The 72,089-nt window shown below is 43.2% G+C and overlaps 2 protein-coding genes and 1 long non-coding RNA gene across 3 annotated transcripts; 2 read left to right on the forward strand and 1 right to left on the reverse strand.

Moving 5' to 3' along the window:
- The first annotated feature begins 2,044 nt into the window (after positions 1-2,044).
- On the forward strand, positions 2,045-13,598 carry LOC146179463 (uncharacterized). Its single transcript, XM_084580202.1, has 4 exons — positions 2,045-2,084; positions 6,524-6,705; positions 9,803-10,037; positions 13,099-13,598. The coding sequence occupies exons 1-4, from the start codon at positions 2,045-2,047 to the stop codon at positions 13,392-13,394; spliced, it is 753 nt and encodes a 250-aa protein (XP_084436328.1). The 3' UTR covers positions 13,395-13,598.
- Positions 13,599-26,963: 13,365 nt separating this feature from the next.
- On the forward strand, positions 26,964-33,052 carry LOC146179464 (uncharacterized). The gene is made up of 3 exons (XM_084580203.1): positions 26,964-27,003; positions 30,685-30,866; positions 32,810-33,052. Exons 1-3 carry the CDS (start codon positions 26,964-26,966, stop codon positions 33,050-33,052), a joined length of 465 nt encoding a protein of 154 aa, XP_084436329.1.
- A 22,882-nt stretch (positions 33,053-55,934) lies between these two features.
- On the reverse strand, positions 55,935-59,832 carry LOC146179465 (uncharacterized). Its single transcript, XR_014700929.1, has 2 exons — positions 59,713-59,832; positions 55,935-56,227 (listed from the first exon to the last, which is right to left on the reverse strand). It is a non-coding gene; the product is annotated as an uncharacterized LOC146179465 (long non-coding RNA).
- Between the last annotated feature and the right edge of the window lie 12,257 nt (positions 59,833-72,089).

Consider the following 72,089-nt stretch of genomic DNA (forward strand, 5'->3'; position numbering starts at 1 on the left):
CACCTGGTAGTATCCCTTGGTCATGGTAGATCTGCCGGCACGCTTGAAACGTACCGACAGCCGAAAGGTCGGCCTTAACAGTATGTCGTGGACGGCAAAATACGAATTTGATAAAAGAAGCGCGCCATTGAGACTCTGTCTTGTGTCGCAGCTCATTGCTGCCGGGAATTTAGGACTGCTTTCGTAATTCAAAATAGACAAAAAAATGCGGTACCGGACGAGAATTTTGAAGCAAAACAGTGAAAACGTAATAGCTTACATTTTTCAGATCTTTTGTAAAATAGTGTATAAGCAAAAATAAACAAAATATGAGACCTGCCTTTGTAGGACTGTTCTTTCTTAAACAATACTTCGATTTCAACCGCCTGCCCTGCCCCATTGGCTCTGCATGTGGTTAGGGCGCTCTATTGTAGAACCTAAAGCGGGTTCAATCCCGGCCGCAGCGGCCTCTTTTATATGCACAGGGAAAGCAAGGCGCCCATGTACTGTGCGATGACAATTTAAAGAATAGTTATACGCCGTCGCTTGTAGCCTGAGCTCCTTTTGGACGTTAAAGTTTAATAAACAAACCAAACCAAACCAATCTTCCAGCTGTCAGGTTCGCAGCAGTATAGCTAAATCTAAATTTAGTTACTTATACTACTGAAGTCATCGTTAACAAAAGTCATGATGCGAGAGTGTGACGCTCAAACAGCTGTCGCTGTCGAATATTTAACACCCCCACAGAGGCCAGATATATAGCAAACCTTATACTGAAGGTGTTATAGAGGGGACTCATCCCTTGACAGCCAGTTCCGGGTTCTAACGCAGAAGCGCAGTAAGATAACACCACACGTTTCTGGTGAGAACAACAAGTACTGCACGTGACAGTATTGTTCTGCGACATAATCAAGGAGGAAGTTCCACATATAATGTTCCTATCGTATAGCACAATTGAGATCCACAGGATTCGAGCTTAGACAAAGCTCTCCCATGAACTCTTGTTTATCAGGTGTGTCCCTGTACGGTTAAAATAAATGTACGCCCCCGACCTCTGGTCAAGTTTCATGATGTTTCGTAACAGAACGAAAGCCTCTCTTTACGAATTTCTGCGTCCAAAATGATATAAAAGGCTTTTTCCGCATACGCATAACGGGCAGAGCATTACTTCTCATCTCACCCTCAAGACGAGGTAAGATGTCAAAGCGTGCCCTATGGCCACTTTTTCATGTTTTAAGCTGCAGAAGTTGTGGCCGAAACTGTTATACAGTTTTGGTCGCACCTTAACCCATACATGATCTGCTTTCTCTCGGTCAGTTTCACTTTGTTTTTGTTTTTTCGAAAGCGTGAATTTCGTCCTCAAATATGATGAGAAATATTTCCTGTCCTACGCACGTGCGCCAAATATTGAATATTTTGAGATATTCGCAGGCGTCACTTGATGCAGCGAGTTAATCATTTAGCAATATTTCATTCCTAGAATCTTTATTATTATCGGTGTGTACTGAGGTTAGGTACGACCTCCTCTTTTTGTACTTCGGATCTGTAGGTCAACTTCTGTTTATCGCCCCAAAAGACAGAAGACACTAAACGTCAGATGTGTACATTAGGAAACAAGTCGCCAAGGCAACCTCATTTTTCTTATATTCAGGAGGTGGCCCCTTACCGGACACCAAAAGTATAGCGCCCGTGACAGTTGGTGTCACACTGGAACGGTAAATACCTTGTCAACTATGTTGCAATGGAACGTTAAACGCTGTAAACTAAAGTAAACTCAGGTTTCGGTGCGATTATTAAAGCAGCGCTACAAGGTCCCACGATGTAAATCATAAAATCGAAGCTGTTGCTGAATGTAACCCCGTTTTGACGCTATGAATTACAGATTTCACATTGTGAGTATTGTATGCAAATTTAAATACTGAGTCATACAGAAACATCTCCTCTGCAGTCAATGTTTCTGCTAGATCATGGAAGAAATAAAACACCCGGCAAGAGTGCAACACGTATGGTGCCGCGAGTGATAACATTAATTACCTCTACTGTATTTCACTCATTGCAGACGACTATGATGCACGTGTGGGCTGCGGCTTTGCTTTTGCTTGCAGGTAAGCTCCCGCTTGCTATGAATGTAGCTCTCAGATCAGCAAAAGCACACATGACTGATTGATGGGCCCATAAACATTGAACTCCGCTAAGTCAAGCCAATGAACACAATTGGTGTTCGGTTCATGGTTGCCTTTAGGTAGTGTGGAGATTAATTTACAGAGGTGGTTCAACCTCAGCCTGGCGCGTTCATGGGAACATGACTAGGTTCATTTGTTTTTGTCGTTGTTGTTGGTGGTGGTTCTTTTCCGTCAGCCACATCGTGATACTACGCATAGGCGGAGTTCAAAAATATTTGCCTTAATTCTCAGACTTGAAAACTGCATGCCAAGTTCCTATTTCTTGGGTGTGAGTGTATAATATGTATGCCGAATATGTCAAGATAGGAAGTTTGGTTTTCTTACAACTTTAGGTTTTTGGCTCAACAAAGTGCACAGACGTTTCGTACATAGATTTAGTAATATCCACTTGGCTCGGACTATCTTTATGTATTCGTTTCTTGCTCCGATTTCTCTCAGCGTTTTAAGGCGAAGGCATTACATCACTCACGGGGAAAGTCTCGGGTTGGCAATATCTGTTCGCGAGATTCCAAGGAATGTCTGCGGGGTTCTGTCTAACCTTGTAAGAAAGAAGGGGAAAAAAAGCATACTCCACCGGGATTCTAACTCCTACCCCTCCGATCACCAGCCGAGCGAGTTAACCGACTACGCCACGCCGGACTTTTTTTTTTTTTTCTGTCATGGTATTTATTATACAGAAAGGGTTATGTACGCAGACTATTTACAATTCCCTCAGCCATTGCTGAGATGCACAACAGAAGATAAAACTTTTTAAAAGGCGGGTAAAAATAAGCACCGTGTCACCAGCGGAAACCAATCAGGTTGAAAGTCATTTTCATCATTAATGTCATTCAGTTGCAGCATCATTCTGCTAAAATGGAGTCTAGGTGAAACAACAGGTTCAGCGTTGCGGTCCAACATGCGTTTCTTCCACAAGCTATGAAGTCCAATAAGGAAAAAACATGTCATATGGTTCGTAATCAGATTGTGTAACAGCAAGATACCGCACACTGTACGAATTTAGAACAAAGTCTTTCTTTAGAGTTCTTTGCAGCACGTCCCAAAAGAGAATTGCGTCTTTGCAATTAATGAAACAGTGCTCAATTGTTTCAGGCACATCACACAGACGGCAGTTTACAGAAGATACAAAAATATTTTTACTATGGAGCCATGTGTTAACAGGTAGAGCTTCAGTGTGTAATTTAAAGAAAAATGTTTTCATGCAAGGAGAAATCTGCATTTTGCGAACCCTTTTTAACGCATCATGACCCTTAAAACCAAAGTATAAAGAACGATACAGTGGTGGCGGAAAAAGCATTGCTACCAAATCCTTGTATAGTATCTTGCGCGAAACGGAATATAAGTACTCATTCGAGAATCGTACTGTAAAAAACCTCACCGAAGCATAAACTTCTTGCATAAATCCTAGTAACTCCGGGCGGTCAGTAAAATCTGAAGAAGCCACTAAGTCGGGAAGCAGATTCATGAAATTAACTTGTAGGAATGCTCCTTTACTAAGTCGGGAAGCAGATTCATGAAATTAACTTGTAGGAATGCTCTAATAATCGGATGTGAACAATCACGAAAAAAAGAAGAAACGGGCAACTAACTGCCTTACATACAGAAGACGCTGTCCTGCACTGTGTGATCGGTGGTTCTGTTAAATAAACACTGCAGTAGAACCAGCCTCAAAGAGATCCGCCTTATCGCTCTTAAGGGGTCTTAAGTGCCTCAATAATTTTTGTCCTCTAAAGGTGGTGAGCTTATCAACAGGTTGGCAATCAAACAGAAATCTGGGCATTATACATCATGCCAGTTTCCCAAACGAATAACTAAACTGCCTTCCTCTTTACGCAAATTTCCCTCTACCTTTTGGGAACGGTATTGGTTGGACGACCATAATTCCGATATTGTGTTTTTTTATCCATTCGCTCTCGCCTTACTATATAATCTGCTGGCTATTCCAGTTTTTTCAGTCAGTATACTGACTGCCCCGGTGAACCTGAGTTCCATCCCTCGAAAAGGAAGAATTGTTTTGTAACTACGAAGGTTCTAAGAAAGATACTTGCTTTAATCTGTAGCCGCATCACTCCGCTTGAGAGGAATACTGATCAGTAAGCATTCGCTTATCAAGAGACAATGTTATATCGCCAAATATAAAGCACGGAAGATGAAAAGTGAGCCTAATACTAAGATTTTCGCTTTTCGCAGCGTGGTGCGAAAAATTGAGAAATGGTTTAGGGTGCCTTATTTATGAGCTGGCGTTGCTGTGCGTAGTACTATTCACAAAAACATGTTGAATTCAGCACTACTAAAAACACAACGTCTCAATCTCATGCAAACGAAATGCGACCTTATTTGGAAATACACATGCTTGAACTCCAACTCACTTACTTTTAAAATGTCTATTTGTAGCATACATTTCTTCGACGGACTATTACTGAGCAAGAAAATTCAAAAACTGGCATCACCTTTGAGACTGGCGTGACACAATCATGTAATGCAATTTTTCACTTAATATTTCGAAATAAAAAGTTGATTAGTTATTTACAGGCAAACGATCGTATAACCGTTAAGTTCTACCACGTACAACGCCTGTGCCTTCTTGTACAACGTGCCTATACAAGCGACACATACATATCACTTACGATTTTAAAATGTGAACACCTAAACGTTAATAAAACAGTGCGTATAACAGCATTCACTACCCCGCATAAGTTTTAACCGCACAACATTTACAAAACTAGCATGAACCATATGAGGGGCTACAATACTCAGGCTAAATGAATATAAATTGTCACTTCATTGTCGCTTAAATAGATGCTAGCAAAGAAATCTAGCAAGCCCATTTGACATAAAGAAATGGTAAGGCAGGTAAATTGCAAAAGGGGGAGTTGTGTCAGCGAGGTGGTTTTACTTTGCTAATTAAGGTGTCAAGAGTGTGACATAAGCTCAACCTCCCCTGAATGTTAGGAGCCTGTCCGGAGCGACGTTTTGTGCAGGGATACAAAAAAAAAGGAGGAGGAGGAGGAGGAGGAGGAGGAGGAGGAGGAGGAGGAGGAGGAGGAGGAGGAGGAGGAGGAGGAGGAGGAGGAGGAGGAGGAGGAGGAGGAGGAGGAGGAGGAGGAGGAGGAGGAGGAGGAAAGGCAGGAAGGTTAACCGGTAAAAAAAGCAGGTAGCAAACCGACATACAAGAGCTCCTAGAATAGACATTTCTCTGTCTCATCGGAAAGGAATCGCAAACAGACTAATTTACAGTAGCATAAGATCATCTAGGCAATCATTGAAACCTTCGCAAATATATTTCCTGCACATGAGCAATATTGAAGACCCCGATGGAGAAGAATAGTTAAAAGCTATTCTTAATAATAATCAATAAAGCAAGCCGTCGGGTTTAGTTACTAAGCAAAAAAAAAAAAAAGGGGGGGGGGGTAGCCTTAATATAAAAAACCCGTACATTTTATTGTCCTTTTCAAGCCGTCTTTCGCTAGTTTCTTTTGTGGAAGCCTCTGAGGGGTTTCCAGCCTCTTTCTCTGTCTTTTTGTTTTAGCATATTGTTTCCAACGCCCCCTTTTTCTCGCGTTTTGTCCACAGCATTGCTTTGTGTGCGCATGACTGAACAAAGATGTGCACCAGTACCGCGTTTTCTAAAGTAATACTAGAGCTTATGTGTAGCGTAAGTTCCGCCGATGTGTTACTTTTTCCACTGTCCTCTGTAAGCATTCCGAAAAATTCCTTTTAAAAGCTGTCACCCAAATTATCCCAGACGAGGAGTGGAAGTGAAATCGTGCTTGAACATTTGGTATTCATGAAAAACACGCAGCAGTGAACGGAGTCAATCTGTGTGCACCAGAACAGACATTTGGGCGACCGGATGTACTTCTTTTTTCATAGGTCTTTATAGTTCGGTGCTTGTAGCTCGATATATATAGTTCATAACTTTGGACGAAAGCAACTTAATTACATAAGGCTAGGGACAGGTGCAGCCCTGGGAGGATATTAGGTGTAGCCATAACAGTGCTTGTTCCTTTCCCACAACTTCTATATTGTTGCCTTTCAATGTTATCTTTCGAAACTAAACAGCGTGGCTTATTTTAAGTACGAAAGTTTGCATGTGCTTATTCTCTCTAAGAGCTTTATTAGTAGGCTCTAACAAGTGTGAAATATTTCAGCGCGCGATAGTTCAGGTTTTTAAGCGAGTCAAAGTACAAAAGGCCTTCAAATCTCTCGGCGTACAAAAGTCAAGGCAACAGAAGCGATGTTTGCTTAAATAAGCAATTAAGTTTGCTTCACTGCAAAGAAAACCCTCCATTCATTGTTAACTATGAATAAAAATCAAACTGCGCCGACATTTTCTGTCCTATTACACCCCCTTGCCACAGTTTCCACTTCTGCCAGCGTCACACGTACCAACTACCTAGTAGACAAGGTACTGAATGGCGCCGGCGTGGACATGATCCCACTGCGAGACATCTCGTTCGACGTGGATAACCAAGCCTGGACTTTCTCGGGATACGTCGAATTTCACATGGAGGACGGCACCTTGGGAAATACTCGTCGCAGGGTGAGTATCCACGTGGCAGTTACAGTGCTTTCAAAATGCCTGATACATTCCGATAGATTGCAGTGCCTTGAAAATAGCAGCAAGGCTGATCGCAGGTCGATTTCGTGTCGCTGACATTTGCGCCTCATGAACGCCTACGCTCCTATCAAGGTGTTGATGAAGAATCAACATTTATTGGACCCGAAATAAATCGATAATGCACGCAGGCACCAGAAGGGGTGGTTCCCTAGTTGCGGGACCCATATGTTCCCAGCAGCTCCTGGCGCCTGTCTGTCAGTGTGAGCTGAATCGATAGGGCGGGGCTGGATAACAAGGTCTCCCATGGCTCAAGGGGCTGGGAACTGGGGTATTGGCGGGAAGGGGAGGAAGGGGGTCTTGAGCTTTGTGCATTCTGCCAAAATGTCAAGCAAAGAGCAATATTGTATCGAGATAGGGGACCGCAAAACTAGACCTCATTAGCAGATTTCGTTTTATGTGAAAAGTAAATATTCGTGGACAGAGAAGTCTTCTCCAGTTTACGTTTTTCTGTAGTTATTATTAAAACTTATGTGAGTAAGAAAAACTTGAGGAACTATCTTTTTATATATGAAACGATGTTTTTTAAGGGCTTATATCCAGGGCAGTTCCACCTATTGTGCATTCGGGAACATGACAGTGAAATATGCTCTCAGCAATCTTGCATCTTCTTTTACAGTAAGGAACGAAAATCATCTTTAAGGCTGGAAATGCTTTCGGGGAGGCGAAGAGCTCTCACAGATGCCAATAAACATGGGGGAGGAGGAGGGGGGGGGTACACATTAAAGCACCGCTGTACGGGTATGGCGTGCCAGAGTTAATAGTTAAACGCCTGCGGTTCCCTTTGCTCACTCTCTTACACATAATAGCGTTTTTATTCGATTAAACCCTAATCGCTTAAAATGTTTCACTATTGCCTCATACATCTTCCTTACCATAGACTCGTGAGCTACAATGTGAAGCCCCGCTTAACCAATTCACCATTTCGTACGCACCTGTCTGCGTGGCCTAGATAAAGCGTTGAACACTTGATTGTCATACATACATACATACATACATACATACATACATACATACATACATACATACATACATACATACATACATACATACATACATACATACATACATACATACATACATACATACATACATACATACATACATACATACATACATACATACATACATACATACATACATACATACATACATACATACATACATACATACATACATACATACATACATACATACATACATACATACATACATACATACATACATACATACATACATACATACATACATACATACATACATACATACATACATACATACATACATACATACATACATACATACATACATACATACATACATACTATCGCGCTCAATATGATTTGCAACGCTCACAGGTTGGAAGTCATATTGAGCGCGACTGTACGTACGTATGTACTAAAGTGTATTCCATCTTGTACTTGCACTGGACCCTGGCCAATCCCCTACTGTGGGTATGTGCCTTATTTAGAGGCGAGAAAAATATGGAAGACAAGGCAATGAAAGGAGAACAAAGTTAGTCGTTCGAACGAGCTATCGCGTTTACGCATTACTCCTTTACAATATATACTATACAATGCATGTAAATTTGTAAACTATGAACCGAATTGCACTCTCAAAACAGCGAGTTACTTATCTCTGCAATCTGTGTAGGTGGAGTTTATTGCAAAGCGGACATCATGTACTAAAGAGTTTGATGACTAGACGAAGAATCTAACTAATCATGTATTTTTATTTTATAGTATTTTGAAATAAATCCATAAAAGGAAAAAATGCCGAAGCCATTTTTATTCTTAGTCATCAGTGGGGTCAAAATTATTCTGCGTCAAAATTACGAATATTAAAGCACATTACGATTTTTTCTTTTCGGGGGCATTTTAGGTTCAAAATGTACTATATCTACCGGAATTCTTACACAATAAATACAGGCGCCAATCGCGTATTGGATAATTTTGAAGAAGTTGGCACGGTCTGGAGATATAACTTTCCGTTACGAGGTCATTGTATATTGGGGCAATGTGGGAAATTCAGCTGATCGATCTCCGAAACAGGCATATTTGATATTGAATGTCTCGAACCGTATGAAAAGTATGAGCTTTCATAAACAAGACTTCGCTTTCATGTTGACGGCCTTCATTTCTGCAATATCATGTCCCTAATACCAAGAAAGAAGAGGTTCATTAGTAATCTTAATTAATCATTCATGTAGGATCAAGTTCTATCGCTTATATCTGCAAGCATTGCTGTAAAACCCAACTTCACAGGCCACACAAACGTAGAGCTCGTAGTGTTTAATATGCAAGTTTTCAAACCTTTAAGGTCGCATGCTATACCTTTATATATTTTTATTTTTAACCTGCCTGGTCCTTTCTCCCTGCCGCTCACCATAGTAATTTCATCCCCCTGTCGATTGCCTATCCCTTTCTTTCTGCCGCCTCCGTTCAGTTGCTTCAGTTTTCTCGATGGCAGATACCGAGCTGGCAAGAACATTTTTACTTCCGTTTCTGTTTTATTTAACAATATTAGAACCACATACTACTGGTATTACCACTACTCCTAGCATATATTACCATAATACGAAAGTGCCTAAGCGTTCTCCCAAGCTAAATTCCAGTGAATCTTTTTTATAAGGATTTATGTAAAGTATAGGATACTAAGGTTTTAATTCTACCCATTTGAATATTTGGGGTACATCAGATTTGGTTTATGGATTCAACGTGATTTAACGTCCCAAAGCGACTCAGGCTATGAGAGACGCCGTAGTGGAGGGCACCGGAAATTTCGGTCACCCGGGGTTCTTTAACGTGCACTGACATTGCGCAGTACACGGGCGCCTTGCTTTTCGTCTCCATTAAAAAGCGGTCATGCGGCCGGGATCCGATCCCGCATCAGTTGGTAGACATTAACCGCTTGTCTTTGAGAGCATTGCTTTAAACGCTTAAACATTTGCAGAAAACTTTCCGAACGCTATGCATCACCCATATGCACTTCGGTATACGCAAAATACGTCCCAATTACGCAGGTACGACGCCAAGGAGACTGCTTCTTTTCTGACCGCCGGAGCTGGGTAGCGTACAAGACCACTCCCCACTTCACACTGTCATGTCGCCTTTTGCTTCGTGGCTTGATTGCCAAGTACAATGTGGACGTGATCGCCGACGACCGATCAATGAAGATGGTGATCGAAGTGCTCCTCGACACCGGCTACATCGACATGACCTTCGAGACACGCTTCAAGAACTGCAGCAACATCACCTGTACGTAAAAGCTGGGCTCTATGAGCTTAGATGTTATCGCTAAATTAACAAAATTCCTATGCAAATTAATCCTCCCGCAGAAACGTTTCATACTTAACCATAACTTTTAGCGCTGTCTCAGTATACATGGAATCCAGAGAAGTGGAGCTTTCCTCGACAGGAGGCATTCCCTCCACCACGGCACCTACCTTTATCTCTTCCTTCACGGCACGGTTCAGGCGTCAACGGAGAAGCGTGACAGATACTGCGGCTTTCTTTTCATATGAGACAACCTAAAATTTAACTTCTTATAAACAATTCACAATTTATAGTCAGAAAATGAAAGGCACAGTATCTTTCACACTTCCCGATGGACACCACAGCTGCGCCGTATGGAAAAGGGAAGAATGTGGGAGTGGAAGAGAGAAAGAGGTACCGCAGTGGAGGATTTCTGTATCATCTCCACCGCCTAGGAACTCGTATGTGTTCTGACATCGCTGTTCCAGTTTCTTGATGCTAAAAAGCCAAGCAACACAATGCCAGACAGTAGGGATGCGGGAATAGTACCGTTTTCATGCCGAATCGAATACCTATAGCTTTGCTGTCGAATCAAATAGTGAAAGCAGCGAATTGAATACGAATTGAATACGAATCGAATACTCTGCTAATTATGTTCAAATCATTTGTAAGCTGATCATGAAACACAAAAAGTGGTGAAATTAAATTTCATTCAAAATGCTGTTTCATATATAGTTCACAACAATGCACACATGCGTCAACCTTGACTGTAGTCTGCAGGTAAGACTAAGGCTAAATCTTAAACAAAAGATTTCGATGTGTCATATTCGGTAAAAAGAACAAAATAGCGCTCAGTAAAGCCAAATAGAGTTAGCACGTGTTAACAAAGTTACTAGATGCGGCTTGGCTAGATGTACAGCCCATATGCGCCTCCCCTTCCCCAAAACCTAACTTCAAAGTGAAAATAAAAACTGCGGGTTCGAAAGGCGGTGTTACAAGGGCTATCTCAGCCACTCTCTATGCAAAGCTTAGACGCCTCCTAATTAAAACAGGCAAACTATGCATAGCCATGCTTAACACAGCTTTCGCTAGTATCACTAGGTTCAAGGAATGCTTAAACACCAGTTTTTAAATTAGTTTACTTTCACGTCGTTCACAGCTGAGCCACCGCGGAGGGGCATTTTAGTTCACTCACTTTTCAGTAGTGTCCCTTGTTGCAAGTGAGGTCGGTGGCGGATGCAGGAAGCATATGACAGTATTGTTGGCGCTAACAAATTTAATAATGTGACAGTATATAGGTCGTCGTCGGACAATATATATCCGGCTACCCCGTAACAGCATTCTATGATTAGTCAATGAAGAGATAACGTGACTAACGTCAAATGATGGCACCCCAAAATAGAAGATTGCCAAGGACTTCCAAAAACTTGGCAGCTGACCAGTTCCTAAAATTTCGAAGCTGAGCCCCCCCGAACAGTTTTCTTTCGGCCCCCAAAAATGATTGAAGTTGGAATGGTAAATGGGTTGGATTTCATTGGTAGAAAATGATTTCGCATTCGATTTACTAACGAAGCAGTAAATAAGGCTTCAAGATTGTTTGTTTTTATGCACCCTATGAGCCAGACACACACAGAAATGAAAATAATTACAAGGGTGCACTTAAGTCGGCTTACGTGCAAAAATGCAAAAACATTTCGAATGCCGTTCTTAGTTCCAATTAGTTCAGCATTTCGTCGCTTAGAATCGCTCTTAGTTCGATTTCCCATTGCTCAAATTCGAACGAAACTAAATTGTGTAGGTCAAGGAATTCAATTCTTGGTGTGGTCAACCCGAATTTGGAGGTAACCATTGGGTAGACCATAATCAAATTAGATTAGACGCCAATTTGGTCAAATTCGGAGGAAGTAAAAGTTTTGGTGCCCAGGGACGCTACATTTCGGGGTATCCCAGATAACTTTAAAGGTGCATAATCAATTATAATACTCGAGTCAGGTTAGATATCGACCTTGGTCAAATTTTTACGAGGTCAAACTTTGGGAATCCAGGAGCCAAATTTCGTGGGTGGCAGATTCCAATTTCGAGGTCACCCCTGAATTGGCCCTACTCGACATAAGTTAGACGTCAATTTTACTCCAATTCCAAAGAGGTCAAATTTTAGGCGCGATCCGCCCAAATTAACTTGGTTGTTACCACCGGTTTGGGCAAATTCGAATTAGATTGATTACCAAATTTGGTCACATTACCTGGTAATTTTTGTCGACACGCTCTGCTCACAGCTCCTGTCCACATCTTAATTCATTGATTAATTTTTAGTCATTCGTGCAAACGTTTCACTTATCTCATTTATTTTTTCTACTATTTACATATCTATACTTAATTGACTGTTATATTAATTACGCATGGGATTGATGACTGACAGTTCGTGCAGACACATTTGATGGCCTGCGTTATGTTCTCTTTCATAATGTTCAGACATTTTGTTCCTCTCTTTCTACCCAAATTGCAAGCTGAGCATTACATAAACAAGCGCCGTTATACATGCTGGTACGACTCGCATGACAGGAGAAAATCGGGAACGAGCGAATGGGCGGAGAAGCAGCGAGGGGCTGTTGCTGAAGAAGCTGGCATCACTTTAGTAACGGTGCTTGCTTCGACGAGTGTCGTCTTATTTAATATGTTTTTTCGCGCCTATGCCAATTCAGTCTGCACGCGGCTGTAATTAAGGCCCAGTTTTATCCAAGCCAGAAGCCGGTATTCTTGCCCCCGACTCGCGTCAGTGCTAAACAACTTCAGTGTTGTTCAGCTGGGGCAGATTTCGTTATTCTTGCAAGACAACCAGACACATAAAAACGGGGCGATTCCAAGAGAAGTAGTCGTTGTTAACATAAATGCTTGATGCATGAGTTCCTACCAGAAACGAGTGTGTCTACCATCACCTGTGAGCCTTAATAAAAATCCTTTTGACTTCTATGCATTGTATTTTCTATGTTAATGCACTCTTGTCGAATAGATGAGCTTCAAATTCTTTCATCTGATCAGTGTACCAACTTATATACCTGCGCAGGTACCCACATCTACCGTTGGGATATAAAGGACATATCTGCCAAGTTCAAGCCCATAAAAACGCCCATGGAACCCTGGATGAACAACAACGGCTTGATTGGCAAATTTGAAAACATAGCGCTACCCAGAGTGAAGACAGAACTCATCCATGAACTGAACACAACTTACTTGCGAGCAGTAAGCGATAAGATGATCCCACTAAAAGCGTACATGTTCTCAGATGCAGATACAGAGCATTCGCGCCGGCGCCGAGAAGTTTTTATAACGAATACCACTCAAGAAGGAATTCGGGAATAAATGAAGTGAAAACCATTTAATTCTTTTCTTTCACCTAGAAGAACGTGAAAACACATCTGGGGTTAAGCATGAAACTAAGTATGTGACATAAGCTGAAGGTGTATTTTATAAACTCCCAATGTCGTGTGGGCAAGTGTACATCGGGCAGATAGGGCGGTGCATTAATACACGTTTGAAAGAGCATGCGAATACCTTGGACGCTGACAAATCTACTAATCTCTTTGATCACGTCCGTGACTGCGAATATTGTTATCCTTCATTGCACTGTTGCAATATCCCGTAAAAGCACCCGGGCCGCTTAACACGTGAGATAATGGAGGCCTACCACACGAAGAAAAAACAACAAAGTTGTCCGTTAGTACACTATCCATCTTTCTACACGAAAGTGAGATTGCATGCCTTCATTCTACGTAGCAACACGTGTATTTGGCTTGTTTACTTGTTGAGAGGGTGGTCAATTTTTTGCCATATAATAAGTTCCTTCTTTGAATAAACTTTCTATTGAGTCAGCGCTCGTTCTCTGGTTCTCCGCTTCGGTGTTTGCCTGTTCCTCTGTTTTTAATTCAGTATGTTTTCTTTAGTTTTTATAGTTTCTAAATCAGTCCGCTCTGGCTCGTGCCAGTCAAACCGTGTTTTGGCGTATTTTATATGTTCAATCTCATTATTATAACAAGAGGGTGAGTTGCAAATCCCTCCCTGACATAACACAACATGTTTAGGGTTGTCGTATAATACAATGTGCTTCTCAGTCCTACTGTCGGCATCTCATCATGAGATTCCTGGTGTGTTCCGTACGTTTCATTTAGCCGCCAATCTGGGGCTCTGTCGCGGCTCACTGCATAGAGTGCCCATATTTGGGCCTTCGTCTCATGCTTTACTCTACGTGAAGGCTCGCTTGAATTCAAAGCAAAAACACATAATTGATTAAAATATTAGCACTATAATAGTTAACCTTTAGCGTATTCGATAGTGTGAAGACTGTTGGCAAGAGAATGCACCCCATGCGTTCTGTTCCCCTTCGAGTGTGGCTGGACAGATAATGACCGAAAGCGATGAAACGCTCTCGACCGTAACTATCTAGACAAGCTCCCGATATAGGCATGACAAGCGGGTTGCAGGGAGTGTGTAGTCATTACTTGATGATTCTTAATTTTGTGTCGATAACCTTCATCAGCGCGGATCATTGCACTGCTCAGACTCCCATGTCTGAAACGAGGAAGCAGTATGCACATTAGCCGCTCGTGAGGCTTTATCTTCGGATTTTATTATCTGCTGCTTGCTATCTGCGCTCATTGACTGCCGTGACGCAAGCTCGGATAAAGTTTGAGCGAGCAGAGAAATCGAGGAATCCTGCACAGCGTCTCAGTTGCGTGTTCTGGACCAGGATCGGCGTATGATAACACCAATTGTTTCTGTCGAGAACGAAAAGAACTGCACGCGACAATTATTTCTCTCAACATAAAGAGGAAGTCCCACATGCGAGTCTCCTCTTGTGAAGCCCAGTAGCAGCCCATTGAGACGGAACAGAAAGTTGTCATTCATTCTGGGAACTCTTTTTTCTCAATTGTACCCAAGACTAGCAAAGATAAACTAAAAAAGATAAAAAGATAACTCGTGTTAAGTTCCGTAATCTCTGCACTACACACAGATGTTTTTGTTTACGAACTCTGCCTTCAGAACGCTATAAAAGGCTCCTTCGGTATAAGTTCGGCCAGTTTATTGCTGCTCCCCCGAACTTCAGCGCAAGTTAAGACGTCGCAATTAGCTCCACCTCAAGAAGGACTTTTTGTTGGGCTAGTTGGTGCAGCATTTTTTAACAAAAGGACAAAGCGCTAACGACACATTCACAAGAAAGAAGACACGGACAAGCGCTTATCCGTGTCTTCTTTCTTGTGAATGTGTCGTTAGCGCTTTGTCCTTTTGTTAAAAAAAAGCTCCATCTCCACTTATGTGTGTTTAAATCTTCAGAAATTGCTGCCGAATTTATTAGGCATTTTGTTCTCACTTCCTAGCACATACATCCTCTGTTTTCTTGTGGTTAGTTTTTGCCTGTTTCTTTCGAAACCATAAATTCCTTCCTGAAATATGATGTTACCTTATGGGGCTTAATGTCCAAAAGAGACTCAAGCATGAGAGACGCGGTAGTGGGGGCTCCGGAAATTTCGGCCATCTGGGGTTCTTTAACGTGCGCTGACATCAGAAAGGACGCGGGCGCCCTACCTGTTCGCCTTCATAAAAAAAGCGGCCGCCGCAGCCAAGATCCGATCCCGCGCTCTTGGAATCAGCAGTTCAGCGTCCTAATTACTGGTCCACCACGGCGGGGCTCATACATGATGATTTAAACGTTCATGTCGCACATACGCACAACAAATATTGAAGAATTTCGAGAATCTTCGCCGGAGTCACGTATTGCGACGGGGCTAAACTTTTAGCAATATATTTCATTTCCAGGATCCATGCTACCAGTTATATACCGTGTAGCGAGATGAGGTACGACATTTAGTGACATGCTTCGGGTATTTAAAACCACTTATGTTTTTTTCAAACACCAAGAAAGATGGCAAAATATAGAGGATTACACAACAAACCAAGCCGTCAAGGCTGCATCCCAATTCTTCTTATACAAAGCTTCCAGCAGCTATTTTGTCATCGTGGCTGATATCGAGAATGCTGGTTTAATCCCGGCCACAGACCCCGTTTCAAAGGAGGCCAAAGGTGAGACGCCTTTGTACTGCGCAGTATCAGGGCCCGTCAAAATACTCCGGGAAGTCGAACATGTTGAAAACCTAAATACAGTGTCCCTCATAACTCATTACAGTTTGTGGCGTTAAACTCAGTAAATTAAACCTAGCTTCTGGTACTACTATTAAAGTAGCGCTGGATATTTACCCCTCAAGCAAATCAAAGTTCGCCCTGCTACGCCGTGTAGCCACGCACCTACGCTATGAATTGCGGATTGCAATCAATATATCCCACATTGAAACTAAATGCATACGTAAGTTTGCTGTGCAGTGAACGTATCTGCTCTCAGAAAAGTTAAACACCCTGCAAGAGTTAGCCACGTGTGATGCCGTGAATGCTGCCGACTTTCAATGCCTGTACTTCGATGAACATTTCGTGCATTGATTTCAGAAAGCGATGCTGAACGTAGGGGCTACGGGCCGTGTTTTTTCTTGCGAGTAATCTCCGACTCGTGATCACTGCCGCAATCAGATCTGCAAATCACACTTGAGAGATTCAGGTCGCCCTGTTTAGGGCGACCTGCACTCAGTAGAGTCAACCCCATGAGAAGAATTGTTTGCTCTATGGTGATCTGTTAAGCTGGATTATTGAATTGTCAGAGTTGATACCAGTACAACGTATTGCTAGGTTATATACTATCAGCATTGTTCCGTATACTGGGGTTTGCACGACCTTTTTGTGGTGTACGTCTGATCTATAAGCCTGCTTCTGTTTTTCGCAAAAACCAAAAAGATATCGAACCTGAGACGTATAATTAGGAACTAGGTCATCATATAGAGTCAACAGCGTATTGGTCGAAGTGTGTAATGTGTATGTTAAATGAGTAAAACTTGTCGGGCTAGTTGGTTCATAGTCCAATGCAATAAAAAGCTGCGCTAATAAGACACGGACGAAGGAAATGCAGGACGCACACAAACACAGACTGACAACTTTATTTCGCGAAGAAAACCAAGGCATATATACGCGATCTCCGCTACTATCTAACCACAAAAAAAGAAAGGAAACCAGCACGCGAAGTGGCGTACACTAAATCAACACGAAATAGCAAATTCTGCTGCAAAGACGATAAACTTAACTAGGGCCGGCCCACTAAGTAAATCAAAACAGTCTAACGGATGATCAGAGACAACCAACAAATCAGGTTAATTGGAGAAATATGGGAGGGGCCTTCGCCCTGCAGTGGGTATAGTCAGGCTGATGATGATTATGATGATGATGATGATTCTGATTATGTTGTTGTTTTGTTGTTGATGTTGATGTTGTTGTTTTGTTGTTGATGTTGATGCTGTTGTTGTTGATGTTGTTGATGTTGTTGATGTTGATGTTGATGTTGTTGTTGAGTTGATGTTGATGATGATGATGATGATGATGATGATGATGATGATGATGTTGTTGTTGTTGTTGTTGTTGTTGTTGTTGTTGTTGTTGTTGTTGTTGTTGTTGTTGTTGTTGTTGTTGTTGTTGTTGTTGTTGTTGTTGTTGTTGTTGTTGTTGTTGTTGTTGTTGTTGTTGTTGTTGTTGTTGTTGTTGTTGTTGGTCGCAAGATCTTACTAGCGCTTTAGCTCAAATAGTTCTATCTGTTGAAAATAAATTCAAAATAAAGCATCATTCTAAAAGGAAATCAAGCTTGAGAGAAGCGATGCCAGGTTGTCAGTGTCACACTCAGACGGCGCCTGTTTCTTCTCGTCACTAGGTAGTGATAATCGTAGAGCTCAGGAGTGGTCTACACAGTGGTTGCAAAAAAAAAATGATTTGTCTCAAAGGAGGTTCGAGCGAAGTGGACACTTCTAGTAACAACGTCCTTAAGCCCAAGTGGGCATGCGGTCCCCTTCTGCCTCCCGCCACTACAAGCCCCTGCCGACCAAGCATAGCTCTCCAACCGCTGTTAGGGGATCACTGCGTGAACGCAGGCTATGCCGAGCGAAATATACAACCTTAGTTGTTACACACCGGGAAGAGTGACCTCAAAGAAGGAACTCTTTCTCCTACTGCCTTTGGGACACTTTGTGCTCTTCCCTGTAAGGAGGATGAGTTGTACGCACGAAATAAGTCACAACGGGCAGATTCTGATAATTACTCTCCAGGAAATATTTACTGAAAGAGTTAAAGAACTAGGGGTGCTTACTATAAGGCAACGTTAACGTTTGCTGCCGTTTAGTTTCGCGCTTATGCTGCCTAGCGTAAGCACAGCCATTAACTTAGTTTGGTTTGGTTTTGGTCATACGGTTTTGTTTGCGTCACAAAGCGACTCAAGCTATGAGGGACGTCGTAGCGAAAGTTTAGACCACATGCGGTTAGGAAACGTGTTCAGCCAAAGCTATGGTAGTAGGTCTGCTTATTTTTGTTATACTCCGTTTGTGTGAAATCAAGAAATATAGAGAGTAAGAAGGCATGGCGGTCTAAAGAATTGCCCAGCGCAGATAGCATATTTCTCTCAGCCGCGAAGTTTTTTTATTATTATTATTATTATTATTAGACCGTGACATGCAATCTCGTGATGCCACTCTAACCGCTAACACAGCCAGCACGAGCGTTGCAACTGCACGAACCTGGAAACGTTAGACATTACACAAATGATAAATGGCGAAGTGAACAATTTAGTGCTAAGGCGCTAAAATATAGACCACCTTGAACTATGATATTCGTCGGAGGAAAGCCAATAGAGGTCTTCCTGTTGTCATAGCAACGGCCTCTTGTGTGATGGCATTACGCTCTCGTTGACATGTGGTGACGTGGTGGAAGAGAGCGCCTTGCGGTCGTTGTGTTCAGGTGATTCACTGAAGTTAAGGTTCGCCAGTTTAACTATTTTCTTCCGTTAAATGAAGCGGGTTATCACGTTCGTATTCACGAAATTCGTCAAAAGCTCTTGGGTCAATGCGCCTACTTTCACACTAGACGTGCGGGGGCAATATAATGGCCCACAAACGTTCATATTTTTTCAAAGAGTACACAACCAAAAATACTAGAGCACTCTCTGTGGCTTCACCTAATTTACAGTTGGTATACAGTGATGCAAGACAATGTTCATTGTGCGCAGTGATATTGCCTTACGGGTTGTTAATGCAAAGGCAATGCAGCCTAACTGTATTTCAAAGGAGGTTTATCTTAAATGTCCTTCACCACTAGCAGCCTCTATTTCAAAGGCACTTAATCTCAAAGACTACAGATAAGGGGCATTTTCGTCGCGCCCAATTTCCCCCTGCACGCCACAATGTCAGATGGTACACAGTAACTGGATTGCGTTTTAGTAAATTTCACTTCACTTCAATTCCATAATTCAATTTATTGTGACAGGCGTCAGCAGATGGTTTTACGATGCCACGTTCCTAAATGACGCCGGCTTTCCCTCTGACGTGACTTCTAATGTTTTCGCATTGATAAATTGTAATAAGGGAACGGAAAACGCTTTTAGATGTTTTTATTTTCATGACTAAAAGCCCACGCCTATCACACCTTCACTCCGGCAGATCCACAAGGGAAGATTTATAAATTTTAAACTTTATCATGGGCATGTGCATGATAAGTACAGCTAATTACAGCTTCTTTCTAGTATTAGGACATCGATGTTCTATTATGGTACACAAATATCTTAAAAGGACAATCGAATAGAAACTCGATAAACGAGCGGCCTACATAACTGAAAAAGCGTGCGTCGAAACGAAATCAAAAATGAAATGTAATAAGGTAAATTAGCAGGAACGATCTGAAATAAACATGTAGAAAAAAAATACACATAAAGGAATTTGCGTTGAAGCATCGAGTTTGATCACTACATATCTGCGTTATTATACGAGTTTTCAAAAGATAAATGTATATTGATAATATAAGCACAATATATATACGCCCCCGAATTCATTCGCGAGGCACGGAGCACTGCAGAGCACCTTCATTTTATCCACATGCTGGTGGCTTGCTCTTGATCGGATCCGTGCAATCAGCGTCCTCAAAATGTTCGGAGCAACAGTGATAAGAGTTGCCCAAATGTCACATCTTATCCCCGCCGAGCCTCTCCGAGCATCTTTGAGCCACTAATCACACCTGCGACAATTCAACAGTTAGTATAAAGGTTAATTTGGCACATTTGTTTTGATATTTGCAACTGATGGCAAAGAGAATTGAGGGCGTGTTGGAAAGTAATCCGAGACATAATTCCTGGAAGCGCGGAACAGTTTCAAATCCCATTGTTCATAATCTATACTACCAGCCGCTTATACGCCATATCTTTCTGCTCCACGCTAGAGACGACCTCATATCTTTTTAGTTTTTTTCCCCCGTTTTTCTGCAGACAAGTTTTGTCTACGATCAGCAGTTCTGGTGCACTGCCAACTCTTCAGTGTTGGCCTACAACCACTTGCAGTGATTAAGTCACGTGTCTTAGTCACGAAAGAAAAACCTGGCTCACAGCCGCAGGTATTTTCGCGTCAAACATGAACATCGCTGTTCCCGGCGCCAACCACCGAGCCGACGGCAAAGAGGTGCGGCTCGTAGCGGAGAGCGCGGAGCGTGCCAAATCTTACAGCGAAATTCTAAAACACTGTCGACTAAGTAGGGAGATGGCCGCTGCGCCAGCCCTTGCACTAAAGTTGCAGGCAGGCCGTCGCCTGGCGTCGCCTTTAGACTGGGACATTCCCACACCCGCTCCTGGTGAGCCATATGCTCCCGGGAGAAAAATCAGAATTATGCATAAACTGCGACAAGAGAGGGACCTTCGAGCATATCATCTGGTACTGCCAATTTTCTCCCAGGAGGGGTCTAAATCTGAAATTGGAACTGTGGGAGACCGTGCTGCGCTGTGGGAGACCGTGCTGTGGGGACCGTGCGGTCCGAACCCTGGACTTCAGCTAGCCGCAGTACATCTGGACTGGGACGCCGCCGGCCAGCCGGGGATTTAAACTTGCCTGGTATAAACTGGAACGCTTTTAAAATAACATAATCGCATGGTGCCGAGAATGCATGTCTGCTCTTTGATGCAGTTTTTTTCTCATGACTTAACACAACTGGTTACCTGCTCCTATACGTGTGAAGGAAACAACTGCAATGTCCCTTGATCTCATATTTCTTAATTTTTTTTTGTTCTGTATATTGTAATATGTCCATCCCTAAAGGCATCGCTGATTATAAGTCAGTCCATGTAACTTTAAACGCACATGGCAGCAAATTAATGTCATCTCTTAAAACGTTTCGTGATTTTTTGGCTGCAGATGACGATACCTTGTACTTTAATATTCCAGAGTTCGAACACGTAAGAGACGTCTCGCTCCTTTGGAACAGATTCAAGGTAATGGTCATGGAATGCGTGAACAGATTTATTTCTGCCCGGAGTAAGGAAACGAGGTATCAGAACCCTTGTATCAACCATGATATACACCTAAACGCGCTTAGCACGGAAGCGGAAATTAAAGGGTTGCGATGCTGACCTGAGTGCTCTCAAAGAAAATTTGGTTTTAAATCTGCGAAACATGCGCAAAAACGCCTATGCAAGTACCCTTGCTTCTTTCATGAAAGATTCCATTGGCACGTTTTGGCACTTTCTGTCCGGTACTAAGCAGACTGTCGATCAGCTACGCATTAATAGTAATGTTAATTCAGATTTTGAAGACATTGCTAATTAATTCAATAATACGTCTCAAAGAGCATTCACAAAGATTTCTACCTCGCCGTATCGCCCCAGTGTTAATACATTCCCTTCCTGTTTTAACATGCCGGATTTAGTTTTAAGCCGCGAGGGCCTACATGCACTTTTACTAAATTTAAAAACAAAAAGTCAAATGGTGCTGATGGCATTCCTAAAGCTTTTCTCCATCGGTACTCTGAGATTATTGCCTACTACCTTTACGCGATTTTTAACCTCTCACTTGACCAATTTTTCCTGTCTAGTGATTAGTTAGTTGCCAGAATAGTGCCACTCTTTACGTCCGGTGAAAACTTAAATGCCGGAAACAAGCGGCCTATTTCACTTATATGCAAGTTTTGCAAATTGCTCGAGCACATAATAGCTCATCATATATCGAACTAACTTGAATCGGTCTTCTTTGTCGAATTCTTGCATGGTTTCCCTGCAAGCGTGTCCACTGCAACGCAGCTATTATCCTTAATTCAGGACTCTTCTCTGGCCATTTATAGTCGTGAATAAATAGATGCCATTTTCCTGGATTTGTCTAAGGCCTATGATTGTGTACCGCACAACGTGTTTATTGACAGGCTAAGAGAAATCGTGATGCCGGACAATCTTATTAGAGTGTTTAAACTGTACCTACAGAATTGCAGACAATTTGTAGATGGTGGTGGAAATGGGGTCGAGTGTTTGCAGGCTCTGTCTGGCGTACCACAGGACTCAATGCATGAACCGCTTTTGTTTCTCATTTATATCAATGATATTGCTGAAAATTTTGATGAAGGTCTCAATTATAAATGTTTTTGCCGATGAGTGTGTCATTTACTCCGTCATCAAGAATTCTTCCTGTCAGCAACTACTGAATACCAATTTATGTAATGTTGCGGACTGGTGTGAAAAAAGGGCAATGAAAATTAATTTTTCTATAATCGCTTCAATGATAATTACATCTAGGTACAACCGTTACAATATTGTTACGTGGCCCGAGCCGATGAACACAGGAGAACAGAGGACAGAGAGAAGATGTTCGATGACAGTGAGATGATGTTTAATGAATTGTTGGCGTCCTTCCTCGTCCGCATCAATATCTTTACAAAATTGGAGATCAGTACATAAATACAGTCACATCCATTACATTCCTGTGCCTGACAATTACTACCAACCTTAAATAGGATATGCATCTTAATGATACATGCTCGAAATCATTCAGGAAATTATGCTACCTACGCAAGGAAATAAAAGGCTTCCCTTCCAGCGTAAAACTTGTAGCGTAGCATATCGCACTATGATTCGGCTAGTCCTAGAGTACGCCTCTGTTGTGTGGGATCCATACCACGTGAAAAACATCGAGTAGGTGGACCGCATCCAACGGCATGCAGCCATCTTATCCGATTACCGGAAACGCTCATCTGTTACTAATAGGCTGAGGCAGCCGAAGTTGGAGCCGCTGCAATTGCTCATACAGACTGCCAGGTTAAATTTTTTGTACTTACTTTATCATAACAAAACGGGATTGCTACGTGAATCGTATCTACTTTCTGCGCCGCAAAGATTATCAAAGCTGAAACACAAAAGTGATATGGCCGTACAATGCAGGACTAAGCGGTTCCAAAAATATATTTCTATTTTTCAGGCACAATCGAACAATAGAATCGCCCGCCTGCTTAGGTTGTTGGATTTGGTAATGTTGATGATTTAGAGCTTACTTTGTAAACTTATCTTTCGTAACCCTCTCCTGTGTGGGCAGCACTCCTGCTTGCAGTATTTGCAGATAAATAACGTCTGCCGGCCTTCTTCGAAGGCGAGGCCCCCATCACCCGTCCCAAATGAGGGAGGGCGGGAGCGCCTTCATCACCTGGTTTAAATAAGGTCTACTCTCTCTATCTCCCGCCGCCAAGTATATTTTCAGATATTTTTAGCGAAATGCCCACTTAGCAGGGAGCTTTAAGTTTCACACTGATTGCAATCTACCTTCCAGTCATCACTACCATCCTATAACGCGGAGCAACTGTGAAAGCAAGATCGCAGCATCTGTCGGCTTGTTGACGTGAGACGGGTATGCTTACGACACGTCGAAAGCAATTATTTTCTAGGTAACAACTTCATCAATCATCATTAAACTATCAAAATTACTCGGAATCAGCGTCTGGTAAGAAAGTCTAAGAAACAATGTTATATTAAGTCGTCTTCTGTTGCAAGGACTAGGCATAAGTACGCATGCATATTAGTCGCACAGAAACCATTAACAGGATATATAAAAGCATTAAGGCGGGAAAAATCGAAATCTTCGCCGAGGTTGCCGATTTCTTGCTGTATACAGCAGGACTTGAGTACTCCGCGATCAATCGAATTAATTTGAGAATATAACTTGTTGTAAATGCGGAGGTGGGCTTACAGGCATCTTTTCTTTCTCCCAAAGTTTGGGGGACACAAGCGGGCTGAAACCCTTTGCGCTGTCGTAAAGCTGTCTGGTCAAGCAACGAGATAGTCAAAGCTAGCTTGTGTTTTGTGAAGTTGAGACGGAAAGAACTTCACTCAGCCAATGACACCCGTGTATTACCACCCCACTTGCAATAAATACACTTGGTAGTGTTCCTTGGTCATGGTAGATCTGCAGGCGCGCTTGAAACGTACTGACATTCGAAAATTCGGCCTTAACATTATATTCCTAACATTATGTCTTGCACAGCGAAACAAGAATATGATAAAAGAAACCCGCCATTTAGGCTCTGACTTGTGTCGCAGTTCACTGCTGCCGGGAATGTAGGACAGTTTTCGCAATTCAAAATCGAAAAAACAATCCGGTACCGGACGATGATTTTGAAGCAAAAGAGTGAAAATGCAAAAGCTTACAGCCTTCAGTTCTTTTGTAAAATAGTACATACGCAAAAATAAATAAAACATGAGCCCTGCCTTTGTCGGACCTGCTCTTTCATAAACAAGACTCCGATTCCAGCCGCCTGCCCTACCCCAGTAACTCTGTGGTTTGGGCGCTCTATTGTAGAACCTAAGGAAGCGGGTTCAATCCCGGCCGCAGCGGCCACTTTTATATGCACGTGGAAAGTAAAGCGCCCATGTACTGTGTGATGGCAATGCATTTAAAGAACAGTTATACGGCGTCGCTCGTAGCCTGAGCCCCTTTTCGACGTTAAAGTTTAATAAACAAACCAAGCCAAACCAATCTTCCAGCTGTCAGGTTCTCAGCAGTATCATGATCATCATCATCAGCCTGACTATACCCACTGCAGGGCGAAGGCCTCTCCCATATTTCTCCACTTAACCCGGTTCTGTGCTAGATGTATCCACTTGACCCCTGCGAACGTCTTAACCTCATCCGCCCACCTAATTTTCTGCCGCCCCTTGCTACGCTTTTCCTCCCATTGGAATCCAGTTTGTTACCCTAAGCGACCATCGGTTATCCTCTCTTCGCCCTACATGTCCTGCCCATGCCCATTTCTTCTTGATTTCCACTAGAATGTCAGTAACTTGAGTTATTTCTCTAGCCCACTCTGCACGCTTCCTATCACTTAATGTTACCCCTACCATGTTTCGTTCTATAAGATTGGGATGGAGCGTGTTTGGTAAGCACTCGCATATTATGACTAGCAGCTTACCGGCATCGCTCAAGAGGAAAGTATACAACAGTTGCATCTCACCTGTACTCACCTATGGCGCTGAAACGTGGAGGCTAACCAAGAGGGTTCTACTTAAGTTGAGGACAACCCAGAGGGCTATGGAACGAAAAATGGTACGGGTAACATTAAAAGATAGGAAGCGCAGCAGTATCGCTAAATCTAAATTTAGTTACCTATACTATTGAAGCCATCGTTAACAAAAGTCATGATGCGAGAGTGTGACGATCATACAGCGGCCGCTGTACAATATTTAACACCCCCACCAAGGCCAGATATATAGCAAACCTTATATTGATGATGTTATAGAGGGGACTAATCACTTCTCGGACAGTTTTGGGTTCTAACGCAGAAGCGCAGTAAGATAACACCACATGTTTCTGGTGGGAACAAAAGGCACTGCAGGTTACAGTATTGTTCTTCGAAATAATCAAAAACGAAGTTCCACATTTCAAGTTCTTATCGTATACAGCACAATATATATCCACAGGGTTTGAGCTTAGACAAAGCTCTCCTGTGACCTCTTGTTTATCAGGTGGTTAAGATAATTGTACGTCCCCGAACTCTGGCCAAGTTTCATGATGTTTCGTAACGCAACGAGAGCCAACGAGAGCCTTTCTTGACGAATTCCTGCGTTCAGAATGATATAAAGAGCTTTCTCAGCATACGCATAACGGGCAGAGTATTACTTCTCATCGCACCCTCTGGACGAGGTAAGCCCGCCCTATGGCCCCTTTTTCATGTTTTAAGCTACAGAAGTTGCGGCCGAAATTATTATACAGTTTTTGTGGCACCTCTTAACCCATACATGATCTGCTTTCTCTTGGTCAGTTACACTTTTTTTTTTCGAAAGCGTGAATTTCGTCCTCAATTATGATGAACTAAATGTTTCATGTACTACGTATACAAGCAAAATATTGAAAATTTCGTGATCTTCACAGGAGTCACTTGATGGGGCGAGTTAATCATTCAGCAATATGTTTCATTGCTAGGCTCTCTATTATCATCGGCGAATACTGAGTTTAGGTATGATCTCCTTTTTTTTGTACTCCGGATCTGTAAGCCAACTTCTGTTTATCCCCCTAAAAGACAGCAGACACTAAACGTCAGAGTATACATTAGGCAACAAGCCGCCAAGCCGACATCCCATTTATCTTATCATCAGGAGGTGGCCCCTTATCGGATACCAAACGTATAGCGCCCCTTACAGTTGATGTAACATTAGAACGGTAAATACCTTGTCAAGTATGTCGCAATGGGACATGAAAGCCTGTAACTAAAGTAAATTCAGGTTTCAGTACAAATACTGAAGCAGCGCTACACATTAGGTTCCACAGTGCAAACCATAAAATTTAAGCTGGTGCAGCAAGTAACCCCCTCTCGACGCTATGAATTTCTGATTCCGAATTGTGAGTACTGTATGCAAATTTAAAGCCTGATGCATACATAAAGCTCTCATCGCAGTGGACGCCTCTGCTCGCTCATAGAAGAAATACAACACCCGAAAAGAGTGCGGCCCGTATGCTGCCGCGAGTGTTAACATTAATTACCTCTACTGTATTTCACTCATTGCAGGCAACGATGATGCACGTGTGGGCTGCGGCTGTGCTTTTGCTGGCAGGTAAGCTCCCGCTTGCTATGAATGTAGCTCTCAGATAAGCAAAGCACACATGTCTGATCAATGGCCCCTTAAACATTGAACTCAGCTAAGTCAAGCCCATGAACACAATCGATCCATGGTTGCCTTTTAGGTGCTGTCGAGAGTTATTTACACAGGTGGGTCAACCTCAGCCTGGTGCGTTCATGAGAAGATGGCTAGTTTCTTTTGTTGTTGTTGCCGTTGTTGGTGGTAGTGGTTCTTTTCATTCGGCCAAACCTTTTTCTTCCCTTCAACGTTGCATGATACTATACTTAGGCTGGGTTCAAAAATATTGACCTTAATTCTCAGACTTGAAAACTGCATGCCAAGTTCTCATTTCTTGAGCGTGAGTGTATTATATGGCGAATGTGCCACGACAGGATGTTTGGTTTTCTTACGACTTAAGATTTCGGCTCAATAATCTGCACAGAGGTTTATTTCTGAAGACCTACTTGTTCGGACTATCTTGAAGTAATCGTTTCTTGCTCCGATTTCTCTCAGCGTTTTAAGGCGAAAGCATTACTTCGCTCATTGAGAAAATCTCGAGTTGACAATATTTGTTCGCGAGATTCCAAGGAATGTCTACGGGGTTCTGTCTAACTTTGTAAGAAAGAAGGAAAAAAAAAAAAAGCATACCCCTCCGATCACCAGCCGAGTGGGTTAACCGACTACGCCACGCCGGGCACGTGAGAATCATATCTCAGTTCTCCTTGTCCGAGTGGAGCTACTTAGAAGAAGACGCTGTCCTGCACTGTTTGATCGGTGGTTCTGTTAAATAAACACTACAGTAGAACTAGCCTCAAATAGATCCGCCTTATCGCCCTTAAGGGGTCTTGAGTGCCTCAATAATGTTTGTCCTGTAACGGTGGTGCGCTTATCAACAAGTTGGCAATCAAACAGAAATCTGGGCAATATACATCATGCCATTTTCACAAACGAATAACTAAACTGCCATCCTGTTTACGCAAATTTCCCTCTACTTTTTGGGAACGGTATTGGTTGGACGACCATCATTCCCATATTGTGTTTTTTTTTATCCATTCGCTCTCGCCTTACTATATAATCTGCTGACTATTCCAGTTTTTTCAGTCAGTATACTGACTGCCCCGGTGAACCTGAGTTCCATCCCTTGAAAAGGAAGAATTGTTTTGTAACTACGAAGGTTGTAAGAAAGATACTTGCTTTAATCTGTAGCCGCATCGCTCCGCTTGAGAGGAATACTGAACAGTAATCATTCGCTTATCAAAGGACAATGTTATATCGCCAAATATAAAGCACGGAAGATGAAAAGTGAACCTAATACAAAGATTTTCGTTTTTCGCAGCATAGTGCGAAAAACTGAGAAATGGTTTAGGCTGCCTTATTTATGAGCTGGCGTTGCTGTGCGTAGTATTATTCACAAAATCATGTTGAATTCAGCACTACTAAAAACACAACGTCTCCATCTCGTGCAAACGAAATGCGACCTTATTTGGAAATACACATGCTTGAAATCCAACTCACCTAGATTTAAAATGTCTATTTGTAACCTACAAATTTTCGACGGACATTACTGAGCAAGAAAATTCAAAAACTGGGATCACCTTTGAGACTGGCGTGACACAATCATGTAATGCAATTTTTCACTTAATATTTCGAAATAAAAAGTTGACCAATTATTTACAGGCAAATTATCGTATAACCATTAAGTCCTACCACGTACAACGCCTGTGTTTTCTTGTACAACGTACCTATACAAGCGACACACACATATCGCTTACGGTTTTAAAATGTGAACACCTAAACGTTAATAAAACAGTGTGTATAACCGCATTCATTACCCCTCACAAGTTATGCCGCACAACATTTAAAAAACTTGCAGGAACCAATACTCAGGCTAAATAGATATTAATTGCCGCTTCACTGTCGCCTATATGGAGGCTGAAAAAAAAGTCAAGTAAGCCCATTTGACGTGAAGAGATGATAGGGTAGGTCAATTGCAGAAGGGGGCGTTGTGCCAGCGTTGCTGTTTTACTCTGCCAATTAAGGTGTCAAGAGTGTGACATAAGCTCAACACCCCCAGAATGCTAGGAGCCTGTTCGGAGCTACGTCTGCCGGTATACACAAGAGCTCCTAGAATAGACACTTCGGCCAGACATTTCTCTGTCTCAACGACAAGTGATCACAAACTAATTTACAGTAGCACCAGACCATCTAATAAATCATTGCAAATTGCAAATTAGCAAGATTGAAGACACCGACGGAGAAAAAATAGTTGGAAGCTTTTCTTACGAAGAATAAATAAAGCAAACCGTCGGGTGTAGTTACTAAGAAAGAAAAGTGTCGAGCTGTAGGAGTTTGGACAATGGCGGAGGAAAGCGGCAGCCTTTATAGAAAAACAAATAGTTGGGGTTTAACTCTGGTTAACCCTAGTTGAATTGTGATAGCAACGGCGGAAGCTTCTTTTGCCTACTGTATTCCCTTATCACGCCCTATCAGTGTAAGGTGCAACATTGTTAGACACACTTAAGCTCATCCTTTAAGAGTACGACGCGAGAGCGTAAGTTACCAGTCTTCTTCTTCTTGTCGTCCTCCTCCTTCTCCTTCTTTTCCTCCTCCTCCTCCCCTTCTTCTTATTTTGCTCCTCCTCCTACTCGGCTGTTGAAGGTCAAGCGTGGCGTCCGTCGGGATGGCGCAGTATTGCTATCGCAATAAAACTCGTATACTTTAATGTCCTTTTCAAGCCCTTTTTCGCTAGTTCCCTTCGTTGAAGCCCCTGAAGGGCTTTCCAGCCTTCTTCTCTGTCCTTTCTTTTTAGCATATTGTTTCCAACGCCCCCTTTATCTCGCGTTTTTGTTCACAGCATTGCTCTGTGTGCGCATGAATGAACAAAGCTGTGCACCAGTACCGTGTTTTCTAAAGTAATACTGCAGCCGACGTATTACTTTGTCCGCTGTCCTTTTTAAGCATTCCAAAAAAAAATTATTTCAAAAGCGGTCACTCAAATTGTTACAGACGAGGAGTGGAAATGGAATCGTGTTTTAACCTTTGGTATCCATGAAAAACACGCAGCAGTGAACGGAATCAATCTGTGTATAGCCGAACAGACATACGGGCGACTGGATATACTTCCTTTTTCATGGATATTTACAGTTCGGTGCTTGTAGCTCAATATGGTTCATAAATTTGAACGAAAGCAGCTCAGTAAGATAGGGCAAGGGACAGGTGCAGCCCTAGGATATTAGGTGTAGCCATAACGAGTGCTTATTCCTTTCCCATAACTTTATGTCGTTGCCTTTTCACTGTTATTCTTCGAAACTAAACAGAGTGGCTTATTTTAATTACGAAAGTTTGCACGTGCTTATTCTCAATATAAACTTAATTTGTAGGCTCTAAAAAGTGTGGAACATTTCAGCGCGTGGTAGTTGAGGTTTTTAAGCGCGTCAAAGTACAGAAGGCCTTCAAATCACTCGGCGTGTATGAAGTCAAGGCAACAGAAGCGATTTTTGGTTAGATACGCAGCTCAGTTTGCTTCACTACAAAAAAAACCACCTGTCCACCGAGTAGCGCTGGTGGTTGAGCAGCAGTTGCATCCTATGTTTTTATACAAACTTGTTTTATTAACTATTATTAAAAATTGATCTGCGTCGATATTTTCTGTCCTATCACGCCCCCTTGCCACAGTTTCCACTTCTGCCAGCGTCACACGTACCAACTTCATAGTAGACAAGGTACTGAATGGCGCCGGCGTGGACATGATCCCTCTGCGAGACATCTCGTTCGACGTGGACAACCAAACCTGGACTTTCTCGGGATACGTCGAGTTTCACATGGAGGACGGCACCCTGGGAAATATGCGTCGCAGGGTGCGTATTCACGGGACAATTACAGGGGTTTCAAACGTTTGATACATTCCTGCACATTACAGCGTTTTGAGTGGTGACAAGGCAGATCGTACGCCACTCAGAAGGCTAGTGCTCCCGTCAAGGCAAGGAGGAATATTTTATCGAGATCGGGACATCAAATTTAGACCTAATGAGCAGTATTTGTTTTATGATAAAAGTAAATATCCGTTGACAGAGAAATGAGCCTTTTTTGCTGAATGTATGTAGAGCTTAAAAAATAGTAAGCAAGTGCGAAAAATGTTGCATACATACATACATACATACATACATACATACATACATACATACATACATACATACATACATACATACATACATACATACATACATACATACATACATACATACATACATACATACATGCATGCATACATGCATGCACACATACATACACACATACATACACACATACATACATACATACATACATACATACATACATACATACATACATACATACATACATACATACATACATACATACATACATACATACATACATACATACATACATACATACATACATACATACATACATACATACATACATACATACATACATACATACATACATACATACATGCATACATACATACATACGTACGTACGTACGTACGTACGTACGTACATACGTACGTACATACATACGTACGTACATACATACATACATACATACATACATACATACATACATACATACATACATACATACATACATACATACATACATACATACATACATACATACATACATACATACATACATACATACATACATACATACATACATACATACATACATACATACATACATACATACATACATACATACATACATACATACATACATACATACATACATACATACATACTAGAGTGTATTCGATCTCGTACTTGCTCTGAACCCTGGTCAATCCCCTACTGTGGATATGTGCCATATGTAGAGGCGAGAAAAGGGACGGAAGACAAGCGAACGAAAGGAGAGCAAAGTTAGGCGTTCGAACGAGCAACCGCGTTTATGCATTACTCCTTTAAAATATATACTATACAGTGCGTGTAAATTTGTGAACTATATTCACCAAATTCTATTCTCTAAACAGTGAGTGACATATCTCTGCAATCTGTGTAGGTGGGGTTTATTGCAAAGCGGGCATCATGTACTGAAAGAAGTTGATGACTAGATGATGAATTAAAGAACTTAACTAATTATGTATTTTTATTTTATTGTATTGTGAAATAAGTCCATAAAAGGAAAAAAGGGCGAGGCACATACTTATTCTTAGTCATCAGTGGGGTCACAATTATCGTGCTCACCTTTGTAATTTATCGCCTTGTCCATCGCTATCCCTTTCTTTCTGCCGCCCCAGTTCAGCTGCTTCAGTTTTCTCGATGGCAGATACGCTGGCAAGAACATATTTACTTCCGTTTCTGTTTTATTTAACACTATAAGAACCACATACTACTAGTATTAGCACTACTCCTACCATATATTACCAAAACGTACCTAAGCGTTCTCCCAAGATAAATTCCAGCGAATCTTTAAGGATTTATGTAAAGTATAGGCTACTAAGGTTTTCATTCTACCCACTTGAATATTTGGAGGACATTAGGTTTGGCTTATGAGGCTTAACGTTCCAAAGCGACTCAGACTGAGAGAGACGCCGTATAGTGGAGGGCTGCGGAAATATCGACCACCTGGAGTTTTTTAACGTGCACTGACATCGCAGAGCGCACGGACATATTGCTTTTCGCCTCCATTAAAAAGCGGTCGTACGGCAGGGATTCGATCCCGCATCAGTTGGTGGGCATCAACTGCTATAGCTTTTAAAGCATAGCTTTAAACGCTTAAGCTAGCATCACCAATATGCCCTTCGGTATACGCAAAATGCGTCCCAATTACGCAGGTACGACGCCAAGGAGACTGCTTCTTTTCTGACCGCCGGAGCTGGGTAGCGTACAAGACCACTCCCCACTTGACACTGTCATGTCGCCTTTTGCTTCGTGGCTTGATTGCCAAGTACAATGTGGACGTGATCGCCGACGACCGATCAATGAAGATGGTGATCGAAGTGCTCCTCGACACCGGCTACATCGACATGACCTTCGAGACGCGCTTCAAGAACTGTGGCAACATCACCTGTACGTAAAAGCTGGGCTCTATGAGCTTAGATTTTATCGCTAAATTAATCTAATTTCCATGAAAATTAATCATCGCGCAGAAACGTTTCATATTTAAGCATAACTTTTAGCGCTGCCTCAGTATACATGAAATTCAGAGAAGTGGAGCCTTCCTCGACAGGAGGTGGTCCCTCCACTACAGCACCCACTTCTCTCTTTCCATTGTCCTCTCTTCTCTCACGGCACGGTTCAGGCGTCAACGGAGAAGCGTGACAGATACTGCGGCATTCTTTTCATATGAACCAACCTAAAAATTCACTTCCTATAAGCAATTTACAAATTCAAATTCAAATTGTATTCTGCAAACAAAAGTTTACATGAAGGACATGAAAAAAGCTGTCAGAACAGCTTGAAGAGTCCTGACCCCCAACCACACGGGAAGCCGAGGAGCGTGCGGCTAAGGGAAAACAGTATAATAACGAAAGCCTACAGGATTCATGGAACATCGTTTAAAAAAGGAACATTATAAAAAAAGAAAGTGAAGTCGCTATGTTACATCATTGTACAAATATTGAGCGCAGTTCACTTGGCGGTGTACGATAGATGTCAGTGTCAGTGTCTTGAATTATTCGATTTAGAAATGTGGGTAATTGGAATTTCAACATCTGATGCCCATAATTTGTTCTACATCTGGCTACACGCCACCTTTCAGGATAGCGTACAATATAAACACGGAAGTTTTCTGTTAGCCGTGCGAGGCATGTTATGACATCATTATTTTTTAATACACCAAATTTATACATGCGGCATAGCTTGTAATCATACATTGATGAAACAGGAATTATATGGTGGTTCTTAAATAAACCTGCAGTGTGAAAACGATGTGGAACTTTACACGCTAGGCGTAAAGCTCTTTTCTGTAAGACAGCTAGTTTGCCAATGTTTCCCGGTGTTGTTGTTGACCAAACCAGAAACTCGTGACTTAATAAAGAAGAGAATAAAGAATTGTATATGAGAACGTTAACAGAGGTAGGGAGGAAGTAGCAGTGGCGGCACATAATGCCGACCGTCCTTGACAGTTTGTTAGTTCACGTGATCATCCCATGTCATGTTTTGTGAAAAGTACACTCCGAGTGATTTAAAGTTTTCAGTCACTTCGATTTCACTGTTAGTTAACAAACTATGGGGCAATTGTACATGTGTGTGGCGAGGGTGAAATAAAACAGCTTTCGTTTTATTATTGTTTAGGTTTAGGCAGTTCATTTGAGCCCATGCATTAATTTTGGAAAGCGCCCTATTGGCTTGACTACCCAAATCGGCACGTGATCTATCTAAAAAAACTAGCGTCAGCAGCATAAATTATATAATGTGTGGCTTCATCAATGCGGACTATCTCATTTATGTAGAGGATGAATAAAAACGGTCCCAAAATGCTTCCCTGAGGGACGCCTGTTTTAATGTATTTTATCGAGGAATGTTCTCCTCCCATGGTGACAAATTGAGAGCGATATTGCAAGTAGGATTCAATTAAGTTGTGTGCGATACCTCTTACGCCATATTGATCAAATTTTTTAAGCAGAATTTTATGATTAATTAAGTCAAAGGCTTTTGAAAAATCCAGAAAAAGCCCAAGTACCATATTTCTGCATTAAAAGTTTTCTAAAACGTATGGTCAACTAATGCGAGTTCTGTAGATTTGTTTTTGCAGAAACTATACTGTGAAGAATTAATCAAGTTGAAGCGGTCAGTGAAAAAGTCAGGCGTTTCAAAATTATTTTCTCCAAGCCTTTGGAAAACACGGGTAAAATCGATATAGGTCGGTAGTTGGGCATCTCATTTTTATCACCCTTTTTAAATACAACAGTTACCTTTGCCATTTGCATATTGCGGGGAAAATATTCGACAAGCAAATATTAAAAATATGGGTAAGACAAGGTGCCAGCAGATCGTTTGCATGCTTTACAGGCTACATTTGAATATTGCAGGCATCTACGGCTTTACTATTGTTCTGGGCTACAAATGCCACTACAACCTCACTATTTGAAACTGGTTCTAAAAATATGGTTGAGTTACTTACGTCATTCATATAATTTAGGTCAGAGCTGTAGGTGGTAGTGTCACCGACTGAAAGAAAGAAGTCATTGAATGCGTTGGCTAACTCAGGGCCTTGAATGTCTACACTATCTTTAACAACTTTAATTACAGATTCAGATGTACTATTAAATACACTGTTAAGTGCCTTCCAAACATTGTCAGTGCGTCCCTCAGTAGAGTTAAACAGGTTAGAATAATATTGCTTTTTTGTATTACGAAGGTGTTTGGTTACAAAATGTCTGTGTTTTTTTTACTCTTTTAACGCTTCGGGGGATTTGCTGACTATAAATGCTTTGAACAGCTGATCCCTCGTTTTTATAAGTTTGAGGCTTTTTTTATTTATCCATGGTTTCAGACTTTTTTTGGGTCTTCAACGGAAAACAAGCAACGTATACTTCAGAAAACGCTTCCATAAATAGATCAAATGCCAAATTGGGGTCACTCACTGCAAGCACAACGGCGCAATTTGCGGGGCTTAAGCAGTCTCTAAAAGCAGTTAGCGTTTCAGGAGTAATAAGTCTGTATGAATATTCCAAACGTAGCTGTTTAGGTGCGTTAATAACTTGATTGACAAACATAAATATGGCCGGTGGTCATTTATATTGTTATTTAAGGTTCTATAGCACTAACAAGGGAAGAATCTAAGTTGGTTATAAACATATCTAGAAGTGTTGTTGATTGCGGGGTGATCCGAGTAGGGGACATTATGTAGTTTTGACAGGAATGAGAGTTTAGTAGTGCTTCTAGTTCTATCTTAGCCTTGCTACCTGCAAATATGTTAATGTTGAAGTCGCCGCCTATAAATACTGCATTTCTTTTTTCACTGACGAATTCTAAAAGAGAATCTAAAAAAGAAAAGAACAAACTGACATTAATTGAGGGAGGTCGGTAACAAACACAAAAGATTGATGTACCACATCGTACAGCGAGCGTCTCATAAAAGGGTGTGATGAAGCAGAATTCAGACATTATTTCAGAATTTATTGAGTTTGCAATAGACATTGCTACGCCACCACCTCTCTTTCCTGTGCGATTCATGTAGTAAGATTTGTACGTTGTAAAAGCAAACACATCTTCTTCAGAGGCAAACCACGTTTCTGAAAACATGACAACATCAAAGCGTACTTGCGCTTCACTAAAAAATTATCAAGTTCATCCTGCTTATTTCTGCCCGATCTAAGGTTAAAATGAACACAACTGAGGCATTTTCGGCAATCAGGGTCATACAAGTTTTTAAGGTTAGTGACGTCTACTAGCTCAGTTGCAAAAGGAGACATGATGAAAGGAAAACAAAAGAAAGGTCAGAAGGCACTGTCAAGCGAAACAGCGTCAGAGCTTATCGAGGTCAGCAGCACAACGAATGTGAACAGCACTATCACCCTCTCTTTTCCTTGCAAGAATCTTGCCATTGCAATGCCAGGTAAAAAGGTAGTCATTGTTCTCTGCCCATTATTTTGCGCAGCGAAGCAGCTCTCTGTTTTGCCGGGTCATGTTCTCAGTAATTGAAACACTCGATGAATTATTTCTGAGCGCTTTCCGCTTTCCCAGCCACTTATCCCGGGTTGACTGCTGGGAAAATCGAACAATAATTCCTGGCACTTTGTCTGGCTTTGATGGGAGCCTGTGAATAGCGCTAATGTCATTCCCTGTCAGGTCTGGCAGGTTTACGGCCTTAGCCACATTATTCAACTTAGCGAGCAAGTCCCCGTTTGGCGAAGTTTGGACGCCATGCACTTCTACGTTTAGCTTCCGGCTACGGAACTCAAGATCGTTAACAGTCGTTTTCAGTTGCGAAATGTCGGAGGAAGCGCATGCCGCCTCTAATTTGCCTACACGGCTGTTCAAACCACTGATGTCTTTTTCCTGTTTAATCTGCCGATTCAAGATGTCGTCGTACTTCTGGGAGGATAACTCAATTGAATCCTGAATCTCGCTAACCTGAGTAGGCAGCCCAGCAAGAGCATCGAGCATTCGAGACAAGTCTGCCAGATAGTTAGCTCAGAATCAGGATTCGTTTTGTCCCCACATTTGGCTTTTGAACGGCAAGCTGCACATCACCATGCTCTGCGGCCACTCCATCCTTTAGTCTTAAATGTTGACTCTGACCAGCCAGAACAACTACCGATATGGTAAGAAGACTCACATTCGATGCCCTTCAGAAAGCGTCCGTCATCTGGCGGGGGCTCGTCGCAGCATGTGTTTGCCATGACAGTTGCTCCAGATACGCCCCGTAGCATTAAGTTAAACAAAATGTACTACATGTAGCAAACAGCAAAGAGCAAAATTACGAAACACGGTGGCGACGGCGATAGTAGCGAAGCAGTATCAGGACTGTAAGTGAATTTACCAACTTGGACAGGCAAAAAGAGAGCAGATAAGGCAAGAGCCCTTCGACCACCGCCGCCGCCGCCGCCCGTGCACAGTACAATGAGGAAATGAATGGGACAGTATCTTTCACACTTTTCGATTGACACCTGAGTCACACCGTATAGAAAAGAGTAGAAGGCGAGAGTGGAAGAGAGAAAGAGGTACCGCAGTGGAGGAATTCTGTATCATTCCATAACCTAGGGGCTCTTATGTGCACTGACATCATTGTTCCAGCCAAGCAAAGAATGCCAAACAGTAGGATGTGCGAATAATACATTTTCCAACCAAATCGAATGCCTATAGTACAGCCTTGCTATCGAATCAAATAGTTAAAGCACCGATTTGAATACGAATCGAATACTCTGACAATTATGTTCAAATCATTTGTACGCTGATCACGAAATATAAAAAGTGTTTCAATTAAATTTTATTCAATATGCTACTTGATATATAGTTCCCAACAATGCACACGTGCGCCAACCTTGACTGTAGTCTGCAGGTAAGACCAAGTTTAAATCTTAAATGAAAAAATCGATATGTCATAATCGGTAATCAGAAGCAAATAGCCCTCAGTAAAGCTAAGTAGAGTTGGCACGGGTTAACAAAGTTACAAGATGCGGCTTGGCTAGATGTACAGCCTAGATGCGTCGCGCTTTCCCCAAAACCTAAATTAAATGGGTAAATAAAAATCGCGGGTTCAAAAGGCGGTGTTACAAGGGCTATATCGCAGGTACTCTTAATGCAAAGTTTGGGCGCCTTCTAATTAAAGCCGCCAAACCATGCATAACCATGCTTACCACAGCTTTTGCTTGTATCACAATGTTCAAGCAATGCTTAAACACCAGTTTTTAAATTAGCTTACTTTGAAGTCGTTCACAACTGAGTCACCACGGAGTGGAACTTTAGTTCACTCACTTTCCAGTAGTGTTCCTTGTTGTAAGTGAGGTGGGCGGCGGAGGCAGGAACCATATGACATTACTGTTGGCGCTAACAAATTTAATAATGTGACAGTATAAAGGTCGTCGGCAGACAAAATATATTCGGCTCTCTCGTAACAACATTCTCTGATTAGTCAATGAAGACATAACGTGACTAATGTCAAATGGTGGCACCCCCAAAATAAGAGATTGCTAAGGACTTCCAAAAATTGGGCAGCTGACCAGTTCACAAAATTTCGTAGTCGAACCACTGCGAAAAGTTTTCTTTAGGCCCGCCCAAAAATGATTGAAGTTGGAATGGTAAATGGGTTGAATTTAATTGGTAGAAAATGATTTCGCATTCGATTTTCTAACGAAGCAGTAAATAAGGTTTCAAGTTTTTGTTTTCATGCACCCTATGAGCCAGACACACAGAGGAAGGAAAATAATTATAGGAGTGCATTTAAGTCTGCTTAGGTGCAGAAATGAGAAAACATTGTGAGGTGTCTCAATCTTGAAGGCGTCAAGGTATTCTCAGAAGAAAAAATTTATTCATGCTTAACGATTGGTTAGAAAATGCAGAAAATGTTGCAATGTTTTCCTTCATGTAGCAGCTTTCAGGCGCCATGTCCACATATGTGGCCGTTGCTAGTTCCAATTAGTTCTGCGTTTCGTCGCTTAGTACTGTTGCTTAGTTGACATGTTCATTGCTCAAACTCGAACGAAGTGAAATTTTGGAGGTCAAATTATACAATTCTGGGTGTGGCCAACCTTACATTTGGACGTCACCACTGGGTTGACCATGTGAAATTAGATTAGACACCAATTCGGCTTAATTCGGAGGAAGTCAAACTTTCAGTTTCTAGGGAGACCATATTTTGGAGGTGACTCGAGTAATTTTGGAGGTCACCACTGAGTTACCATACTTGAATAGGTTAGATCGACCTTGGTCTAGGAGACAAATTTGGAGGGTGGCGGATCCGAATTTCTAGGTCATCACTGGATTGGCCGTACTCGACTTAAGTTAGACATCAGTTTTGCTCCAACTCTGAAGAGGTAAATGTTTAGGAGTAGTCCATCCAAATTTGATCGTTACCATCGAGTTGGCCATAATCGAATTAGATTGCATACCAAATTTGGTCAAATTAACTGGTCATTTGTGCGGGCGCGCTCTGTTCCAGCTCCTGTCCAGATCTAAATTAATTGAATTAAATTTTAGCTAGTCATACAAACGTTTCGTTCATTTTATTCGTTATTCCCCCTATTTACATATCTACTTAATTGGCTGTTATATTAATTACCCATGGGATTGATGCATGACTCTTCGTGCAGGACCATTTGATGGCACGTTTGATACCGGGCTCTGTCTACGCTACCAATAAGCCATGAAATGCTTTCATATTAAAGGCAAGGGTGCTACAAGCATGTCCGAGCTTGAAGATCGAGCACGTGTAACGAACGCGTGCTTGAACGCAACTGACGCAGTATCACACAAAGAAAAAGCGCCGATTGCGTTCCGAAAGTATGAAAGGCTACAATGATTTAAGGAGTCACCCTGGTCATCTCCTATGAATACTGCGCAATCAAATACGTTTAAAATTATTTCTAGTACAGTTGCTCTTATATAAATATTCACTTTACTCCTTGTCCTTCGCTTTATGCGTATACATTTTGCGTAGTTGTAATAATGTATTCGTTGTTCACGTCACAATAATTCAAACTTGAAAGAACAGAACAAGGGTTGAGAAAGAACCACATTTCGCAAGATGAGCCAACATGTCGACAAGGGGACTTGTCATCGTCTGGCCCAGACGAAGACAAGTCCTCTTGCTGAAACGCTGGCTTGAACCTGTGTTCTGTGGTCTTTCATAATATGCAGACTTGTTCCTCTCTTTCTACCCAAATTGCAAGCTGAGCATTCATGAACAAGCGCCGTTATACAAGCTGCTACGACTTGCATGACAGGAGAAAATTGGGAACGAGAGAATGGAGGAATGAGGGGTGAGGTGGGGGGGGGGGGGGGGAAGCAGCGAGGGGCTGTTGCGGAAGTAACCGGCGTCGCTTTAGTCACGGTGCTTGCTCCGACGAGTGTCTTCTTTTTTAACATGCTCCTATAATACCGATGCCAATTCATTCTGCACGCGGCTGTGATTAAGGCACAGTTGTATCCGAGCCAGAAGCCCCTGTTCTTTACCTTGGTAACAGCAGCGCCCTCGACCCGCGTCAGCGTTAAACAACTTCAGTGTTGTTCGGTTGAGGCGGTACTCCTGCGTTTCATTCTTCCTGCAATACAACCAAACGCACAAAAACAGGACAATGCCAAGTGAACTAGTCGCTGTTAACATAAATGGTTGATGAATTAGTCCCTATCAGAAACGAGTACTTCTATACCATCACCTGTGAGCCTTAATAGAACGCCCTATGACTTCTATGAATTGTATTTCCTTTGTTAATGCACTCTTGTCGAATAGATAAGCTTCACATTTTTTATCTGATCATTGTACCTACTTGTGTACCTGCGCAGGTACCCACATCTACCGTTGGGACATAAAGGACATATCTGCCAAGTTCAAGCCCATTAAAACGCCCATAGAACCCTGGATAAGGAACCACGACTTGATCGGCAAATTTGAAAGCATAGCGCTACCCAGAGTGAAGACAGAGCTCATCCGTGAACTGAACACAACTTACTTGCAGGCAGTAAACGACAAGATGATCCCACTGAAAGCGAACATGTTCTCAGATGCAGATACAGAGAATTCGCGCAGACGACGGGACATTTTTATAACCAATACGACTATTCAAGGAATTCGGGAATAAATGAAGTGAAAACCATGTAATTCTTTTCTTTCACGTACAAGAACCTGAAATAACACATGGGGTTAAGCATGAAACTAAGTATGTACCATACGCTGAAGGTTTAGCTTATAAACTCCCAATGTCATATGGACAAGTGTACATCGGGCAGACGGGGCGGTGCATTAATACATGTTTGAGAGCATGCAAATAACTTGGACGCTAACAAATCCACTAATATCGTTAACCACGTCTGTGACTGCGAATATTGTCATCATTTATTGCACTGTTGCGATATCTTGTAGAAACACCCGGGATGCTTAACACGTGAGGTAATGGAAGCCTACCACATGAAGAAAAAAAGCAAGGTTATGCGTTAGTAAGCCATCCATTTTTCTACATGAAGGTGAGGTTTGCATGCCTTCATCCTACGTAGCAAACGTGTTTTTGGCTTGTTCACTTGTTGAGAGGGTGGTCAATGTTTTGTCATATAATATGTTCCTTCTTTGAATAAACTTTCAGTTGTGAGTCAGCGCTCGTCCTGTGGTTCTCTGCTTCAGTGTTTGCCTGTTGCGCTGTTTTTCATTCAATACGTTTTCCTTAGTTTTTAAACAATTTATAAATCTACCCGTTCTAGCTTCCGCCAGTCAAACCGTATTTTGGCGTACTAAATATGTTCGATCTCATCATTATAGCAAGAGGGTGAGTTGCAAAGCCCGCCCTGACATAACACAACATGTTTAGGGCTGTCGTATAATACAATATGCTTCTCAGCCGTACAAGGAAGTCCTCACAACGCCCTTAAAACCCATATGGTATTGAAATTGAGGAAAGTGCATTTACTCAGCTTACTTTTACTAACAGCTTAAATGGCCTTGGAAATAGTGTGGCAGCTGGCGATACAACTTATCAGATTTTGTGGCGCGTCGACCACTGATTATCCATGGCGGATACAAGACGTCTCAAGAAGTACTTTGGTTTGGTTAGTTGGTTCATAGCTGATGTTGATTCTGAGCACGGCGTGAAAGGGACGAGGACAAAGAAAGAACAAGAAGAGGAACACGAAGGCGCCTGTCCTGTTGTTTTCGTGTTCCTTCTTTGTCCTCGTCCCTTTCGCGCCATCCTCATAAGCAACATCAACAAGGCGTCTAAAGATAGCTTATAACGCACAAAACATTGTTGAAAATTCTTCCATTCGTGACTCGTGAAGACCTGCGGCGCCGGAATTTCGCCCAAATACTCGCGCTTGACATCATTCAAGGCTCACGACTTCATCAATGGATGCTCGCCAAAGCCCTTGCTAGGAGAGGTCGGTAAGCCCGCCGGCGAATAGCTATCATTGGTGCGCCACTTGCGTCATCTGGAGGATTCATTGAGGCTACCGACGACTCCTTTTTCCTTTGTTTACGTTCGGAGCCGTGTTTTTAGACAGCTTATTCTTGTAAACGTATCTCGGCAGATATCCGGTATAGTTGCTGTTCAAGCTTGGAGTCAATGACGCGACAAAAACGCTAAAACTTGCATATGAAGAAGCGAAGCCAAAGACGCGTAAGTACACAAACTCTGGATAGCAAGGAAGCGAGCGACCACTAGCACTTCAATTCGCCAGTCACGAATACAACACAGGGTGATGGATTTGTAGTTATTCGAATGACCCGGCCTGTAAACTTAGGATGGCCCATTTAGGAAGACCCTAACACGGGAAACAAGGTCCGGCTCCTTAGTCGCTTAGGCGAGTTTTACTTGAGCAGCGCCTCCTCGCACTCCTGTAGCCACTCACGTCCCTAAGTTGTAGAGGTTCAGGCATAGATAGCACATCGCACGTTCTCACAGGTTGTGTACTTTCAGATGACTTCAAGTTGATTGTGTGTACAACACCAACCGGTGGGCCAGCAGAAAAAGCAAGGCATGCACCGTGAGTGGCATCAAACTTTTCAAATCACCTGCACTTTTTCATCCCCTCCACCATTTGCGAAAGTAGTCTCGTTTTCATCGCTGCAGTTGTATAATCACACCGATTGGCTTTCTTTTTTCCTCAGTACCTAACTGAACAGCGATTAAATAATTTCAATGCTACCCTCCTTGTATTTCTTGATTGGGACGCCACCACGTTCTTTGAAATCATGCGAATGTCTACATCGGAGGGAAGAGTAGTTATTTCGACATCAGGGGGCGACGTTTCAGTCTTTCTGACTTCACTCTGTATGGTGCGGGTGCGTCCGTTCTTTTAACTAGAGGCGCGAAGCCATTGCTCCAAATAAATATTTCGCGTCGGCCGGCATGCCCACACTCGAAATAGACAAACAATGATTTTTTTTTTTTTATAACTGACTTTATTGTAAGTGGTTAAGCGGTCTCGCATTGCTTGAAAATAACAAAACAAAGACGCGAAATATGAACAAATGCCAACTATGTTTATTTACGCGTATATTTTGCAAGAGCTGCTTGCAAGACTTCTATTTGTATTTTAGAAGTGCACATCACTTATCAGTGAAGTCAGCTGTTTTGAGTGCTGCCAGTTTGCTCCGCAATGCCGCACTATATGTTGTGTTCAGCGCGCGGGCAACTTCTACCAAGGCTCGAGAAACGAATTCTTTTTCGAATCCCTTGAAGACTTGGTTGGGTAAGTCCATGGAGAAGGGGAGGGGCTTCAACTTAGCAGACGTGGAGGACGACACCTTGAAATTGTAATATTCACTACCTGCGAAGAAGTAAGCACAACGAAACACTCTTTGTAGAAATGTAGAAGCGAAACGTGTAAAGTTTTCAATATTATGGAGGACACATAAGCTCTACTTTTAAACAGAACGCGATAGTGTTAATTGATCCCTTTTGCGGCTCCTTTTGATATGCTTCGTTCGCATATATGTAGTTTGCTTGCGCTGACGTAATGAGCACGCATTTAAATTATGCCTGTATTATCACACACATACTAATTAACATACACTCGTAGGCTACCGCATTATCTAAATAGCGCTCGTAAGCGACCAACTGCATCTATATGAAGTCCCGCTCCAGCAAAGCCGTACAAACTTGCCTCCGTGGCCTAGGAGCAGCATGTCCGACTGGGCAGCATACATGGCAAAATTACTTCAGAAAAAGAATTAAATTACATTACTATTACTTTGTTGAAAATCGCAGAAAAGTAATTAAATTACATTACTCATTATTGCTTTCCAAAAATAATAAAATTACATTACAATTACTTCTACTTAGTAATTCAATTACTTCGAAATTACTTTCTAGCTTCCATAAATGCAAAAACTAAGTAAAGCTATTAAACAAAACAACAACCTGTTCTCCAGAGTATTCTAGTTGACTATAGTTCTGCTCAATTCTGTCTCCTTTTGCCAATCCGTTACGCTGGCTTCGGATTGCAGCACGTCGTTCCCGCTTTCGCGCACTCTACTTTGTTGTCTATTGACGGAGTGATGGGGCACTTTAGTAAAAGTTTTTTTGAGAGCAATTAATTACGTTGCTGCGAAATTACTACCAAAAAGTAATTCACTACATTACTAAATTACCAAACTGAAAAAGTAATTCATTACATTAGAAATTACCGAAAAAAGTAATTGAATTAAAGTAATTTCATTACTGTAATTCAATTACTGACATGCCTGCTGGGCAGCCAAGAGCCCTGGAAGGTTCATTCCTATCACACCCTTCAACCTGAAATGAACCTACCCTAGATCCTGCGAAGTTTGTGACGTCACCTGGGCTCTTTACGACACAGAACGTACCGGCGAATCAGAGCTCGGTCATATCACCTCCCATCCACCACATGGCAGTGGCGTGCCCGTGATATTAAGCTCACAATGCTGATGTGGACAACGCCTAAGCCACATTTCCGGCACAATGCGTCATTTAACCCTATCGCATTGAAATAGGTAATGTAAGAATAAATTACGTGAAAGTAACTTAACCGGCGCAACCGACTGATCTTCCAAACAAATTTTATGATTTTCTTGCAAAAAGAAATAAAGAGGTAATTTTATTCAATCCCTTTTTTTTTTTTATAGACTGTAACATCGTTTGCTTCTTTTTAAAAAAGACAAGAAAATAAAACAAAGAAAAAGAATTTGCACTGAATGCAGAAACTGGCTGCCAAATTCATCTGACACCATATAAGCGTTTCTTTATCTCGTTAGTAGGATTCCATTCAACAGAAAAGACATTATCTGTGTGTGTGGTCTGGTCCTTCTTGCCTTTACAGAGGAACATTATGGGTTTGACTGCATTTCGACTGGGACGGCCCTAACGGATAAGCTTGGCATGATTGTGCTCTGCCATCGCCGCCGCCGAATATTATCTAAGGCAACAACAACAACACCCTGCGTGTTAAACTGCCACTCTCTCGCGCCATACTTCAATTTCGAAGTCTTAATTAACTTCTATCCTTTTAAAATCGATTGAGTACACACAGCTATATTTTTCAATATGGCGTGTCTTGCAGCATAAAATGGTAATTTAAAAATATATAGGCGCCATTCCATAAGTGATTCTAGTTAGATCCGGTGATGAGGACTCAATATTCAAGCGTTGGCATACGACATTGGACCTGGTGGTGGCCAGCATCAGAGCAGGTGTACGTTTTTTTCCTGAAGAGGTGTAAAAAGGGGCACAAAAAAAAAAAGTTGGTAGTTCAGCGCAGTTGTGTGTGTCCCTAGTCCTTTGTCCTTGCCTGCCAGCGCTGCGACACCATAATGTTTGATAACCACCACCAACTAGCCCAGCAGTATACCCTACATAAGTTCTGAATATGCTGTGCTAATGTTGTTTTATTGGGAGTACGATTTTATTTAGGTACAGGATGGGATTGAGCTGCAGGCCTATCCTGAGAGAAAAAAGAACGGTAACACGTTTTTCAAGGAAAACCCAAATCCACTTTTGTCTGCCCAATTACTGCGTGTTGCGTGTTGTATCTTTCTTTCACATGTCGGTAGGCTGGATGATGTGCATGCGATTTATAGGCCATCGACATAAAGTGAGCTCCTAACAGACTTTGCGTTTCCATTGGCTATAAAATTCATTTTTACGATGAAATTCGTGCTACTCAATATGCATCCTTGCAGTACTCCATTTTTCTGAGTGAAGTTCCTCGAGAGTGTATAGAACTGAGGCTGACTTGAAGTTAGTAGTTAGACAAGAAAACTTCTAAGCAGTTTAACATTCTGCCGCGGATGCCCAGGTCTGACAGGTCGCGGAGTATCCCAAATCTCCACGTGGTACCGTAAGCTTTTTCCATATCAAAGAAAGCTGCAAGACAGCGTTGCTTATGTATGAAGGCTTCTCGGACTATGTTTTCGAGCAGAACTAGATGATCCACTGTTAAACAAGCTCTTCTGAAGCCGCACTAGTGGATATCAAGGAGTTCACCGGATTCAAGGTTACACATGCATTAACCTAATATTTAGTATACTTTCAAGGTTTGGCAAGGCAGCTGGTAAGAACTATTGGCCTGTAACTAGTAGCAGAGGTTGGCAATTTTTCAGGTTTCAGGAATGATACAATGACAGCCTTTTTTGAAAGCTTCGGGCATTTTCCACGACAACCATATTTTGTTAAATAATTTCAAGAGTGATTCTACTGCAGGTTCATACCGATGGGCTAGCATTTGATAATGTATCTCATTCGGGCCTGGTACGGTCTGTTTACCGTTAGTTAATGCTCTAAGAAGTTGCTGGACAGTAATCAAGCTATTTTAGGGTTCGTTAGTGCAGGACACCACTTGTAGGACGTCTTGCTTTTTTTGCGGTGTTTTTATGCTTTAGGATGGAGTCGCTGTAGTGTAGGGAACTAGAAACTTGAGAGAAGTGCTCTCTAAGTAAGTCAGCCTGCTCGAGAATACTTGTTTGTGTATCAAAGGGTGTCAGGAAAGGAGCTGTAAAAGGGGAGACGCATAACCTTGCCAAGAACGTTTCTCAGCGTTACGATGGATATTTCGAGCATTGGTCTTTGCCTTTTTATATTTAATTAGGTTTTCCTGTGTTGGGTAGTGACGAAAAATTCCCCACGCTTCATTCTGCTTCTTTTTGTCCTTGATCTACATTCATGTGTATACCAGATCTTTCGATTTTTTCCGTACCTTTCCTGAAGTCTGGGGAATGCAATGAGCTGCGGCGATTATACATGTTGTGAACCTCTCATTTCATCAGCAACGATGCTGTTCGATAAGATTTTATCTAAGGCTTGATGTTCTTGGAAGAGCGCCCAGTTGGCTAGATACAGTTCCCAGCGCCTTGCTTTAGTTAGAGGCATTATTGGTGAGGAGGTTAGAGTGATAATCATGGGAAGATGATATCTCCCATAGGGGTTGTCAAGTACATCCCGTGTAAAAACAGGAAAAAGTCTTGGTGAGCAAAAAGACAAATCTAAGCAACTCATTTTTCCTGTCCTTGGAGAGCAGTAAGTGTGTTTGTCCGTGTCCAGTAGGCAAACATTGTTGCAGAGAATGAAATCTAAAATACGGTCTCTGACGTCCGATTATTCCCTTCCCCAAAAGGAAGAATGAGCATTAAAATCTCTTAATAAAATATATAGCTCCGGTACCTGCATTAGAAGTGTTTCTAAATAATGAACAGTGATAGTTAAATGAGGTTTGAGGTATAAAGAACATATCGGTATAGTTTTAATATCAATCCCGGTGACCGCCACTGCTTCACATGACGTTCTAAAATCGATTTCTTGTGTTGCAACGGCACTTTGTATCAACGTTCTTAGACGCGAGACTGTATTAAGAACATTGCCTTGGACCACAATAGCAGTGACTCCAGATAGCCTGCTTGAGTTCTGTCGGTCGCAACAGAAGACTTGATGCTTTTTGTTCTGCAGCCCGAGGTCAGTCTCTTAGAGACACAATGCGACCGGGGAAAATGAATTTAAAATATCTGTTACATCCGTGTAGTGTACCAGTCCACGACAGTTCCAGTGAACTATAGAAATGTCATGATGAAGGACTAGTTGGAGATAGCGTTAAAAAAACAACGAGGTTGTTTTGTCTTTTGGACCGGTTATTTTGACTTTTTTTCTTCTTTCGCACTCGAGGGAGCTCGCCGCTGTTGCTGCGGGGGCGAGGAGGGAGGTGGGTTCATCACATTCTCAGATGTACTGGTAGTTCGTGCAGAAGGTACGGATACAGTTGTTTTAGACCTCCTCCCTTGGGACGAGGGCTTTAGGCCCACTGACCTCCGGCTCGGTGCAGCCTGTTTTAGGAATTGTGGAGCAGCACCAGCTATTTCCACTAAGGGCGCGGATGGCACCACCCCAGGCTCACTGTGTTTGGCCTGGGTAGGTGCCGAAGACCCCTGTGGTGCCACGCCCTACTGCGCCACAGCAGCGTAGGAAGAATTGTGAACTGAAAACCGCTTGCGTGCTTCGATTAATGTGATATTTTCCTTTACCTTGAGAGCGATGATGTTTGTTTTTCGGTTTTCCACACTGAACAGCTACACATAGGCAGGATGGTTGCCCTGAAAGTTTGCACAAAAAGGCGGTTGCGTTTGGCAGTCATCAGTGGGGTGTTCGCGTGCAACGCACTTGGCACAAGTGAGTCGGCCTCGGCAGCTCAGTGCAGTGTGGCCGTAATTCTAACAGTTAAAGCATTGTTTTTTTATTCGGAATGTAGGGTGTGAGGCTGAATTTTTTATACCCTACCTCCACAGACTCGGTAAGTACGCGCAGTGCGAAGGTAAGGACAAAGTATTTGGCGTCGATTTCTTTGTTGTCACGTCTTATATTATTTTGTCCACGTTTGACATATGTTGCTCTTTCAACCCATCCAGCAGTTCCTCCTCTGCCATGTACTTCGATCAGAAAAAAACACCGCGAGCAGTATTCAAAGGTCGAAGTGGGCTAATCTCAACTGAAACGTCACCAAAAGTTCCTGACAGTTTCTCGTACTGATGATGACACAGAACGACCAAAAGAAGGTCTCTATTTGCAAGCTTCTTGATCTTGTAACCCTTGCCTATAGCTTCAGTCAGTATCTTGGCAACAATAAATGGTGAGACTTGCCTTGCCGTCTGTTCTGAGTGCTCACTATAAGCTACATGAAAGTGCGGAAAGGTTTTCAAAAATACTGGACAGTTATATCGGTGCACGCCCGTTTTGAAGGAGGGAGACCAGTTGAAAGGAAGACGAAGCTATAAACAATATATACCGTTGGGCTGCGCAGCCAGTAATCGATTAGGGAACCCAAAGAGGGGACGGGACAGAAATTGACAAGCAAGTCCTGCTCACGCCAGCCGTACACCGTAACTGCAACCCATGCGTAACGCAGGGTGGTCAGCGACACAAGGTTTACCCCCGCCGCCTGGAAATAAGAAGAAACAAAGAAGGTAGTGAAAGACAGGACAGTTGTAAGAAAGAAGATAGGAAAGCAAAATATGGAGGAGAGCAGAGGAAAAGGAGACTGCCGATTTCCCCTGATGGGTCAGCCCCGATGTGCCGTCTATGGGAAGCGTGGGCCAAAGTAGGGTATTGCCGCCGCCAAGGGGCATTAAAGATCTTAACATTCGGAGTCGGCTCAACTACCAGAATCCAATTTCCCCCGCACATGGCGATGCTACGCAAAGCTAAGAGTGGGTGATCGGGGTCCGTGTTGTTGCACAGTACACGAAAATATCTTCTTGTATTGATGCCACCTGCGGAGTGACTGGAAAGGAGTAAATATGCTTAGCTATGAGTGGTAATGACTATGCATAACTCAGCATGACCACAGAACGACCAGTATGTCAAACAATTATTTGTAATGACCGTAACTTAGTGGAAATTAGATGCTGGGTATGACTAGGCATGACTTATCTTAAGAGGCAAAGGATAAGAGGAAAAGATAGGAGAAGAAGGATAAGCTTTCGTCGTTGTCCTCTTAAAAGACATCTAAGAGGCCCTCTAATTTCTCTGGTTAGAAGCAAAACCCTCAGGCAGTATATATTTGACAACGGTTGTGCCTGATATCACGGAGACGATTGCTGGTGCCTGCAGTTTTCCATGGGTGTTTTGCTTCCTACGGTAGAGCACCACTTTCTTTTCAATATGTAAATAAACGGTCTAGCTGCAGCGCCTCTGGGTCTATTGTTGCCTTGACGTCTCCGTGTTGCCTCAATTCGCTGTCCTCTTTTCTCAACTGCGATTTGCAGTATGGTTTCTGTTTTGGAATCGCCTCATCTTCAGCATTCGTATTTGTACCTACCTCAAATCTCCTTCCCCCACCACCCTGATTACCTTTGAGGTGCAACCATACTTGTGTGAATAATTAACTACTACAGGTTCGCTTCCAATTGCGGTCTTTCCGGAGTCAAAAATGTTTAGCACAACCGCTACGTCAGTGATCTGACCGTAGCCTTGACAAGTTGCTCCAAAGACAGCCAGTACTAATGGTACAACGTTATTTGTTGTGCTCACATTTTATGTACTGGCCAAGTATTACAAAAGGATGCCCACATCCTAATTTCATGAGAGAGTGCACCTTGTTGCGTCTAGCCATCGGAATCCGGCCGAACCCAGACTTGGCTGTTCGATTTTATCGGTGCTTAGATATCATTTTATCCGCGGCATTGAGGTTAAAACCAACGTGCTACATCAGCGCCGTACGCGCACGGCATGCATTCAAGGTGTTCGCGGGTTCATTCGCAAGCTTATATTACGTGAGCGCACAATACGTACCTTTGCAGTCGGCAAGGCAATGCTTAAAGTCCACGAAGATATGGCAAAAATCGACTAAAATTTCAGCCTCCATCCACTTGGAATGGTCATCTGCAATCACCTCTGCGGAGTATTTGGCAACCAAGCCTTCGCAACTGAGGAAGCAAACAATACTGAGATGAGGAGATGTGAATTTTCGGTAGTCGTTATTTATGCAGTCTCCATGTCGTCGCACCTGTGCAAACAGAGCCGCATGCTGAAATAATGAATTTATTTTTCGTTGAATCGTGCGTTTAAATCTACGGAAATCCCACAACTTTTTAGACCACTCGCTGTGCACCTGAACGCAAACGTTTAACACACAAATCTGCAATCACATGAATTATTCAATTGGTTAGTGAACCCTGAAAGGCATTCTGCAAGGTTTACTGCATTCGGGGAGATGGGCAACATTTTAGGCCGTATATACACGTAGAATAAAGCACAACAAATCAGGACGTAACTTTGCTCAATATCATACTCCCCAGTGCCACCAACCGGCCACCACTTAAATTTGCACCATTCTCTATAAATACTTCCACGCAATAACGAAATTAAAGATAATTTTTTTTAAAGTCAAGCACTCGATTCAACAGCAATGTAAGAAAATTCATTTAAAATATGTAAAATGCAACATTTTATAAAATGGGCGCTGGCAGGGCAAATGGAAAATATAACTATAAAGGAGTTGTATATAGGCCAGTCTCATGGACTCTGGGGATTCACTCGCAACCACAAAGTGGTTTTTCTCTGCTGTTCAGAGCACGTGCCGTTCACTTCGCTTATATATTTTTTGTGCAGAAACGTGATTCTTTCCGTGTGTTTTTTGCGTGGGGTGCAGTATATACCTTGTCTTTATGAAATAAAATGCCACTAGCTAGTCAGTGCCTGTGTTTTATTTCGTCTTGCCTCAGTGCTGTTGTAGCAACGGTAAGCTGAAAACGTATCTGCTAGACCACCAGATATAGGTATAAAGCCCACTTTACCAAACCCCGTACGAACAGGCCTCTATAGCCGTGTCTGTCTCGGTATCCAAAGGTCCCGAAGGTCACGGCTTCAATTTTATCCTCTAATTTCATTGAAGTCGTTCCTGTCCACTCACCTGCGCATGTGGTCTTGAGGTGTCACACAAACTGGGGACCAATCAAATCGGCCATATAACCTCCCAATGACCACCAGAAAGAGGCAAGCTCGCAATTTTTGTGCGAAAGTACTAGTCTTGCACTATGAATTTCGCCCATTTACGGATTCCGTCAGCATCACCGAGCGTTGCAGTGGCAACAACCAAACCTAGCTCTGACATCCGCAGTTATACTATAATTTTCTATTAGTGGCCATGATTACCGCAATTGCCATGACTAACCAAGTGTAATTAACATTAACTAAGCCTGTACAGTGGCCAGGCAAGAAAAGGAACTTGTCTGAAAAGACGTTCTTCTTTCTTTAGTCTTCCTAAGCCTAACTGAGTGCGTTTGGCCTCTAAAGGCACAGCTAAGCCTAAGGACCTTTAGGGTCACACCACTGCAACACATTGCCCATAATTACACCACCCTAACCCTAATAACTTGATTAGGCTTCAATAAGCCTAATGGGTCTAACCGAGGATATTTAGTGTGAAATCGCTTGTTTTAGCTCGTAAAGCTTTCTTTTACCTGAACTGCTAAACCGCTGCCATTTTTCTCAACGTCCACACGCGCACAATACACACAACGCTAACGCCAACAACACGACACTTGGTTTTCTGAACACCTTCAACCGTGTGGCGCTAAAAACGCCCTGGTGCCGCCATCTGTTGTGCAAACACTCCAGAAAGGCACCTCCATTTTCCCCATTCTACTGAGCGCGAAGGACTCGGTAGAGGTGATAAGGTGTGGCTGAGTAACTCCGGTAGCCTGAAAGAAAAGTCCGCATCATTGACAACGTAGCGCCACACATCAAAGGAGATGTCATGCAAAGGAATCTGGTCCAAGCCGATGCTGGGCAACAAACGGTCGATGGCGAAGTTGGTGCGTCATACGCTGGCCCTAGCACAAGCTGTCAAGTTAACAGGAGGAAAGAGATTATGTTAACACATTGTGGGCGTGGTGTAAGACAGAGAGGAGAATGAGACAAAATCTCATATTAGTTCCAAACTTCAAAGAACGAATCGATGGCAGCACAAATGGGAAGATATACTTGATAAAACAATAAATATTGTCTGTCCCGAACATAACTTCATAGGCAGCAATAGGATCGATATCGCTCATGAGGTGACGGCCAGCCGCCATCACATTCGGGGTCAGTATTGCTAGAGCTTTGGGCCGAAATTAGCGCCAATTGTTGTTGATGGACGCAGCTTACTGATTACGGAATGAACCGCTATCCGTATGTTAAAGTCTGGTTAGCTTGCCGCTAGCGCATGGTTCAGGACAGTTTTCGAAGAATTCGCAAGTAATTAAAATCTAATCAACTTAGCGAGCACATGGGGTTGGCAGAAGGTTCCATTTGTTTTTTTTGTTTTTTTTTTTTTTTAAGAGATAGTCAGTGGGTGTAAACCCTGCGCTACCGCTAACAAAATGGGTGACGTGGCCTGTTGACTTGGCGCAACATTTCAGTGTCCTCCTTGTGTGAACGCAGAAGCCACACAGTGATGAAAACTTACCTGCAAGCAGAAGCAGGTAGGCTATGCGCACGAACATTCTCGCTCTCTGAAATCAAGGAAATAACAGATTCCCTCAAAGTACGTCCCACCGAGCAACAGTAGTTGCATACCTCTAAGCCTGAGACAGCAGGGAACCCTAAACCCGTGTTACAGAATATCTTTGGGTAACTCACTGTTCTATACAATTAATGCTGTAAAACAATTTTACCAAACCCAATGCAATATCATTAACTTAGGTCGGGCGTTTTTTTCTGTTTCTGCCTTCTTCCTTGCCTTGTGGCAGCCATCCGAGATGCAACGTGAGAAATACTGTCGGAGCTTCACTAAACAAGTTTGGTTTGGTTTGGTTTGTGGGGTTTAACGTCCCAAAGCAACTCAGGCTATGAGAGACGCCGTAGTGGAGGACTCCGGAAATTTCGACCACCTGGGGTTCGTTAACGTGCACTGACAACGCTCAGCACACGGGCGCCTTGCTTTTCGCCTCCATCGAAAAGCTGCCGCCGAGGCCGGGATTCGATCCCGCGTCCTTGGGAACAGTATTCGAGCGCCGTAACCACTGCGCCACCCCGGCGGGGTTCACTAAACAAGTAGAAACAAGTAGAAGGAGGCATCAAATTTAGCTTTTTATGTAAAAGTACTGATTTCATTCTTCCATGCAAAAGCCAAGCAGCTCTTTCGCCTCTCCTCATAATCTAGTAATTGTGCTCGTAAATTCATAAGGTCTTAAGAGGAAATAAAAAACAAAGGCCACATATTTAAAAATAAAAACTACGCTAAAATGCGCCAAGTCCGGAGGTATTGTTCAAAAACTTGTTACTTAGAGAAAAGGCGTATTTTTATTAATGTTTCGTACAGTTTCGCTAAACGTTGACTAGAGTAAAAAAAAAAAACGGTTTCGTTCAATCGTTTAAAAGTGGGTTGAGAACACTCTGATTGCGTTATTATTCTCAAAAGGTGGCGGGTATTTTTTTAACGGGAGAGTAAAAAATTTTGCCGCACAAATTTCCGGCGTAGCTCACCTGACGTGTAAGATCCCTTGGTGGCAGAATAATCGGCATGCAATGGCTCGTCAGGAATGTGAACCACTTGTTTCGAACAGAATTGAACAGCCTTCCAGCCGAATGGAAGAGCAGAGGTGTATCGCAAAGCGTTGACGAAATTCTTGGCGTTCTTTATAATTGACCAGTCGTTCACTTCTGTGACAATCTGAATAACTGGCTATTGTTTAAACTCGATATCAGCTTGTTGCTTCGCGCTGTACAATATAGGTGATTAGCATTTCTGTCGGATCAGGTTGATAAGATGACCTTTCGAAGAAGCGCATTTTCTTTTCGCTTTCTGTTCTCGATACAATACACAATGCTTTCAACTTGGTTGCAATCCACCTTGAAATAGAGCATTTACCGTACACATTTATATTTACTCTTTTCTTCATAACACTCGCAAACACCCTCAGATTGAGAATATTACATGAGGGGTAGATGAAACGAAGTTAAATTATCTGTGGCGTCACATAACCTAAGTTGTCATTGTGCCAAAAAAGCTCCATATAACTAATTAAATTTAATGGTCATTTGCAATGTTAAATTTCATTTTGTCATCCCTTATGTTGGTCGCAAGATCTTACTAACGCTATAGCTCAAATAGTTCCATTTGTTCAAAATAAATAAGGCCCTAAAGCGGGAAACAAGATCCGGCTCCTTAGTCGCTTAGGAGCTTTTTACTCGACCAGCGCCTCCTCGCGCTCTTATTTCCACTAACATCCCTAACAATTAACTCTATCTCCACATTTCTGATCTTTGTGAAAGGTGTAAAATGACAGGCTTAAATGATAGGGCATGACATGTTCTCGCAAATTGTGCACTTTTAGATGATTTCACTTGGATTGAGTGGGTGACGCCAACCAATCTGCCAGCATTGACAGCAAGGCATACACCGTGAGTGGTATCAACAATTTCTAATCACAAGCTCCGGTTCATTACCACTCCATCTGTGAAGTAGTTCAGTTTCGTTACTGCAGTTGACAATCACACCGATTGTATTTTTATTTTTCGTTGGGCCTAAATGATTGCCGGTTAAAGAGATTAAAATTCCACCCTCTTTCTTGTTCTTGATTAGGAGTACCACGTTCTTTTAAATCGTACCAACTTCTACATAGGAGGGAAGAGGAATTTTTTCGACACCTAGGGCGTCTTTTCGATATTTCTCATTTAATTCTGTATGACGCAGGTGCGTTATTTTATCCAGAGGCACGGTGCCATTGCTGCAAATAAACATTTCACTCCGGCCGCCATGCCCAAACTCTAAATAGATGAATATTTGTTAAAACTGAGTTCACTGTAAGTGGGAAGTGGTCTCGCATCATTTCAAGATAACGAAAAGAAGAGGCAAAAAAAAAAGTGGACAAGTGCGAACTATATTTATTTAAGCGCACATCTTTTAAGGGCTGCTTGCAAGACTCCTCTTTGTTCTTTCCAAAGTGCTCATTGCTTATCCAATGAAGTCACTGATTTTCAGTGCATACGTTTTGTTCTGTAGTGCAGCACTATAAGTAGTGTTCAGCGCGCGGGCAATTTCTATCACAACTCGAGGAACGACTTCTTCTTCGAATTGCTTGAAAACTTCTTTGGGTAAGTCCATGGACAAATGGACGGGCTTCAACTTAGCGGACAGGCCCTGCTTCACATTGCAACTGTAATATTCCGAATCTGCGAAGAAATAAGCACAACGAAACACTCATGTAAAAATGTACAAGCGAAAAGTGTGAAAAGTTCAGAATTATGGGGACAAATAAGCTCTGATTCTAAGCAGGAGGCGATGTCGTTAACGGCTCCCTTCTGCGGCTCCTGCTTCGTTCGCATATATGTAGTTTGCATGTGCTGACTTAATGAGCACTCGTTTAAATTATGTGTCTCTTATCACACACATACTAATTAACGTACACTCGTAGGCTACCGCATTATCTAAATAGCACTCATAATTCTACTGAAAAACTTGTATGAGTCAATAACCTCACATTTTCACACACAAGCTCCCTCAATTCACATAAGAAATCACATAAAAGTCGCATATAATTTCACGAGGTCTCATAGATTCTTGTACATTATCATAAATTATGTACGATATTTTATGATAATGATGTTCACCGTATGAAAGTCTATGCGATTAGATGAGATTTTATGAGGTTATTGCCCCGTAGAACTTTGGCTTTTCAGTAGGGAAGCGACCAACCACATCGATGTGAAGCCCCGCTACAGCAAAGCCGTACGAACCTGCCTACATGGCCTAGGAGCAGCATGTCTGATTATGCCCCCAAAAGCCCTGGAAGGTTCATTCCTATTACACGCTCCAACCTGAAATGAACCACCCCAGATCCTCCTAACTTTGTGACGTCACGTGGGCTCTTTACGTAACACAAACCACAGGCCAATCAGTGCTCGGCCATCTGACCTCTAATGCACTATCTGGCAGAGCCGTGCCCGTGATATTAAGCTCACATTCCCAACGTGCTGAACGCCGAAGCCACATTTCCGGCGCAATTCGACTTTTAACTCGATCGCACTGAAAATAGGTAATGTAAGAACAAATACGTGAAAGTAACGTAGTCGGCGAAACCGACTGATCTGCCAAATAAATTTTATGCTCTCCTGGTAGCGTTCACCAACGTTACTAGTTGCGATTGAGCAGTATGGCACGAGAAACAGTTCATCATATGAGGTTCAACAACCCATAAGACATCGATATGTAATCGATATGGTGGCACTGACGACAGATAGGGAAGTTTTTTAGAGCGCAGCTCTTTGGCGTCCGTTCCTGGGTTTCGCGTCGGCGTCGGCCTCGTAACCAGCTCCGCCCCCCTTTCATCCCCCCAGCGCTAGCAGCGACCGACTGATACCGCTGGATGCCGCTGACGCCGCTAGAGAGTCAAGATAACGTGACTGCATAGAACACCGTCGCCGCCATGAAGAAAGAGGAGGGGAGGGTCCCCCCCCCCCCCCCCCCTGTTCCTGCGTGGCGGATAGGGTGCTCTTCAGTTGCCGACGCGCCGGTTATTTCACGTAGGCCCCGGCACGTCGACGGATACGTGACCACCTTCCCACGGCTAGACCTGGTTCTTGGCGCTGCGGAAGCGAGGGTATCATATTGTTTGCGTCGGCATCGGCGGCGTTGTCCCTGAAACCAACTCCGCAGCTGGGGTTGACTCACTATCGGCGTCAGCAGCATCAGTCAGTCGCTGCTATCTCTTCCCTCCTCCCTTTATCGCGTTGTCCGTTTGCTGCGCGCGCTTCTGCCCCCATCGTTTGCCGCTGGGTGTACACGCCGCCCCCATCCCCCCTCTTCCTGCGAGTCTCCGGTTGTCAAAGCGCCGGCTCGAACTTAATTCCTTTCTTCGCGCGCTCTAAAAAATTCTGTGATAGCGCATACATGTGTTGCTCGATTTCTTTGCCTCAATCTATCGAAAAGGTGAAACAGCTTATTTGCTGCGCTCAAATTTCGCATTGGGAAGTAACGTAATCGGCGGTAATTTTTTTTTTACAGTTCTTTTTTTTTCTTTGGGGGGGGGGGGGGGGTGCATTACAAAAGCAATGAAAACCGAGGGAGAGCAAACAAAAGGTGTACCGACACCTGACGAACGCCCATCCACCGAGTAAGAAGAATGTTTACAGAACTAAATCATTAAAAAAATCGCATAAAGACATACAATATGAAATATGCACAAAACGATGCGCCACAAGCTCCTCATGCATGTGTTCCGACAATGACACAAAGACAGCCGCTAGCATGTCGGGATCCTAAGGAAATATGGCTAGCTAAAGGCGCACAGCGGAAAACCATCAGGGCTAAGAAAACTGACAGGCGTTTCGATGTTGCCTCAATTCGCTATTCTCTTTTCTCAACTGCACTTTACATGGTTTCTGTTTTTAATTAGCTCAACTTTAGCATTCGTATTTTTACGTACTCGAAATCTCCTCTCCTCCGATCACTCTTGAGGTGCAACAAGTAGTTGTGTCAAAGATTAACTATAGGTTTTGGTTTGTGGGGTTTAGCGTCCCAAAGCAACTCAGGCTATGAGAGACGCCGTAGTGGAGGACTCCGGAAATTTCGACCACCTGGGGTTCTTTAACGTGCACTGACAACGCACAGCACACGGGCGCCTTGCTTTTTCGCCTCCATCGAAAAGCTGCCGCCGAGGCCGGGATTCGATCCCGCGTCCTTGGGAACAGTAGTCGAGCGCCAGAACCACTGCGCCACCCCGGCGGGGTAAAGATTAACTATACTAGAGGTGCGCTTCCAATGGTAGTCTCCAAGAAATCAAAGTTTTTTAGCCCCGCCGCTTCCTCAGTGATCTGAGGATAAATTTGACAAGTTACTCCGAAAACAGCCAGTACTGAGGATCCAAGGTTATTTGTTGCATTCAGGTTTTATGTACTAGCGAGGTATAATACCAGGGTAGCCACATCTTAATTTCATGAGAAAGTGTGTTGTTACGTCTGGCCATCAGCATAAGGGCGGACCCAGACTTGGTAGTTCAATTCTGTCGGTGCGCGGATATCGTTTTAATCCAGAGAGGAACTGCGCGGAATTAAGGTTAAAGTCACCGTCCTCCCCAGTCAGAAAAAACTACAAAAAATTTTCTGTCGTCACGACAGAATTTTTGTGCGGTTTTTGACGGGAAACCTGTTGTGACAACAGACTGTTCTGCAGTAACATCGGAAATTTCTGTAATTACAATAGAAACGTGCTACAGAACTACAGACAACAGAAATATACTACTGAAAAACTACAGAACTACAGAAACGTACTACAGAACTATAGAAAAATTTGATGATTACGACAGAACTGCAGGATATTTTGTCGTATTTTTGACACAGTTCTGTAGTTTTTTTCGACTGAGTCTTGCAACAGGTTTACTTCTATCCCACTCCGTCGTTACCATCACCTGTCCATCATCCTTCAGTGCCAACATTGAAATGTGTTTATCACGTGAAAATCTGTAAAAAAAAAAAAAGTGCAATATTTTATGATTGTCTACCCCACCCCTTATGTAATACCCCGAAAGGGGCCTTTAAGGTTAATAAATGAAATGAAATGAAATGAAACTTCTACATCAGCACCGTACCCATAAGGCACGCTTCCAAGGTGCACGCAGGTTCGCACTCAAGATTATATGAAGTGAGAGTACAATACGCACCTTTGTTGTCGGTAACGGCATGATGAAAGGCTAGAAAGTACTGGCAACTATCGACGAGCATTTCGGCCTCCATCCACTTGGAGTGGTCGTCTGCAATCACCTCTGCGGAGTATTTGGCAACCAAGCCATCGCAGCTGAGGCGGCATATAATAGGTATATAATAGCGAGAAAGGGAGACGATGAATCTGTCTCGTCCCTGATTGTACAGTCTTCTTCTCGTCGCACCTGTGCAAAGAGAGTCGCATAGTGGAATATTGAATTTATTTTCGAAACGTTTTCTTTAAAATCGCAGAAATCCCACAATTTTTAGGCCACTCGCTGCACATCTGAAAGCAAATGTTTAACACATAAATCTGCAGTCACCAGGAATTATTTGCTTAGTAAACACTGAAAGATTTTTCTGTAGTATTTACTGCATTCAGGGAGATAGGCAACATTTTAGGTCGAAAATACACATAGAATAAAGCACAGCAAACGATGACGTAACTGTACTGAATAGTATTTTCCCGAGTGCAACCAATCGGCAACAACTTAAATTGTCACGCCTCTTTACAACACTTTCAGGCAGTAACAAAATGAAAGATATAAATTTGTTTTAACATCACGCACTCAATTCAGACAGCTACGAAAATGCATGGAAAACCATGCAAAACGTGAGCGCGTTGATAAAGTGTGCGCTGAGAGGAAATTAAAAAGCAACATACAGTTTTATTTAAACCGGGCTCATGACCACTGGGACTTCACTCGCTACCATGAGGTGGTGATTCTCTGCCATGCAGAGCTATGCCGTTCACTTCACCAACATATTTTTCTGCAGCAACTTGATTCTTGACATGTGTTGCTTATTTATTTATTTATTTATTTTTTGCATAGGCACGAGAGGAACGCTAAAGGGAGCGTTGCTATCTCCGCTGCTTTTCAACATGGCAATGAGGAATCTCCCGGTCCACCTGGAGAAAGTATTTTCATTCACCAGCGTAAGCTGGCGGCGACCACGCTCGACAAGCTAATAAAGGTGGGAGACCAGGTGGGCCGAATGGTCCGTAGAGTATCGAACAAAAAAGGGGGCCTGAGAAGCAAAGACGCTCTACGGCTGGCCAGTGCCTTCGTAACAAGCAGAGTCTTGTACATGACTCGCTATCTCCACCTCAAGAAACACGATGAGAACATCCTCTAGGGGATCACGCGCAAAATAGTGAAGAAGGCCATGACGAACTCGTTCGAGGAACTGAGAGAAGCCCACCTCACAAGTCAGTACACGCGAGTTTCGCAGACAACGTCAAGGCGTCGCCTATTAACCCGCTACACATACAACACACGACTCTAACCGAGGAGAGAGTAAGACTTCCCACGAGTGGCGATACATCCTGCACGTAAAACCACTCCCCAATAACTTGTCCAGGGACGACCACGAGGGTGAGCGCATAGCCAGGGCAGAGCGTCCGACCCGAACCAAGGAGGAGGAGGAGAAAGGCGGGTGGTGCACGGCGGCAGTAATCTACGAGTCCAAAACTGTGAGCGGGCACACATTTAAAGCCCGAAACGTAACACAGGCAGTGGAGGTCGTCATCGCGTTAGCAGCAACACACACTGATTCCTAAACAATCATAACGGACCCACGAGGGACGTGTATGAACGTTCAACAAGGCTGGGTCCCATACCTGGCTACTACGAAACAGCTCGGAACGGCCTACCGACTACTGCAATACAGCTCGTAAGTAGGAAGTTCATCACGCCGCTTCATAATCTGGGCTCCGGCCCAATCGGGGCTATTAGGAAACGAGGCAGCAGATGCCGCCGCCCGCGCGCTTTCTAACCGGGCAACCTCGTCTCCCTACTCCGAAGCAGAGGAATTCACACCGGCCTACACTTTCAGGCAAATAACTCAACTGTACCAAAACAGACAAAATCTGACAGTTACAGCAGCGTTGTGGATTCGGATACGTACGGTCCCAGGTTGAGTTTTGTGTACCCTACCTCAGACTCGGGGAGTCCGCTCAATGCGAAGGTAATTGGACAAAGTGTTTAGCCTCGATTTCTTTGTTGTCACGTCTTATTTTTCATCGGAATATATTTGTCACGTGTCGCTCGTTCAGCCCTTCCAGCAGTTCCTCCTCTGCAATGTATTTTAAGTCGTTGTCGGAAAGAACACCGCGAACAGTATTCAAAGAACAATGTGGGCTAATCACAACAGGAATGTCACCAAAAGCGCTGACTCCTGCGAGTTTCTCATACTGATGATGACATAAAAGTTCCAAAAGCAGGTCTCCATTTGCAAGCTTCTTGATCTTGTAACCCTTGCCTATAGCTTCAGTCAGTGTCTTTGCAACAATGAATGGTGAGACTTGTCTTGCTGTCTTTTCTGAGTGCTCACTATGAACTACATGAAAGTGAGGGAAGGTGCTCTGTTTTCAAGAAGAACTGGGCAGTTTGATCTGTGCTCCCTCGTTTCGAGGGAGGGCGATCAGTTGAAGAAGAAGAGAAAGCCATAAAAAAAAATGTATATTGTTCGGTCTGCGGTGCCAGCCACCCACCATGGAGCCCAACGAGGGGACGGCACAGGAATTGGCAATCATGTCCTACCCACGCCAGCTGTACACCGTAACTATAACCCAATACGGCGTAACTCAGGGTGGTTAGCCACACAAGGTTAACCCTCGCCGCCTGGAAGTAGGCAGAAACAAAGAAGGTAGGAGAAGACAGGAGAGTTGTAAGAAAAAAAGTAGGAAAGCAAAAGATGAAGACGAGGATAGGAAAAGGCGATTGTTGATTTCCCCCGGGTGGGTCAGCCTGGAGGTGCCGTTTGTGAGAAGCGTGGGCCGAAATGATGTGCTGCCTCTGCAGAGGGGCCTGAAAGGTCCAAACACTCAGCATCGGCTCAACCACCAGGATCCCCTTTTCCCCAGACACGGATGTGCCACGCACGGCTAAGCGTGGGTGCTCAGGGTCCGTGGTGTCACACATTACACACAAACATCAGCTTTAACAGAGGTCCCCTGCGGGCGTGAGGGGAAGAGAACTAAGCCTGACCACAGAGCAACCTCATGTAATTCTCTCTTTTTAATAAGCGTTTTCACCATCATGGGGCGCAATATATTTTCTGTATTTCCGAAATGAAATGCCACAGGCTAGTCAGCGCCTGTGTTTAATTTCGTTCTGTCTCAGCGCACGTTGTCACAATGGTAATCTGAAAACGTATCTGTGGGACCACCGGACATAGGTATAAAGCCCGCTTTAACTAAGCCGTACTAACAGGCCTGCATAGTACAGAAGCAGCGTGTCTGTCTCGGCATCCAAAGGTCCCGCAGGAGGGCGAAGTCGCTCTTGACTACTCAGCTATGCCACGTGGTCTCGAGGTGTCGCACTAACTGCTGACCAATCTAAACTCTGCCATGTGACCTCTAAACAACCACCCGCAAGAGGCGAGCTCGTAATTGCAGTTCGAAAGCACATGCATCTAGTCCGCGATGAACTTCACCCATTTACGAATTCCGTCAGCATCACCGAGCGTCCCAGTGGCATCAACCAAACCTAACTATGATAGGCATGGTTATACTATAATTTGCTATTAGTGATCCCATGACTTCCATGATTGGCATGACTGAGTGTAAATATATTAATTAAACATGCACGGCGTCCAGGCAAGGAAAAGAGCGCCTTGTCTGGACCCTTACTAAGCCTAACTGAACGTGTTAGACACCGTTTAGCCTCATAGGCCTAGCTAAGCCTAAAGACCTTTAAGGTCGCACTACTTTAATGCACTGCTGTTACAAGGTACAATGCCCATAATTTCACCTTCCTAGCCCAAATTAGCTTGATTAGGCTTCAATAAGCCTAATAGGTCTAACTGAGCATATTTAGTGTGTACGCACTTGCTTTCACTCGTAAAGTGTGCTCTTAGCTAAACTGCTCAACCACTGTAATTTTTCTCAACCACGCCGGCGCCACCAACACCGACGCTTGGTTTTCTGAACACCATCAACGGTGTGGGCTAAAAACGCCTGGGTCCCGCCCTCTGTTGTCCGAACACTCCAGATAGGCGCATGCATTCTATGAGAGCTATACACTTTGTAGAAGTAGTGTATGTGTGACTCAGTAACTCCGGTAGATGAAAAAAAAATTGAAGTCCCTGTCATTGAAAACGCAGCGTATACGTGCAATGTACTCACCCTTCTCCGCAAGTTGCCCAGAGTTCCTTTTTCCAGGTGAAATTCAACGTATCCTGAAAAGCTGTCCGAGTGCTTCACGTCAAAAGAGATGTCATGCAACGGAATCTGGTCCAAGCCGCTGCTGGCCAACAGCCGGTCGATGGCGAAGTTGGTGCGCCATACGCTGAGCCTAAAGCAAGCTATCAAATGAACTGGAGGAAAGAAAACGTTAACACATTGTGGGTGTGGTATATAGACAGATCGGAGAGCGAGACAAAACCTCACATTAGTTCCAAACTTTAAAGAGCGAATGGCTGGCAGCACAAATGGGAAGACATACTTGATAAAAGAATAAATTTATCTTTCCCGAGCATAACGGCATAGACAGCAATAGGATCGGTTTAGCTCATGAGGTGCCGGCTAGCCGCCATCACATTCGGTACCTATGTTGCTAGAGCTTTTAGCTGAAATTTGCGCGAACTGTCGTTGATGGACGCAGCTTGATGGACGCAGGAACTGCTATTCGTATGTGGAATTCTGTTTAGCTTGCCGCTAGCGCATGTTTCAGGACAGTTTTCAAAACCTTCAGAAGTCACTTCATTGGCCACTTTAGCGGAGAACAGGTGGCGTTTTGTAGAAGATTCTTTTTTTTTTTTTTCTTTTAGGAGATAGTCAGTGGCTGTAAACCCTGCGCTACCGCTAACAGAATGGGTGACGTGGCCTTCTGATTTGGCGCCACATATTAGTGTCCGCCTTGCGTGAACACAGAAGCCATGCAGAGATTAAAACTTACCTGCAAGCAGAAGCAGGTAGGCTATGCGCACGAACATTCGCGCTGTCTGAAATCAAGGAAATAACAGATTACCTCAGAGTACGCCGTCTCCGGCGACAGTAGCTGCATACTTCTAAGTCTGAGACAGCAGGTAACCATAAACGCGCGGTACAGAATGTATTTGGGTACTCACTGTTCTACACAATTAACGCTGTAAAACAATTTTACCAAACCTAATGCAATATCGTTAACTTGGGTCAGGCGTATTCGTTTTCTGTTTCTGCCTTCTTTCTAGCCTTGTGGTAGCTATCCAAGATGCAACGTGAGAAATACTGTCGGAGCTTTACAAGACACAATTGAGTAGAAGGAGGCATCAAATTTAGCTTTTTATGCAAAAGTACTGATTTCATTCTTCCATGCAAAAGCCAAGCAGTTCTTTCACTTCTCCTCATAATCTAATAATAGGTCCCATGAAGAGATAAAAAAGAAAGCCCGCTCATTTGAAAATAAAAACTGCGCTTAAATGCGCCAAGTCCGGAGGTATCGTTCAAAAACTTGATACTCGGAGAAAAAAAAAAAAAAACTTTTTTTTTGTGCATGTGTGAATGTTTCGTACAGTGTCACTAAATGTAGAAAAGAATGAAAATAATAGATTCTTCACGCCTTTTAAACATGCGTTGAGAACCATCTGAATGCATTATTATTCTCAAAACGTGGCTGGTATGTTTTTTAACGTAAGTATAAAAGTGTTTTCTGCAGAAATTAGGGCGTAGCTTACCTCAGCTGTAAGATCCCTTGATGGCAGACGAATCGGCATACAATAGCTCGCCGAGACTGTGAACCACTTGCTTATTTATTGGAGAATCTTCCAATAAAATTGAAGGATGTATTGCAAAACGGTCACGAAATTCCGGGCATTTTATTTTTTTTTTTTTTTTCTCGCGAGATTATTTTCAGCTGGCTTTCTTCTGTGACAATCTCGATAATTTTTTATTGTCACAACTCGATTAGCCAAACGAAGTGATATGCCTGTGCTCGATATCAGCTTGCTGTTTCGTGCTGTACAATAGGCAGGTGATTGGCATTTCTGCCGGCTCAGGCTGATAAGATGAGCTTCCAAATAGGCGCATTTTCTTTGGGCTTTCTGTTCTCGCTACAATGCACAATGACTTCATGTTCTCGTTCCTGGTAGGAACGAGGAACTCGCTTGCAATCCACATTGAGACAGAGCATTTACCTTGGATAATTTTGTTAATGATCTTTTTATTTTTATTTTTTTTGTGATACTCTGGAAGACCCTCAGGTTGGGAATATTACATGAAGTATCTGTGGTGCAACATTACTTTATCTGCCATTGTGCCAAAAACGCTCTATAAGACTAATTAATTTTAATGGTTCTTTGGGATATCATATTTCATTTTGTCATCTTGTATACTGGTTGCAAGGTGTTACAAGCGCTATAGCACAAATCATTTAATTTATTCAAAATAAATTCAAAATAAAGCATTGATTTAGAAGAAAATCCGGCTTGAGAGAGGCAATGCCAGTCTTCCGGCGTCAGTCGAGATGGCACCTGTTTCTTCTCGTCTAAAGTAATAACAATAGTAGCGCTCAGGAACAGTCTGCACTGCGGTTGAAAAATTGATTTCTCTCACAGAAGGTTCTTTTACTTTTTTTTCTGTTTTGTCCTGTTAGAGGATCAATAAAAGGGTAAAATGGTAAAAAGAGGTTAAAGCGAAGTGGACACTGCTATAGTCAACGCGTCCTTAAGCCCAAAAGCTCATGCGGGTACCTTCGGCCTCCCGCCACTGCAAGCCCCTGCCGCTGTTAGGTGATCACTGCGTGCACGCAGGCTATGCCGAGCGAAATGCACAACCTTAGTCGTTACACACCGGGAAGAGCGACCACCAAGGTAGGAAAGGAACTCTTTTCTCCTTGATGCCTTTCGGACGCTTTCTGCGCGCTTTCGTGTAAGGGTGATGAGCTCTTGCATAAAAATACACGACAGAAGTCACAGCGTGTAGATTCTGACAATTAATATGCAGGAAACAATTACTGAAAGATTGCAAGAAGTTAGGATGCTGACCAAGTCAACGTTAACGTTTTCTGTCCCTTAGTTTCGTTATTTTAAATGTTAGGTTTGGTTCATAAGGTTTTACGCCGCAAAATGACTCAAGCTATGAGGGCCGTCGTAGCGAAAGTCGCCTGAAGGTTAGACCACGCGCGGTTATGAAACATGCTCAGCCATCGCACAGTACACTGGCGCATTTCTTTTTTGCCTCCGTCGAAAAATGGCTACTGCGGCCGGTATTTGACCCCGCATTCTTGAATTCAGCTATTCGGCGCCCTAACCACTGAGCCACCGCTACGGGCCTTATCAATTTAAAGGATCACTGACCATCCTCTCGTGAAACGCATTTTCTATCTACTGTGACGTGTTCACCCGAAACGCGCGGCCACAATGTTTTGAAGAGGCTAATCGATATCGGAGTTGGAGCCATCGCGTTCAACCTACTTTGCCGTGATCCTATTATAGTGCTCTAGAATATTGATCCTATCCATGCCTTCCCTCTTCGAGGTTTTCTCGCAGTGGATCGGTGGAGGCTCGTGGTGGAGTTTACAGCAGTGCTGCTCACACTGCAGCTCGTTCCCCATATCTAGGGAGCTTTGTTTTTAAGAAGAGTGTTTTTACATGCATTCTAAGAAAATTTTGCTTCCACTTGAAGGATTTATTTTCTTAATCATAGGACTAAGTAAACGCTTGTCGCTGGTTTTAATGCAAAAACTCTACCACGCGTATTTTATTTTTTTTTATGATGCCGCTGTGCCTGCTAAGTCCACTTTGAACTCCTTAATCAAAAAAAAAAAAAAAAAAGAAAAGAAACTGGCCGACAATGGTGTTCGAACCCATGCCGAAACAAAAAGATAAGCTTCACCGGCCAGTAAGAGCGGCGAATGCGCCATCTCGACTTTTTAGGGTTGCAATATTACCTGCCTTTGACATAATGTTCTAAAACAGAACAATATGTACTACCGTGCAATGCTCTCCTACTGGGCCATCTCCCAGCCCGATTCTCAACGCACTAAATTTCCAGTCTTTCACTCTTCGCTTATGATGTCGCCATTTTAATCTTTTTCATCTTCCCTGTCGAATGTGCACTGAATACTTTAACCACATCTCCTTCTCAGAAAAGCCTAAAACGCCTTTTAAATACTTCACTAATGGTCGCAAGACGGGGCAAAGCGAATTGCTAAACGAAGAACATGTATCTAAATTAGCGTTAAATTCTCCTTCTTGATTACGGCGGTCGACTACTGTGCCCAAGGACGCGGAATCGAATCCCGGCCTTGGCGACCGCTTTTGGATGGAGGCGAAAAGCAAGGCGCCCGTGTGCTGTGCGATGTCAGTGCACGTTAAAGAACTCCAGGTGGTCGAAATTTCCGGAGTCCTCCACTACGGCGTCTCTCATAGCCTGGATCGCTTTGGGACGGTAAAACCCCACAAACCGAACCAAACCATTTTCTTGAATATTCTTGCTTTGTAAAACTAAAGTGCCACCTATTTTTCCCTCTCCAATTTGTGGCCCATCTACGAAGACGTACACGGACGCTGTCAGTGGTATCTAAATTCTCCTGATCAGTTTCTTTTCTTAAATATGCCCAATACTGACATACCCCGGGGCACAGCACTATATCGACAAATCCTCATGCCGTTCTTCAAGCCCGCTTCTATACTGCGTAGTAGACGATCAAGTGACATTTCTATATCTGCTCGTCTGCACATCTAACTTCTGAGCTAGAAAAAAGAATGAAACAAAGGTGGATGTTTCTTTCTTTATTGGAGTGCTAAAGTAGAAGAAAATAGAGCGAACGTTCTATGAGAAATAGTTCGGTTTATGGCTAGCTTACTACCTGGAGAGAGGGGGAGTTTTTTCATTAGAGGCTTGCAGTTGTACTTCCTTAAGGAAGTAAAAAGCGGCCCAAATCTTGCCACGCAAAAATTCTCGCTTCAATACAGCTGCCTGCATGGTCTTTGCCGGGGGCAGTGAACGCAACAAGCTTTTTTTTTTTTTGGAGCAAAAGCTACACTACGCTACCCTTGAACATTATGGCAGTGCCTGGAAGAGCTTCCCGTTGCCTAGCAACCGGTTTCGTCAACTCGGTCCTCTTCTTTCATGTGGGAGGGTGTTATTAGAATCAGCCTGCCATGCATATGAATTCACGTTACCCCTACGCGACGCCGGCACGTTCATACGACTTAATTAAAGCGGAGCTTAAGGTAGAGCTTAAGTGTGAACTGCAATTTTGTAGCGAAATGTACTCTTCGTTACCCTCGAGCATTTTGGCGGTGCCCGAAAGAGCGTCCCATTGCCTAGCAACCGGCTTGAGCTCTGTTGCGGAGGAGCGACGACAAGACAAAGAAACCGCAGGTATAGTAAACAACTCGGTAATTGCCACCCTGGTAGAGAATAACGACAACAGCGAGTTGCCCACAGCGAAAGATTTCGCTCCACATTCGGTTCAGCAGCGCTGAGCATCTCTAATTTTTTTCTTCCTTCGGCTCCCATTCTTCTCCCATCACACAGTTGTATATTTAACTTTTAACGAATTTATGATTTGGTTTTCCGACTAACCATAAAATTATCAATACAATGACCAATGTGAGTTCAGATAACACGACGCATAAATAAAACTCTACTATACTCATTGCTTAATCGTTTTTATTCGTTCAAATATATACGTCAGCCTCGTAGGGCTCCATGGCGACACCTCTGGTGACACCGACGGACGGACGCGACAATCGGAGGCGGCCATTTTGGTAAAAGCCCGCGAGACCGGGAGCGTGGATGAACACTTGTTTTCTGCTTGTTTCTTTATATTTGGAACGATGCCACTGGCTGGAGGGGGGTCCTTTGAGGGCTGTTCGCCGCTTTTATCTTGACCTGTATCCGAGTATAGAACTTGGTACATGTCTGTATGGAACAACCTTGTAACACCTGATATGCGACGCAACACTCTGTAGGGTCCAAAATAGAGGTTTCCAAAGTAGAGAGAAAGTTTTTCTGACATGTCTGGGCGGCGGACAGGTGTCCCCACCCAGACTTTGTCACCGGGCTGGAACACGATGTAGCGGTGTCGGCGGGGCTTGGCGAGCGACCAAGCGGTGCTTGCGGGAAGTCACCTGTAGTAGAAGGTGATGGTCGGCGTGAAGATGGGGACCTGGATTGTCGGCGTGTCATCGGGAGGCGCTGTTGTGCGATGTTTTCTTCCACTGAGCAAGGTCATTGACCAAACGTCGGTCTAGGCGCGTCGGCGGAAAAACCTCCAGTCCAAATTCCCGATACGGGCACCGTCGAAAAATGTTACTAGGCTCCCCATAGTGATAGCAAAGGCGCCGGTTGTTAGAGTCCCGCCAGACGCCCGTTCTTTGTGCGTGTGACCGCGGTGGGCGCACGTACCGCGTTGGCTGCTGTACGGGAATGTATTGCGTTGGCTGCTAGGCGGGCGTGCACTGAGTTGGTGGCAGACAACGGAGCTTGAACTGGAGCTGGGCGTAGGAGAACGTCGATGCAGGTATGATGAGGATAGTCAGGAACAGGGGAAATATGAGCTTCAGCAACATGCAATGATGGACGCGTGACTTGCTGAATCTCTTCGCGGATGACGTGTGCGAGAAAATCACCCCCGAGTTGGGATGTGCCACAAAACTTCCGTAGTTCCTCGCGTACAATGGCACGAATAGGATCGCGGTCAGGTGGTCGATGTTGCCTACAACGGCTGTAAGAGGCTCGGCAGCAGTCGTAGCGAGGATTGTCTATCATAGACAGCCGAGCGCTGGTGGAGCACCTTTTCTATTGTGACCGACTGTGTTAAAAGCGAGGTAACAGTAGTTGGCGGGCTACGCACAAGACCACAAAATGATGTTCTTTAACCCCACACATCAGGTGGCGCAGCTTTCCGTCTTGAGACATGTTTTGATACGCTCGTCGAAAGAGTTTCGTCATGTCCTCAACGTACAACATGACGGACTCGTTTGGCATCTGTATTCGGAATTGTATAGAGCCAGTTCTGCTCATTCGCGCCTATCCAGGCTGACATATGACTTTAGGATAAGATCGCGGAGTTGCGGCCATGATGTTAATATGCCTTCTCGTTTCTCACGTTAAAGCATGATCTTCCAGACCGAAAATGGCGTTCCGCAGATTTAAAGGGACAGAAAACTGGCCAAAATATGTCATGAGATTATGGTGAAGATGAAAAGATCTTGCCTCATATAGTACAGATCGAGCACTACAGTATCAAAGAAAAAAAGCTTTACAATTTTAATTTGCCATTGAAAATCGCATAAAAACAACCGAGGCGCTATCTAGCGGAGAAACCCTAGTACTTTCAGTGTAGCCCCCCACGTGACTACATGTTAGCAAAATATCGCTGATCTTCGTAGCTGCACATTGTTCTTTTCTGTTCTAGGAGCGCTTGCCATAATTTATTATATTTTGCGCTTTCCCCAGTGCGTCCTTAAATAAAAACCACCCCTGCTTTCGCACCGCGAGAGGTATGCTTTCAGGTTTTGCCATTAGATGGCGCCACAGTGTTTACAATTTCGTGAATGAAGCAAGGACAGTGCCCACTAAAACTTTCGTCGACGAGGGCGTGCGTTATTGTGTCGTAACAGCATTGAGTGTGAAACTGAAAAGGACGTTACTCTACGCAAAAAATGTCGAATTAATGCCTGGCGAGTGAAATTTATATTAGTTTTTGATACGTCTTTTTTGTCGACCACCAGTCGTCATCGCGGTCTCTGCTCATGGTTTCCAGCATCGGACTACATAAAAACGGGTGCACGCATTGATCGAAAAACTCCTGATAAACTTTTTCTACAGCGTTTCTAACAAAACTGTTATGAAATCGAACATTTTAGACATCAATCTTTATACTGCGGCGAAAAAAATCGAGACCTAATTTTCCAGTGTTCTGTCCCTTTAAGTAGTCGTCCCGATGATTATAGGATGCGACTCGTTCAAACTGAGTGAGCCAGTCCTCCACGTCTTCATTCGGGGTGCCATGGAACGACTAGGGCACTCGGGGATTTTGGATGGTGTACACAGGGGTACCTTACATATCACTGAAGTGGTGCATTGCGTGGCTAGCCGGAGATTCGTTGTCTAAGTGGACTCTAAAGGCCCCGATACAGTCCGACGTTTTCGACGCGACTGGCTGAGTCGGCGACGTCGGCCACGGCACGTCGGCTACGACGGGCACGTCAAAAAACTGCCGCTTCTAGACTGGCGCGGCTGGCGTGCCAGGTGCCGCGTCGCGCATGCGCACAAGACACCCTCGGGGGCTGGTACGTTTTCGGATTTTCGGTGTGTACTTTCGAGCAGACGACACGTCATCTACAGGGACGAACTGGCTGCCTATCGAAGCACTAATTACTGTTGCAATCAAGGCAATGA

Source organism: Amblyomma maculatum, chromosome 9 (assembly GCF_055883805.1).
Source record: "Amblyomma maculatum isolate TAMU_Amacu chromosome 9, ASM5588380v1, whole genome shotgun sequence".
Lineage (NCBI taxonomy): Eukaryota > Metazoa > Arthropoda > Arachnida > Ixodida > Ixodidae > Amblyomma > Amblyomma maculatum.

Coding starts and splice junctions, on each gene's coding strand:
- LOC146179463 (XM_084580202.1), top strand. CDS start 2,045: ATGATGCACGTGTGGGCTGCGGCTTTGCTTTTGCTTGCAG. Junction 6,706..9,802: donor TGGGAAATACTCGTCGCAGG/GTGAGTATCCAC, acceptor CCAATTACGCAG/GTACGACGCCAAGGAGACTG. Junction 10,038..13,098: donor GAACTGCAGCAACATCACCT/GTACGTAAAAGC, acceptor ATACCTGCGCAG/GTACCCACATCTACCGTTGG.
- LOC146179464 (XM_084580203.1), top strand. CDS start 26,964: ATGATGCACGTGTGGGCTGCGGCTGTGCTTTTGCTGGCAG. Junction 27,004..30,684: donor GGCTGTGCTTTTGCTGGCAG/GTAAGCTCCCGC, acceptor CCCTTGCCACAG/TTTCCACTTCTGCCAGCGTC. Junction 30,867..32,809: donor TGGGAAATATGCGTCGCAGG/GTGCGTATTCAC, acceptor CCAATTACGCAG/GTACGACGCCAAGGAGACTG.